The sequence below is a fragment of the Lethenteron reissneri genome, chromosome 55, assembly GCF_015708825.2.
Source record: "Lethenteron reissneri isolate LAM-NWPU_2019-01 chromosome 55, ASM1570882v1, whole genome shotgun sequence".
In the NCBI taxonomy this organism is placed as follows: Eukaryota; Metazoa; Chordata; class Hyperoartia; order Petromyzontiformes; family Petromyzontidae; genus Lethenteron; species Lethenteron reissneri.
The window spans coordinates 5,213,531-5,285,619 of record NC_083833.1 but is presented as its reverse complement, the minus strand read 5'-3'; positions in this window follow the sequence as shown (position 1 = coordinate 5,285,619).

Below are 72,089 nucleotides of genomic sequence, written 5' to 3'. Positions count from 1 at the left end.
AGTGGAAGGGCGAAGGGGAGGGAGTGGAGGGGCGAAGGGGAGGGAGTGGAGGGGCGAAGGGAGGGAGGGGAGGGGCGAAGGGGAGGGAGTGGAGGGGCGAAGGGGAGGGAGTGGAGGGGCGAAGGGGAGGGAGTGGAGGGGCGAAGGGGAGGGAGTGGAGGGGCGAAGGGGAGGGAGTGGAGGGGCGAAGGGGAGGGAGTGGAAGGGCGAAGGGGAGGGAGTGGAGGGGCGAAGGGGAGGGAGTGGAGGGGCGAAGGGAGGGAGTGGAAGGGCGAAGGGAGGGAGTGGAGGGGCGAAGGGAGGGAGTGGAAGGGCGAAGGGGAGGGAGTGGAGGGCGAGAATGAGGGCGAAGGGAGGAGTGGAAGGGCGAAGGGGAGGGAGTGGAGGGGCCGAAGGGAGGGAGTGGAAGGGCGAGGGAGGGAGTGGAGGGGCGAAGGGAGGGAGTGGAAGGGGCGAAGGGAGGGAGTGGAGGGCGAAGGGAGGGAGTGGAGGGGCGAAGGGAGGGAGTGGAGGGGCGAAGGGGAGGGAGTGGAAGGGGCGAAGGGGAGGGAGTGGAGGGGCGAAGGGAGGGAGTGGAGGGGCGAAGGGGAGGGAGTGGAGGGGCGAAGGGAGGGAGTGGAAGGGCGAAGGGGGAGGGGAGTGGAGGGGCGAAGGGGAGGGAGTGGAGGGGCGAAGGGAGGGAGTGGGGGGCGAAGGGGAGGGAGTGGGGGGCAAGGGGAGGGAGTGGAGGGCGAAGGGAGGGAGTGGAGGGGCGAAGGGGAGGGAGTGGAGGGGCGAAGGGGAGGGAGTGGAGGGGCGAAGGGGAGGGAGTGGAGGGGCGAAGGGGAGGGAGTGGAGGGGCGAAGGGGGGGAGTGGAGGGGCGAAGGGAGGGAGTGGGGGGCGAGGGGGCGAAGGGGGAGGGGAGTGGAGGGGCGAAGGGGAGGGGAGTGGAGGGGCGAAGGGGGGGGGGGGGGGGAGAGTGAGGGGCGAAGGGAGGGAGTGGAGGGGCGAAGGGAGGGAGTGGAGGGGCGAGGGGAGGGAGTGGAGGGGCGAAGGGGAGGGAGTGGGAGGGGCGAAGGGGAGGGAGTGGGAGGGGCGAAGGGGAGGGAGTGGAGGGGCGAAGGGAGGGAGTGGAGGGGCGAAGGGGAGGGAGTGGAGGGGGCGAAGGGGAGGGAGTGGAGGGGCGAAGGGGAGGGAGTGGAGGGGCGAAGGGAGGGAGTGGAGGGGCGAAGGGAGGGAGTGGAGGGCGAAGGGAGGGAGTGGAGGGGCGAAGGGGAGGGAGTGGAGGGGCGAAGGGGAGGGAGTGGAGGGGCGAAGGGAGGGAGTGGAGGGGCGAGGGGGAGGGAGTGGAGGGGCGAAGGGGAGGGAGTGGAGGGGCGAAGGGGAGGGAGTGGAGGGGCGAAGGGGGTGGAGGGGCGAAGGGAGTTGGAGGGGCGAAGGGGAGGGAGTAGGAAGGGAGGGAACGGGCAATGGAGAAGGGGTGAGGCTTTCAGCTTCGTATATGGGGTGGTGCCTTACCTGGCTAACAAGCGCCATGACCTCGTCAACTTCGCCTGCGCGCAAGCGAAGATGGCGGTGCTACAGAACGAGAAAAAGATGCTGGAGAGTGACACTGACGGCTGCTCTGTGCTTCCAGTGTGCAGGGGCCTGCTTAAGGCGCGGCTCCGGCTAGAGCACGCGTACCACACACATGTCGGTGATGTGCACGTGTTCTTCGAACGCTGGGGAGCCGGAAAGGCCTTCTGTACCAGCGTGGACGGCACCCTCATGGTGTTCACCTTCTGAAGCGCTCGCTCGTCACCGTGGCGTGCGCGATGACCACCACCACAACCACGTGGCTTTTCTTTTGTATTGTGCGCGGTGCTTTCAGCGCCACAGCGCGTGGATTTGTAACGTTTGTTTTCTTTTGTTTGCTGGTGACTTTGTGTATTTCATATTGAAATCGCCTCCAGTGCTTTTGCTGCTGGCGGCAATAAAAGTTGTTTAAAAGTCAAAAAGTCAGAGAGGAATGGCAGAGGAGGTGCAGGAGGGCGACTGTTCAGTGTACAAGTGGATGGGAGTCAAGCGTCACCTGATTGATTTCACTGCCCTTGGGCTACAACACCTCGATCACGAAGCATGGATCGACGGCTGGTTTGGATAAGTTACTCGAGCAACGATTGCTCGACGTAATAAATGTTCTTGGGTTAGATCGCGAAAGTATGAATGTGTCGAAAGCCCTCCACCACCCGACGCAGCCAATTAGTAAGGGGATTTGACACGTAAACAAAGCGTCAAATCGTTACTGCTCAAATTGTAAATGTTGTGGGTTTACTCTCCAACATACCGGTGGGCTGAAGTTGTACACTATACTATACACTACACTATACACTACACTACACACTACACTATACACTACTATACACTGCACTATACACTACTATACACTGCAATATACACTACACTATACACTACACTATGCACTACACTGTACACTATACACTACACTATTTACTACACTATACACTACACACTACACTACACACTAAACTATACACTCTCACTATGCACTACACTATACACTACACTATACACTACTATACACTGCACTATACACTACACTATACACTACTATACACTACACTATACACTACACTATACACTACACTATACACTACACTACACACTATACCCACCCACCCCTTTCGTGCGCCGTTCCGGCCTTCGTAGGTGCTTTTCGCTAACGCCACTTGCCCCAACAGTCTGTTACAGGCTACACGGGGGGTTATCGTTGTCTTTGTGGGAAGCGGGAGTGCAGTGGTTAGCACTTGTGCTCCGAACCCAGGCGTCCCCAGTTCGATTCCCGCTCACGATCAATCTTCAGTCACGAATATCTGATCCGATCCTGGGCCCTCCCCTAAGTCGACTGAGCCTTAAATGAGTACCTGGTGCGTTGTTTTTAAATCCTTTATATTAAGTTCACTTGCTTGCTTGCTTGCGCGCTTAGGACCGTGCAAATCTTTCGGTCGTTTTTTTACCCACTTCCCGTGATCCAATCGAGCTGACATTTTCCACACAGACTCGTTGTGCGTGACAATTTATTTTCGTGAAATTTTTTTTCCAAAATATTACACTTTTAATAAATTGTATTTAATTACCAATTGCTTAATGGTGGCAGGCAATCATCTGACCCATAGGTGGCAGCCATCTCAAGCCAGAGGACGAGAGGACTCTAGCCGCCACGCATATAAAGGATTTATAGTGAAAAACTTTGTTTTTACGGGTTAATTTTTTTTTTAAATAAACATCGGCACTGTTGAGACAAAGGCGGCTGGGCATGGGTAGTGGTCAACCACCCCCTCGTGTACCGTGCTGGTCTTAATAGTTTCCACTACCACCGGTCGCAGCGGTGGCAGCGGCGGTGATGGTGGCAGATGATGAGATCCCACACAATGCTCCAACAATGTGGATTTATTCCAGCGGAAACAGTGGGCACGTCTTGCGTTATCGCTGCAATTCCGCCGGATTGTTCCAGGAAAGCTTCACCGAGTCTCCAGGCTCTTGTTCGTAGTAGGGAGGCGGCAGTGGTGTTTTTGCCTGCTGCTGTGTGTGTGTGCTTGTAATCGCAAGTGAGTGATTTGCAGCCGATGTTTTGGCACTGAGACGTTTGAATGTGCCTTTTTATTTAGCTGCTAGCCTTTTTGCCCGTCCAAGGACGACGGGTGTATTGCAGTAAGTATGAAACTTGCAAGCGAAAAGCAGACCACGACGTAATATTCATTGCATCAATTCGTGTGTGCAGTTTGTAAGGGCGCGGTGACATATACCTATTTCATTTTAAGGTGGTAATCCCTTGTTCATCATGACGTCCTTTTTACTTTGATGTCTCAACAGCGTTACGGAGACCACGTGACGTGAGGGTTCTGCCTTTGTAGTGAGGGTTGTGAGTTGACGCTGAGGAGGGGGGAGGAGGCGCCTCGCCCCCCCACCCCATGTGGAGTGACGTCACCCGCTAATTATTATTCATGAGGGGGGGGGGGTCCATGTGGAGGATGTCACCTGTTCATGATTATTAATGAGGGGGGCTGTTCGATGTGTAGTGACGTTACCCGCTCATGATTATTAATGAGTGGGGGGGTTCTCCATGCGGAGTGACGTTAGCCGTTCATGATTATTAATGAGGGGGGCTGGTCGATGTAGAGTGACGTTACCCGCTCATGATTATTAATGAGTGGGGGGGTTCTCCATGCGGAGTGACGTTAGCCGTTCATGATTATTAATGAGGGGGGCTGGTCGATGTAGAGTGACGTCACCTGCTCATGATTATTAATGAGTGGGGGGGTTCTCCATGCGGAGTGACGTTAGCCGTTCATGATTATTAATGAGGGGGGCTGGTCGACGTGGTGTGATGTCACGCGCGTTACACACAGACATTGTTTGGGTAAATATGGTAGTCAATAGCAGAAAACTGGGATATCAAGAGGAAACCCGTGGAAGAACAGGGGGCAGAATATACAAACTCTGCACGAGTTGGGAGTCGAACCCATACCACGCGTTACCACTGCGGTCATCCTACCACCCATCTACCCTATGTGCGGAGAGGCACGGGTTGCTGTTCATGTTTTATGATGCTGTGAATTCGGTTTACAGGAACGGGGAACTTTTAATAGAGGGCTTTTGTGCCACTGCTAACTTTGAGCCGACCCTAAGCCACGGTCTAATACATAGTCAATAACATTGAACTGCGGTCCTCATAGCTTCAGTCAATTACGAGTGCGGTATGATGTGGTTCCCAGTGCATGAAACGTTTCTATTTTTAAGTCTGGTTAATGAATCCGTTATTGAATCTTCTACCTTTTTTTACAGTAAGGATTTTTTGCATTCAGTGGGCATTGCTCGCCCGAGCGTGGCTCAGCAACGTGAATACTGGCAAAGGGTACGGCTGAACAAAAGCCGAACAATAAGCAAAGCAAAAGTCGCCGCATTTTTTCCTCTATCTTCTTTTTCAGAAGTGACCTGGCCACAAATGATAACGCAACAACGTTGCGTATTACGTGGAAATGTCTAGCAGTCAAATGCTCGTAGACGCATATTGATTCTAAATGTGGAGGCAAAAAAAACCGGGAGGACCTGGAGAAAAATCCACGCGACCACGGGGAGAACATGCAAACTCAAAATATACATCTTCTTGGTTCTTTCGGTAAAGTCAGTAGAATGAAAATAATAAAATAATGAAAATAAAACATAATAAAATGATTCGAGAATTCGAATGGAAATAATAAAATAATAAAAATAAAACATAATAAAATAATTCTGAGAATGATTTTATTATGTTTTATTTTTATATTTTATTATTTCCATTCTACGTGACTTTACCGAAAGAACCAAGAAGATGAATCCCTGCAGTCACAAAAGCTTTAAATTGAAATTTGAAAATATACAGTCGTCAGGGTCGGGATCGAAGCCACAACCTACCAAGGCAGGTTCTCCCTTAATCAAGAAGTCTTGAGACTCATTAAGTCTTGAGACCTGCCAATGTCCATCACCAGTGGGTGGGGGTTAGGGGGGGGGGGTAGGGGGTAGGGGGGGGGGGGTAGGGGGTGGGGGTAGGGGGTGGGGGTAGGGGTGGGGGGGTAGGGGGTGGGGGATAGGAGGTGGGGGGTGGGGGGGGGGTAGGGGGTGGGGGGGTGGGGTGGGGGTAGGGGGTGGGGGGTAGGGGGTGGGGGGTAGGGGGTGGGTGGTAGGGGGTGGGGGGTAGGGGGGGGGGTGGGGGTAGGGGGTGGGGGGTAGGGGGTGGGGGATAGGGGGTGGGGGTAGGGGGTGGGGGGTAGGGGGTGGGGGGTAGGGGGTGGGGGTAGGGGGTGGGGGGTAGGGGGTGGGTGGTAGGGGGTGGGGGGTAGGGGGTGGGGGGGTAGGGGGGGGGGGTAGGGGGTGGGGGTAGGGGGTGGGGGTAGGGGGGGGGGGTGGGGGGTGGGGTTGGGGGTAGGGGGTGGGGGGTAGGGGGGGGGGATTAGAGGGAGGGGTAGGGGTGGTGGGGTTAGGGTGGTGGGGGGTAGGAGGTGGGGGATAGGGGTGTGGGGGTTGGTAGGGCGGTGGGGGGGTAGAGGGGTCGGGGGGTAGAGGGTGGGGGGTAGGGGGTGTGGGGTTGGGGGTATAGGGCGTCGGGGATAGGGGGTGGTGGTAGGGGGTGGAGGGTGGGGGGTGCGGGGATAGGAGGTGGGGGTAGGGGGTGGGGGTAGTTTGGTGGGGGGTAGTTGTGGGGTGGTAGGGAGTGGGGTGGGTAGGGGTTGAGGTTGGGGGATAGGGGGTGGGGGATAGGAGGTGGTAGGGTAGGGGTGGGGGGTAGTTGGTGGGGGCATTAGAGGGTAGGGCTTAGTGGGTGGGCGGGTTAGGGGGTGGTGTGTAGGGGGGTGGGAGGTTAGGAGGTGGGGGATCGGGGGTGGGGGTAGGGGGTGTGGGGTGTGGGTGGGTGGTAGAGGGTGGAGGGTGGGGGGTGGGGGATAGGAGGTGGGGGGTAGGGGGTGGGGGGTAGTTGGTGGGGGGTTAGGGGGTGGGGTGTAGGGGGTGGGGAAGGCGACGAGATGTTATTTGCCTCGCCCCGTATGCATGAGGTCGTGGGTTCGATCCCGACGCTGACTTCTGTATGTGTGTCGTTTGCATGTTCTCCCAGCCGTCGCTTGGATTTTTCTCCGGGTCCTCCAGTCCCCCCCCCCCCCCCGTACGCATTTTGAATAAAACTTGCGTTTAGAGATGTTTGCCCGACGTGACTTTCCACGTGATAAGCCTCGTCGTTGAGCTATCATTTGGTGGCCAGAAATAGAATTTGCTCAGCAATTGTATTGCTCCGTGTGAATTCAGATTGAGTCGTTTTGCGTGCAGCAATTGCAAATTTGGTCAACGTGGGCCGTGCAACCGGCACACAATGACGATGCACTCTTGCATAGTGACCCCTCGGGACATTTAACATCCCCTGTGAAGCAGACGTCGTTTAGTCTGATTACTTATTAGGCTATTACATGCGCAGTCAACGACAACAACAGCCGCAGACCACTGCAAGACAACACACACCCAGTCCCAAGGAGAACACTCTAAGTCACGTGACTCAGCCGTGGCGAAAATGTATTCCAAAATATGAGAATGGGTTTTCCCCTTTTTTCTGGCAACAAAACAGGTGTGTTAAGATGTTAAAACACCAAACTGAAACCCTTTTACAAGGAATCATGTCTGCATTAACCACAATACTTGTGGTTAGAATGCAAACCAAAAACATCCTCTGATATTGTTTTATATTTTTTATTATTTTATTGTTTCCCTTCTACGTGATGTTACCGAAAGAACCATGAATATGAATCCCTGCAGTCACGAAAGCTTTAAATCAAAATTTATCCTCTGATAGTATATGCATTGTCTTTGAAACTGATTGGTCCACACCAGAGACAGCTTTCTTTCGAGCCGAGTCTCAAAACGGTGACCAGGGGACACGTCTGGTCTAATAGGCGTCCTCTGGTCTAACACGTTGAGTTTTATAAGGGCACCACAGGGTGACCAGCCCCTCCCCACCCAGCCCCACCCCTCCCACCCCCCACCCAGCCCCACCCACCCAGCCCCTCCCCACCCTCCCCACCCAGCCCCTCCCCACCCTCCCCTCTCCACCCAGCACCACCCCTCCCATTTTTGGATTCACGACGAACGGACGGACACAATAATCCCCTGTGGGCTGGTGTAACCAGGAGGTTCCTACCAGTATAAACTGCGTCTATTTCTCGAATTAAAGCTTTCGTGACTGCAGGGATTCATCTTCTTGGTTCTTTCGGTAAAGTGACTTTACCGAAAGAACCAAGAAGATGCGTCTATTTCGTTCACACTCTTAGGTTTTTTCGGTAAAGTCACGTAGGTAAAAAATCTAATTAAAATTAATAAAAGTAAAATAAAAAATCACGACGTTTCGGAGGCAACATAAGCCTCCGTCTTCAGGTGGAACCGTCACAGCACGATTGCTGCATCAAGTAAAGATGATTTTCGTTCACTCCCCCACCTTTTCCCCCACCCTCCGCTATTCTATAACGAGACCGTTTGACTGGTGCACATTTTCTCGGCCACCAAGGCATTCCATCGTGGCCCATTGCCTGCCATATTCAATACATTATTTTTACGTTAAATTACCTTCAATATTTAAGGGGACGGCGAGGGGTGTGTGTGTGTGTGGGGGGGGAAGCCAAAGATCTGCACGTGGCTCTGCAGCCGCAGGTCACCGACCTCGTGCTAAGCCAACTTCGCAGGCCCCCAAGGCCGAAGCAAAATTGAGTCAGGGGCCGAAAATTCCAGGATGTAGACTTACGCGTAAAGAAAGATTACATTGTTATGAACGGATAAAGGGGGTGTTTGCGGGGGTATAGATATTCAGAGCGGGAACCAATATTCGTTCGTAGGAGTCGGGGGGGGGATATTCATTCACGGAGGAACACTTTTAAATCAAGATTGAAAACGTATTTCTTCGCAACTGGCCTTTTGTGTTTATTGTTGTAGTTCTTCCTCCGCACCAGAGGTCGCAACCGGGTACCCGATACCCGTACCCTACCCGATACCCGGTTACCCGTTTACGACCCTGGTGCGGCCGGGTACGGGTACGGGTAGGCCGTGAGTCACTGGTGAGTCACCGTTTGTCACTCATTTCGGGTAGGGTACGGGTAGGGAACGGCTTACCCGTACCCGGCCGGGTACGGGTACCCATTTGCGACCCTGGTGCGGCCGGGTACGGGTAATATAATCAAAACCCGTTTGGGACCTCTGCTCCGCACCTCCGATTAGCGCGGTTGGCTACGTACGGTGCGAAAGAAGCTCAACGCACATGCGCGTGCTCAAGTGGAACGCGAATGTCATCTGACACCGGCGCTAAGGGCGGCTAAATTGTTGCTCCGACGAAGGGGACACATGAAGCAAAGACACCGACTGAGCGGCCGCGTAGCCCACGGTCCGGGTCTCACCGCGGGGTTCCGCGGGTCTAGAGGACGGGCAGCGATTCTCATGTGCACGCGGCTATCATCCTCCAAACGCGTAGCGCTGCCTCGCAGGGATTCTGGAGGTAGAGGAGTGTGAGAGAGAGGCAGGGCAGGAGTGAAGGAGGGGAGGGATGGATTACGGAGGGATGGGGGAGGCAGGGGTGGCAGTGAACGAAGCAGGGATTAATTGGTGGGGGGGGGGGGGGGGGTGACAGGGATGAATGTAGGCAGGGAGGGGGAGAGGCATGGAGGCAGGCAGGGAAGGTCGGGGCGGATATAGTATGTGAATCAAGGAGAGAGAGAGAGAGTTGTAGCAAAGGAAGCAGTGAGAGAGGCAGGGAGGGAGACACGGAAGAGGGTGATCGTGAAGGAAGCAGGGAGCGAGGGAGGGAGATGGGGTAGAGAGTGGTAGTGATGGAGGCAGGGAGCGAGGGAGGGAGATGGGGTAGAGAGTGATAGTGAAGGAGGCAGGGAGGGAGACAGGGAAGAGAATGGTAGTGAAGGAGGCAGGGAGCGAGGGAGGGAGACAGGGAAGAGAATGCTAGTGAAGGAAGCAGGGAGGGAGGGAGGGAGTTGGGGAAGAGAGTGGTAGTGAAGGAAGCAGGGAGGGAGGGAGGGAGTTGGGGAAGAGAGTGGTAGTGAAGGAAGCAGGGAGCGAGGGAGGGAGATGGGGAAGAGAGTGGTAGTGAAGGAAGCAGGGAGCGAGGGAGGGAGATGGGGAAGAGAGTGGTAGTGAAGGAAGCAGGGAGCGAGGGAGGGAGATGGGGAAGAGAGTGAGGGTGAGGGAAGCAGGGAGCGAGGGAGGGAGATGGGGAAGAGAGTGGGGGTGAAGGAGGCAGGGAGCGAGGGAGGGAGATGGGGAAGATAGTGGGGGTGAGGGAGGCAGGGCAGGAGACAGGGCACGCTTTTAGCCGGTCACCGCCATGCGTGGCAGTTAGGGCTGAAATGAGATGATGCTGCTGCTGCTGCATTACGCTAATTGAAGCGGTGCTGAGCACAGAGTTGAGGAAGTGTGCCCAAGCCTTGGACTCATCGAGCCGTGCCGGTAAACACGCCACAGAGGAAACGTCCGCGGGCTGCCTATTGCAATGCACCACTTCGCATAATTGCTTAATTTCCCCCGTAATGTTTTGTGATTTATAAAATAATTGCTTTGTTTAAATGAACACACATACTTTGCATTCCTCGGAGTGATGCTGCAAGATGCCTCCCCCCCTCCCCACCTTGCACCGCCCGGCTGGCTGGCGATAGTCACCCCCACCAGGATTTGTGAGAGGAGAGAAAGAGACGATATAAAACAAATTGAGCTCAAACGTTGCCGGGTGGCACTGAGGTCACAGCCGCTGGAGCTGCCACTACCGATATCCTAGGTTCGAATCTTGGTTTTTAATCGCCCGTGAATAATAGACCGGTTACCAACGACTGCACACACAAACACACACAATAAAAAAACATTATATTAAAATGAGTTATTAGCTTAATTTGGCTCGACTCCAGATATGAGAATGTAAACATTTTTATTTGACAGCCCTGCGATGAACATAGCTCAGTGTGGAAAAGTGCTGCCTCGCCGTGTTGATAAGTGGTCGCTTGAAGCAACCTCAGCAGTATCTTCTTGGTTCTTTCGGTAAAGTCACGTAGAAGGGAAGTAATAAAATAATAAAAATAAAACATAATAAAATTTCGATTTAAAGCTTTCGTGACTGCAGGGATTCATCTTCTTGGTTCTTTCGGTAAAGTCACGTAGAAGGGAAGTAATAAAATAATAAAAATAAAACATAATAAAATTTCGATTTAAAGCTTTCGTGACTGCAGGGATTCATCTTCTTGGTTCTTTCGGTAAAGTCACGTAGAAGGGAAGTAATAAAATAATAAAAATAAAACATAATAAAATTTCGATTTAAAGCTTTCGTGACTGCAGGGATTCATCTTCTTGGTTCTTTCGGTAAAGTCACGTAGAAGGGAAGTAATAAAATAATAAAAATAAAACATAATAAAATTTCGATTTAAAGCTTTCGTGACTGCAGGGATTCATCTTCTTGGTTCTTTCGGTAAAGTCACGTAGAAGGGAAGTAATAAAATAATAAAAATAAAACATGATAAAATAATTATCACGACGTTGCGGCCACACCTGAGGACGGCTGCTTGCGTTGTGGCCGAAACGTCGTGAGAATTATTTTATTATGTTTTATTTGTATTATTTTATTACTTCCCTTCTACGTGACTTTACCGAAAGAACCAAGAAGATGAATCCCTGCAGTCACGAAAGCTTTAAATCGAAATTTAACCTCAGCAGTAGTTCTGCAATATCTGCCTCTGCGGGACATTTTAGAACCGTTGGGGCAATTCACTGCTTTTAAAGAGTTGCGAATGCACCCGATGGCACAACTGGACTAAGATTGTGGCAAAGGTAAGAAAGGGAATAGAACTTAACGAACATTCTTGGGGGTTTACATTTAAAGGAAGCCACTGTTTCTTTTTTAGTGGGGAGCAGTAGTGTAGTGGTGAGCGCGCTGCGCTACGAACCCCGACAACCCAAGTTTGATTCCCACTTACAGTCAACACTAGTGACGATTATATAATTATCAGAACCGGTCCTTGGCCTCCTCTAGGTCGACTCAGCCCCAAATGAGTAACTGGTGCGGTGTGTAAACATCGCCACTGGGGAGACAAAGGCGGCCGGGCATGGTGCTGGCCACCCACCCCCTCGTGTGCCCTGCCGTTCTTCAAAGGCGCTCGCTAACTCTACTTGACTCAAAAAGCCTGTGAAGGCTAACCGGTGGATTTGCATTATTGTTGCTGTGTGTCTGCGGATGGTTTTTAACAAGTGGGCAAGTCTGTTAGTCTTGGGACGTGGCCTATCCCGATGCTCAGATGAAACATCATAAAGGGAAGCCATATCACGTGACATATTCATCGTTGAACAGAAATATATATGGATGAATAAAATAAGTAAATTAATACAATAGGAAATGAATGTGCATACACCCTCTTTAGAATATTCCTCGCAGACCTCGAGGAAGAACATTTCTTGGGTTTGCGAGCCAGGAACATGTAATTAAATATTGAAAAGATGTAAATTCTGGCTTTATTAAAATTCTGTCATTCGTATTTGGGAATTCGGCATGGGATAGGTAGGAGCTGAGTATTCTACTCGCACGGTGTGCTCAGCTCATCAGCTGACACGGAGGGGGCTCTGTGGATCCCTGGACACCAAGGATGCATACTCTTGGTTCTTTCGGTAAAGTCACGTAGGTAAAAAAAATAATAGATAAAAAAGATGAAAATAAATCAAATTAAATCACGACGTTTCGATTGCAACATCAAGCAATCATCACCAAGGATGCACTTCCAAAAACATATTTATCTCGCACGACGAGGAGTTGATCACATGGCTTCATGCATTCGTCTCAGTGTTGGTGAAGTGGGCCAGAGGATGGCTTTCGGGAGTAGCCGCGCGGTTGGTTATTTATTTGCTCCAAGCATGCTCAATGTACCAATGGATGAAGGCCTTTCTCTTCATGGTATTTAGTTTTACCATACTTCTCCATGCAGGGTCATTGCAGGCTGGAAAAAGTGATGCAAGAGGACAGGAATGGTTCTGACATCACTGATGTTAGCTGTGGTTGAGGAATCGAACTCGGGTGGTCAGGTTCATAGTGCAGCACGCTAACCGTTGCACCACTTCTCCAGCCCGAATTGACAGTTGTGTACCATGTGGTCAATGGTTTTGAAATATGTACTCCGCACATCCGATTAGCACGGTTGGCTACGTACCGTGCGAAAGAAGTTCAACATACCATTGGAACCTCATTTGCCAGTAAAAAACATGATAATTGTTCTTTTTTACCCTTCTATCTGGCAACAAAACTGACACCTTTTTTTACAAGGAGTCATGTTTGCATAGACCACAATACCTGCAGTCATAATGCAAACAAAACACATAACTCTGATAATGTATGCCTTTTGGCGTAATCTGGTCCAACCCATGTGAGACTAGGCTCTAATGAAAGCTGTCTCGGGTGTGGACCAATCAACTTCAAGGACAGTGCATACATTATCAGAGTTATGTTTTTTGTTTGCATTATGACTGCAGGTATTGTGGTCTATGCAAACATGACTCCTTGTAAAAAAGGTGTCAGTTTTGTTGCCAGATAGAAGGGTAAAAAACCAATTATCAAGTTCAACATACATACAGATATATACCCGCATAGAGGTTCATAGACTTAACATCGAGATGCATACTCTTAGATGGAGAGCCGTGACTCAAATAGTCGCTTCTCTCATCCGGTGGGGAATTTCTCAACTGTGTTCATATACTCTTTGGTTTTTTCCGGTAAAGTCACGTAGGTAAAAAATAAAATAAATGAAAATAACTAAATTAAATCACCACCTGAAGAAGGACGCTTGTGTTGCGCCCGAAACGTCGTGATTTAATTTAGTTGTTTTCATTTATTTTATTTTTTACCTACGTGACTTTACCGAAAAAAACCCGAAAAAACCGAAGAGTATGAGTATTTGCAGTCACGAATGCTTCAAATCTAGTGTTTATGTATCCGTGTCGAGGTGGGCGAGTGAGCCAGTGGCCGGCTTCAGGAGTTACCTGGTGAATATTGGAAATATATTTCCAGCGTATGTTTGTATGCATGTATGTAGAACTTCTTTCGTACCGTACGTAGCCAACCATGCCCATATGAGGTGCGGGCAAAGGACAACAAACCAAACACACGCGAAAAAAACTGTTCTCAAAAAATGAGTTTTTTTCAATCGTGAAAAAATGCGTTTCCCATGTGGATGTCACAATGCGGTTTGAGGCTGGTGAGCGCAGTTCCACTGTGGGCTGTTGGTGATGTCATATCGGTGGTGGAGACAGCTGCATTTTCCGTGCAATGTTGTGATGCAGTTCAATGGAGAGCCGTTGTTGTTGGAGGTACATTCAATGGATAGATCCTTTTGTAATGTCTCTGGGTTCAGAGCCATTTGGTGCTCCCTTTGGATAATATTATTGATCGGGCCGAAGCGATGGGTAATGACATATAATTGAAATAATTACGTAATTAAAATAATGATTCTCATCCTTTTGTGTCAATTCAGCTGTTGAAAGAAGAATGTATCCCTCGCAACTGCGTTTGTTTGTTGGGGTTGTTTGACCATACTTCACCACGCTGGTCAGTGTGGGTTGGCGAACGGTGGGTGCCGAACACGGCTGATGCTCGCAATGGCGAGGAATTGAGAACTGATCTCCAGGGAATTGTGGCGTGGTTCAGAAGTGCCCCATCCGCCGTGCCACTGCTCTGGCCAATATAATTTGTCATGCTTTGCCCGCACGTGTGTTTTTAATGGAAATGAATCTGTAACTTAAAATCGACGACAGCCTGGGGTCGGGTAAACCCACGGCTCTGGAGGCCGCAGTGCGGCTCTTTAAGGACCCACCCGTTCTCGTGTTCACCACCACAGTGCATTCGCCACTCTTGGAATTAATGTTTTTTGTTCACCGAATTCGAAAAAAAAATGTATCTGCTCGTCATTTTGGGCGATGCGAATAATGTCATCGCCAGTTGCCTCGTGTCGATTTTTAACATCGCGATAATTGAGAGTACTCTTTGGTTTTTTCGGTAAAGTCACGTAGGTAAAACAATCAATAAAATAAAATAAATGAAAATAACTAAATTAAATCACGACGTTTCGGAGGCAACACAAGCTTCCTTCATCAGGTGTGAAAAAAAACCAATGTCTCATCACAAATAACTCTCGCTACAATTATTTTGCTGTGCCTTTTTTTTACACCTGATGAAGGAAGCTTGTATTGCCTCCGAAACGTCGTGATTTAATTAAGTTGTTTTCATTTATTTTATTTCATTGATTGTTTTTCCTACGCGACTTTACCGAAACAACCAAAGAGTACGAATCCTTGCAGTCACGAAAGCGTCAAATCTAGAAATAACTGAGCGTATTTGCCTTCGCCCAAAAAAATCACTCGGTATGCGCCTCTGATCTCGCTCGGCAGGGCTGACACCGGCCGCTGTTGGGGCTACGTCGTGGGTAGCAGTGCGCAGTGCAGCAGTGCTGTTCATTCCTCCTCAATATCACCCCTCCCCCCTTCAGAATTCGATTGGACAACACGGCCGCACTCGCGCGTGTACTCGCGTCGAACAATTAACGTTAATCAAGTGGCTGTGGCCGTAGTCGCTACTTTACCTCTTTAATTGCTCCCGCGCGCGCGCTGTGACGCGCCGGTGTGGGTAGGATGGAGGAGGTGGGAGGAGGGAGGTGGGGAGGAGGGAGGTGGGGAGGGAGGAGGTGGGGAGGGAGGAGGTGGGGAGGGAGGAGGTGGGGAGGGAGGAGGTGGGGAGGGGGCCTCGTTACGGAGGAAATGAAAAGGCCCCAGAAAATTAGATCGCGTACCGTGCGTAAGCGTCGCTCGGGCTTTCACGTGAAGCCCGCGTTTAACTGCCAATAAACGTCGCGATACGCAAAGGCTGCGTTTTCACGTCTAGCAGCTTTGTGATCGCAAGCAGGCTGCGGTATTTTTTTAAACGTATTTAAAGAGTCGTATTCGCGATATTTTAAATGAGATTCAAAAAAAAAATCCACGGTTTAATTTTGCGCTGCGTTGCGCGCGTTCGAGCGAGCGAGTGGGAGGAGCTTCTCACGCGCTAAGCGCTTGATTTATCTCTCGGTATTTTCCAGAATAGAGTATGCATCTCCGTGTTGAGTCTAAATGAACTTCCACCTGAGTTAATGTGTCAAACCATAGACCGCACGGTACGTCACCACTGCCCGTTCAGGGTGGAGCCCTAGTACAGCGGTGAGCGTGCTGCACTATGAACTCCCGACGTGCCGAGTTCGATTCCAGACCACGGCTCGCAGCAGTGGCGAGTGATGTGAGAAGCATTGCTGCCCTCCCCTATCGCTTCACCAACTTGCACTGGTGAAGTTATGGTAAAAAAAAATTACTGAAATTCCATGGGGAAGGCCTTCATACACTAATTGGTTGGGAATGGCTGGAGTAAATAAAAAAAATATAAACGTTACCCACGTCCGATTAGTACGGGTTGGCTACATACGGTGTGAAAGAGGTTCAATGTACATGCATAGATACAAGACTCAATCAATGAGCAGGAAACCGGTCCGGTTGGGTTGGCCACCGTTTTTCAATTCTTTGAGTCGGCGGTCTAAGGCGACCAAAACGGTCGCGCGTGCAGTTTCGTTTGAGCTGGTGGTCTGCGCAAGGCTGATAGATGTTGATGTATCGTCAATAGACGACTCACGTGGCGATCCCGATTGAAATATATCGATGACGAATAAAAAAATAATTGGTTGCGAAAAGCTGCCCACGTTTTAAACATACCGAGGGCTTTTTTTTGTTGGTTTATTTGTACAAAGCAAGGCGCATCGTATGCCCGTGTTATTAAACCTCGAGGCATGAAGTCGTGTCTAGCATCATGGGACAATCCTTTGCCAGTACCAAAATACGACCATATGTTTTTCCCCTTTTTTCTGGCAACAAAACAGGTGCTAAGATGTTCAAACACCAAACTGAAACCTTTTTACAATGAATCATGTGTGCATTAACCACAACGCTTGTGGTCAGAATGCAAACAAAAAACACACTCTAGTGTCTAGCATATGGCTCGTTCATCTGCCCGGCTAGGATGCGTTAAAGGCGGCAGCCCCGTCAGCCCCTACTACTACCCCCAACCCACCGCTACCCCGCGAGCTTTGTGTCATAAACAAATCTCGCGGGCGCGTGGCCTTGCCGCCGTTGTAACGGATTAACCTGGACACGAGCACCCTGAGACGAACGAACGCCGTGGTGCCGGCGGATTTTGGTAGAGGCCGAGGCAGGCGACCAGGGGACAGAAAGACGAGGAGGAGTGACGGAACACAGCACGTGGTGGTAACGACACATGTACGAGCAGCAGCAACAACAACAACAACACAAACACGCGCAGTCGTTTGCGCCATTTATGCACGAAAATATAATACCGCTCTCAGCATTTTTTGTTTTTAAATTTGCGTGCAATTGTGAACAATTTGGCGTGTCAGACATCAGCACGTCTAATCGGCCGTGATCATTGGGTTCACTGCAGCTCAGAGGGTCGGTCCCCACAAGGCGTGTGGGTTGATGCACCGCGTGTGCGCCTCGGCTTTTGAAGGCCCGAAGACCAGAGTCTCGGTGATTTCGCACGACAATGAGTTCATCGTGAAGGCAGTTCCATATCCTGACAGCAGAGTGAAGGAGGACGCGTCTGTCCAGAGAGCATGTTCTGGCAATTGGGGAGGTGGCAAGGGCTTGATGAATTGAATTGTGGTCCCCTTGTCGTATTTGGTCACCATCGAAATTAATTTGAACGACTGACAGCAAGTTGTGATTAGCCCGTTTGGCTATGTACGGAGTGAACGAAATTCTACATACGTAGAGTTGAAAACGTCATCGCATGTTTGTATGTTGAACTTATTCAAAATACATACGAATTGAAATGCCAAAAAAGCAGTTCTTAATAAATAAGTTTCATTTTTAGACCTAAAACTTTTGTGACTTCAAGAATTCACATTCTTGGTTCTTTCGGTAAAGTCACGTAGGTAGAAAACAAAAAATAAAAAATGAAAGCAAAAAACACACGACGTTTCGATCGCAACACAAGCAGTCTTCATCAGGTGGAGAGAAAAGTGGGGGCAAGCCTCCAAATGTAGCCGCTTATAAGGGCTCCAGAGTGAGTGGACGGCGGAAAGGGCTGCGCAAGAGACAGGGGGAGAGGGAGGGGGTGGGGCACAGATAGGGGGGAGGGGTAGAGATGGGAGAAGGGGGGAATTGCACCTCGGAACATATTTAAAAGTGCGTCGCTCCAGTGTCTTACTAATATCGGAAGGAAGAGCGCTCCAGACGGGCGCAGAAGCGCATCTGAAAGCGCGCGATGCGGTGATCTTCTTTGTTGGGATGGCTTCCCTAAAGCCGCTGCGAGGATGATCGAATTAGCAAAACAACATCCCAATGCAGGACCCATCCTGAAAGAGAAAGATGAGACTCAGTGTGTCTTTCCTGGGTAAATATTTGGCATTGTTATTGATGCGACGTAAATTAAGAGATAATAATTAATGATAATTATACCCTCTTGGTTTTTTCGGTAAAGTCACGTAGAAGGGAAATAAAAAAATAATAAAAATAAAACATAATAAAATAATAAAAATAAAACATAATAAAATAATTCTCACGACGTTTCGACTGCTTGCGTTGTGGCCGAAATGTCGTGAGAATTATTTTATTATGTTTTATTTTTATTATTTTATTATTTCCCTTCCACGTGACTTTACCGAAAAAACCAAGAAGATGAATCCCTGCAGTCACGAAAGCTTTAAATCGAAAGATAATAATACTGTAACAGCACTTTGCCAGTCCACTCCTGGATGAAGGCCTCCCCACGCAGTGTCGGTAATGGGGGTTGTTTGACCATACTTCACCACGCTGGTCAATGGGTTGGTGAAAGGGTTATGTACACATGACTCCTTGTAAAAAATGTGTCAGTTTTGTTGCCAGGTAGAAGGGTACAAAAACAATTATTATATTTTTTGCTGGCAAATGAGGTTCCAATGGTGTAAATGCCTACCCCGAGCTCTCATACTCTGATGGTGCATTGTCTTTGAGTTGTGCGCCTTTTGTGCGTCATCTGGTCCAACCCATGCGAGGCTAGGCTTTAAGGAAAGCTGTCTCGGGTGTGGACCAATCAACTTCAAGGACAGTGCACATTATCAGGGTTATGTTTTTTGTTTGCATTATGACTGCAGGTATTGTGGTCTATGTAAACATGACTCCTTGTAAAAAAGGTGTCAGTTTTGTTGCCAGATAGAAGGGTAAAAAAACAATTATTATGGGTTCACTGAGGTTAGCTATATTTGTAGAAATTTTACTTTCCGGGTTCGTAGCACACTGCACCGCAGCTCGCCGCTGACAATATGGCAAGTCAGTACATTGCAAAAAATATTCAACAACAAAAAAATATATATGAAACTAATTGTAAAGTATCTGCCATTGAGTTAATGGAAGTGTGATGGACGCATGCACACTGACACGCGTAAAGAGTGCCACTTATTTCGTAGTTGACCCAAAAACGATAACGGATATGCGATGTCTTCGCCTCGTTATAATTATATTTAGCCAAGCACTCGTAATGGCAAACTCTTGTTTTGAATAACCAAAGATGAAATAATCTGTAATTGATGACAATTTCGACGGGCAGGCTGTAATTAAATTAAAATTAAAAATGTTTGTACTTAAAAGTGATTTTTTTTAAATCCTTTATATTAAGTTCACTTGCTTGCTTGCACGCTTATGACCGTGCAAATCTTTCGGTCGTTTTTTAACCCACTTCCCGTGATCCAATCGAGCTGACATTTTGCACACAGACTCGTTGTGCGTGACAATTTATTTTCGTCAAAATTTTTATCCAAAATTTTCCACTTTTTAGGAACAAAAAATTTCATATTTAATTTAAAATACCAATGTGATCAAAATGAAACTCTTACTCAAGAAAAACAGAAATGAATAATAAAATAGAACCGATGCCACGCATATAAAGGATTTATAGTGAAAAACTTTGTTTTACGGGTTAATTTTTTTTTAGACAAAGGCAGCGAGATGACTTCCAGAGATGATTCCATCGACGACCGATGTTGCTGGAGTTGCATCGGCGTCTGTACGCGCATCCCACAATCACGATTGCCCTGCCAGCTGGCTTGGGGGGGGGGGGGCAGAGCAATTGCGAGTTTAAATTCTGGGTAAGGGTTCACTTCGCAAATCATCTCTCTGCGGGGAGAGGGAGGAAGGGGGTGATAAAATGAATACCACTTTGTGGTAGAGTCAGTGACTTCAATTTCGGCTGGAAGTGTCCGGGAATTATGTTCCGGAGTTATTATTTTGGCACGCCACATCCGTCTGGCCTCATTTTGTCACAAGGTGGTGTGTGTAGTTGTGCACTACCCTATAAAGTAAATCGGTATATATGGAGACGATTATATCAGATTTTTAGGATTACTATGGAATAGGCGTAGCTTATTTTATCTCCTCGTGGTTTCTTGCCATCGATGAATCCTTACTCCAAAGCCAGCCTTGCAGCGTTCCCGTAAATGATCCTTATGGCAGTATCCCGGGGTACCAAACAATACAAACTGTCCGAGACAATTAAATATTTTATTTCTGGGACACTATTTATCCCCAGGGATGTTACTTCACTCCGCGACTGGGGTACCAATCAATCCGAAATCGGTCGAAACGCAGCGAGGACGCTTCCGCTGAAACCCTGAACGCTCGTAAGCATCGTAGTGGTGCATCGTGTACAGCTCGTCGAGATGAGTCGATTGCCGCATCGCCGACCATCAACAGACTAAAATTGACTGTTTAACACGTGTAGGCTTTCGCGACCAATATTATTCATAATCAACGTTTTTGGGTTTAGATCACGTCATTTATAAATGTGTCGTAACCCTCCACCACCCGACACGGCCAATCAGCAAAAAAGTGTTACGTTGACAAAAGACAATTAGTTCACTGCTTTAGCCCACCGGTGTGTTGAAGCGTGAAACCACAACAATTACTGATTGGCCGTGTCGGGTGGTGGAGGGTTACGACACATTTATAAATAACGCGATCTAAACCCAAAAACGTTGATTATGAATAAAATTGACTGCATCACGGACATGATGCGAGAGCCGGGGTTCTATGGTACACCGGGGTACCGTCATGTGGTCCAAGTGTCGAGTGACAAATTGAGCTCTGCCCCGGTGGTTGGGTGGCATTGCCCGGGACGATCGTTATCCTCAGTGCGGTATGGCCGCGTGCGCTGACAGCCGCACGCACGCACGCACGCACGCGCGTACGGCAGCACACGCGCACGTACCCACGCCACACACACGTACACACGCACGTACCCACGCCACACGCACACACGTACACACGCACGTACACACGCACGCGCGCACGTACGGCAGCACGCACACACACACGTCGCACGCACATACACGTACCCACGCCACGCGCACGCACGGACACACGCACGGACACACGCACGGACACACGCACGGACACACGCACGGACACACGCACGGACACACGCACGGACACACGCACGGACACACGCACACGTGTGCGCGCACACACACGTGTGCGCGCGTACGCACAGCGCGCGACTCGCATGTGAAGCGGGTGCTAATTTGCATACAAATTGGGGCGGACCGGTCTCGCGACAAGAAAGTGCCGGGCACAGCCGCGCGGCTCCCCGAGGACTCGAGCCGCGTCGAGGAGGTGCCGTGTGAGGAGCACGAGAGGTCATGGGGGTGGTGGTGGTGGCGGTGGTGGCGACGGTTGTGGTGGGGAAGGGGTAGGTTGGTGGGGTGGGTGGGTTGGTGGGTTGGTGGGGTGGGGTGGGTGGGTTGGTGGGGTGGGTTGGTGGGTTGGTGGAGTGGGGTGGGTGGGTTGGTGGGGTGGGGTGGGTTGGTGTGGTGGGTGGGTTGGTGGGGTGGGGTGGTGGGTTGGTGGAGTGGGGTGGGTGGGTAGGTGTGGTGGGGAAGGGGTAGGTGGGTGGGGTGGGTGGGTGGGTGGGGGAAGAAAGCAGCAGATCTTAAATCAGCGACGGAGCGTGGCCGCGACGACACGGGCCGTACATCGCGTTGTTTACTCCGCCGCTCGCACGGAGCAGCAGAGAGACATTAGCCGCATTCCCAAAAGCCGTGAGGTTTGGATGGACGGGGCGTTGGGTTGTGTGGGGTGGGGTGGGGAGGTTCGCTCGACCGAGTCTCTTTTTTAATCCTTTATATTAAGTTCGCTTGCTTGCGTGCTTGCTTGCTTACGACCGTGCAAATCTTTCGGTCGTTTTTTTAACCAACTTCCCGTGATCCAATCGAGCTGACATTTTGCACACAGCCTCGTTGTGCGAGACAATTAATGTTCGTGAAAATTTTTTCCACAATTTTACACTGTTTAGGGAAAACAAATTAAATATTTAATTACCAATTGCTTACTAGTGGCAGACAATCATCTGACCCATAGGTGGCAGCCATCTCAAGCCAGAGGACGAGAGGACTCTAGCCGCCACGCATATAAAGGATTTAGAGTGAAAAACTTTGTTTTTACGGGTTATACTTATTATTTCACTGTCCCATCACCGCCCCCTCCACCACCACCACACCGCCAGTCCCAGCAGCGCACGCCGCAGACTGCCCTCTCTCTAACGAGCGTTGGCTTGCCGAGACGTGGGTCCTGATTTAGGGTCTGCGGCCTTCAGAGCTGGGGGCTATTGGCCGAGACGCCTTCCCAGGGGCCACGCGTCTGGTATACAGCCTCCCTCAATCCCCCCCCCCCCTCCTCCTCCACCACCACCATCATCTTCGTCTCCCCTCCCAGTCTCCTCCCGCTTGATCTCCTATATCTCTTCAGCATCCCCCCTTCCTCCCTCCCTACTCGTCATCTTCCTCCCACTCTCCGCGCGCACGTCTCTCTCTCTCTCACTCCTCTCTCTCTCTCTCTCTCCCATTCTGGATCACAGTCGCACGCATTGACATTCAAAGAGCAAAGCACTTCTGTGGAGAGAGAGAGAGAGGCGGAAAAAGGCACGACCCTCCACATGCTCAACGAGGCCGCTCCGTGCCCGAACAGTTGTACGATGCAGAAGAGACTTTCACCCGCGTCGTCACTCGGCAGATTACGCTCACGCTAAGGAGTGAATATGCCGGCCTTCAAGGAGCAGTGGGCGATGGAGGAGGCCGTGTGCTCGGTGGCAGATGACGGGGAGCTCTGCATGCTGATATGAGTTACCCGTCGGAGGCCGTCGGACTGCGAGAAGGGCTGCGTGCAGAACGAGAGAGAGCGAGAGAGAGTGAGCGAGTGAGTGAGCGAGAAGGAAGTGGGGGTTTACATAAAGCAAAGTAAAAAAAAAAATTACGAAATGATGAACGAAGCAAAGTGCCGACTACACCGAGCATCTTCTTGTTTCAACTGATCGTAAAAAAAAGGAGTGAATATCTCTCGATGCTTTCTCCATCGCGCACACACGCGCGCAGACATTGACCCCCCCCCCCCCGCGCGAGACCTCGTGCACTGCGGGTGAACGCTCGCCGGTTAAAGCGAGCGCCTTGAAGCTGGCGGAGTTGCCGACGGGGCGCCGTGGTGTGGCCAGACCTCCGTGGCCAACTGCTGCTTTTTAAATCATTTATATTAAGTTCGCTTGCTTGCTTGCTTAGGACCGTGCAAATCTTTCAGTCGATTTTTTAACCCACTTCCCGTGATCCAATCGAGCTGACATTTTGCACACAGACTCGTTGTGCGTGACAATTAATTTTCGTGACAAAAATTTTGGAAAATTTTACACTTTTTAGGGAATTTTTTTAAAATATGTAATTACCAATTGCTTAATGGTGGCAGACAATCGTCTGACCCATAGGTGGCAGCCATCTCAAGCCACGCATATAAAGGATTTATAGTGAAAAACTTTGTTTTTACGGGTTAATTTTTAAATCCTTTATATTAAGTTCGCTTGCTTGCTTGCTTAGGACCGTGCAAATCTTTCGGTCGTTTTTTAACCCACTTCCCGTGATCCAATAGAGCTGACATTTTGCACACAGACTCGTTGTGCGCGACAATTAATGTTCGTGAAATTTTTTCCCCAAAATTTTACACTTGTTAGGACAAAAATATTACATTTAATTAGCAATTGCTTAATGGTGCAATGCAATCATCTGACCCATAGGTGACAGCCATCTCAAGCCAGAGGACGAGAGGACTCTAGCCGCCACGCATATAAAGGATTTATACTGAAAAACTTTGTTTTTACGGGTTAATTTTTTTGTTCATCCAGTGCCGCTGTTTCTCACTTGACGGGGCACGGGAACTCGCTCAACCTCGCGGACGTGTCGGGCAAAGCTTCGGTGTCACGTGGCTCCTGATGCCGTATAGCCCATGGCCAGCCATCGAGCGCGGTCTGTTTTGAAATTCAGCGTGCGAACCACAGCCGTGCCACCGCATCACTCACAGCACATAACAGCAGCAGCCGCCAATCACCACGTAAGTGTCGATGGCGTCACCGCAGTGCTTGTGCCAGGCTAGGTGCACCTCGAGGCCACGTTGAGTGTGGAAAGCTGGCTGACAGGAGGTCACGGGATTAAGATCCAGGCGCCGCGCGTTTGCTGACTGAGATGACTGACGAGTTCCATCACCTGTGCTCCCAAACAGATCAGATCCACACAACGATAACCAACGTGACTTTACCGAAAGAACCAAAGAGTATGGATTCCTGCAGTCACGAAAGCTTCAAATCAAGATTATTTTTAATTTTCTTGTCGAAAGCGCTGAACGCGGCCGTGGTCGCTGCGCTGCGCCACCCAATGGTCTCCGTGGAGAGCGAGAGTTTCATCCCCGGCCACGGCTAACGCGGGTGGGGGGGACTGGTTCGTGTCTCAGCGCGCGTCCTCGCCGGTAGCGCCCGAGGTTGGACGCAGGCTCGTTCCGTCGGCGTTTTTTTTTTGCGTTTTGAAACGTGGGCGATAGGACGAGACAAAGACGCCGGCCTCAATAGGTGCTCGCTAACAGCCTCATTGGCACAGTATGGAGGATATTCGCGTGGGCGCGTCTGTGCATACAATTGTGTGTGGGGGGGGGGGGGGGTCGGGGGGGGCAGTCGGTAGCGCAACTGCGACCAGAGTTCGATTCACACCCACGGCCAACACCAGTGACGATTATCTGAACCGGCCCCGGTTGCCTCCTCTAGGTCGACTCAGCCTCAAATGAGTTCCCGGTGCGGTGTGTAAACATCGGCACTGGGGAGACAAAGGCGGCCACCCCATCCCCCTCGTGTGCCGTGCCGGCCTTCGTGTAGGTGCTCGCTGACAGCACTTGCCCCAACAGTGTGTTGGGGCTATACGGGGTGAATCTTTGTCTTTGTGCATAAAATCGCCTCTGGCAATTCCAGTGGGGTGGACGGCTCGCGCGAGGTTTCATTCAGTTCACCCTTCGATGCCGCGACCTGAAAAGTGGGGAGTGAGCGCACATACATTACTAGGCGGCGGCGACGCGGCACGCTTCAGACAGGTCAGGGATGGCTGCAGATACAAAGTACACGCGCGCGCGCGCGCGCACACACACAAAGATCCCCCGTATAGCCTTAACAGATTGTAGGGGCAATTGCTGTTAGCGAGCACCTATGAAGGCCAAAACGGTACACGAGGGGGTGGGTGGCCAGCACCACGCCCGACCGCCTTTGTCTCACCATTGGAACCTCCTTTGCCAGTAGAAAAATATGATAATTGGTTTTTTACCCTTTTATCTGGCAATAAAACTGAAACCTTTTTTTACAAGGAAGTCGTGTTTGCATTGACCACAATACCTGCGGTCGGAATGCAAACAAAAAACACAACTCTGATAATGTATGCACTGTCCTTGAAATTGATTGGTCCACATCCGGGGCAGCTTTTCTTAGAGCCTAGTCTCACATGGTGTTGGACCAGATGACGCCAAAAGGCGCAGCGGCGATGTTTACACACTGCACCGGGAACTCATTTGAGGCTGAGCCGACCTAGGGGAGGCCCAGGACCGGTTCAGATAATCGTCACTGGTGTTGGCCGTGAGAGCGTAATCGAACCCGGGTCGCCTGGTTCGTAGCGCAGCGCGCTAACCGCTACACTACCGCTCCCCCCCCCCACACACACGTACACCCGCACCCACACACACACACGCGTATGTGTGTGTGTGTGTACATACAGCGGCGCACGTGATATGTATGAAGAACGCGTTTGCTAATGCATGTCATTATTTACAGAGCTCGAACAAAAAATATTGCGTCGTGGCAAAATTAAAGAACCTCACTGCAATCCACACAAAAATGCCAACACGTTCCGTGTCAATAACACCGTGTGTGTGTGTGGCCTTATAAGGAAAACAATATATAATAGGCGACGTTTCGGGCAATAGCCCTTCTTCATAGCACATGTGTTGAGTTGTTTCTTGTTGTTAATTATGCTTTGTGAACCACCTGCCAAAGGAACAGCAGCAGCATCGACAGATGTATATATATATATGTATTTTAACTGCAATTGTGTGATGACTTCCACCAGGGAGTGGTGGCACAGTGGTGAGCACACTGCATCATTAATCCACTGTCATGATTTCGATATCTGAACTGTAATGGTGACACTCCCCACCCACTATCCAACCAGCCTGTTATTGCTGTCATTTTATATCTTTTAAATTTCGATTTAAAGCTTTCGTTACTGCAGGGATTCATATTCTTGGATCTTTCAGTAAAGTCATGTAGAAGGGAAATAATAAAATAATATAAATAAAACATAATACAATTCTCACGACGTTTCCACCACGTTTCGGCCACAACACAAGGACGGCTGCTTGTGTTGTGGCCAAAACATCCTGATAATTGTATTACGTTTTATTTTTATTTTCTTGAATATATTTTTTTGCAATGAGCGTGTCCTATTGTGGGGAGATATGGCGCATTGAGCTATTAATCCTGGTGAGGCCTTCACGTAACAACTTATTGACAACAGGCCTTGAAATGTTATCAAAATTGTGAATGTCATTTTTAGAATCTCAACAGTCATCAAATCGCCTCTAATTACGTCAAACGACGATAAAAAAATATATAATTTCATCCGCGAGTTTCCTGGCTGGCGACTGGCTGGGCTCCGTGCCACCCCAACAATCGCTCTATTGTTCGTGGCTGCGGGCAACGTTGCCACGAAAGCTAGCAGGGTAGCTGGCTAAAAGATGTTTTCCGTGTAACAAATAAATAAAGAAGAAGATGAAGAGGTTCGGAAGACGTTTCGTAAATAGCAACACCGAAGCGGCGATGGGATTAGCGAATACATCAGAATCATCAATATTTATTTCTTCTGGAAAAATCCGATGAGCTATGAAGCTCTTTTTCACAGATGTCCAGTATGGGGCGGGCCAGCAAGTTACAGCAGCAATCAATAAAATAAACTATCGGAGTGCAAAGTATAGGAAAGGTAAGCACGTCACGAAAAACACATTCCTGCGGAGGGAGCTGGTAGGAACGTTGGGTTGCTCGGTCAATGGCCAGGGTCAACGGCGGCGTGGTGTATTCCACAAATATGCCCGACTGTGAGGGCGGGCACAAGCCGGCGTGAGTAGGTTAAACGTTGAGTTTTATAAGGGCACCACGGGGTGACCAGCCCCACCTCTTCCACCCCCCACCCAGCCCCTCCCTCCCCACCCAGCCCCTCCCTGCACGACGGATGGACACAATAATCCCCTGTGGGCTGGTGTAACCAGGAGGTTCCTACAAGTATAACCAAATAAATGCAAGTAAATGAAATATATTAATACAAATTACAAAAGTATATCCATTCCTGCACATTTTTTTTTTTACAGGAGACTGACCACGTCCCATTTAGATTGGCTCTAACTTTGAAACGTGTGCTCCTGTGAATGCAATTCTTTCGCCAGAAAAGTAAATGCTTCAAATCCTAGAAAATATAATCAACCAAAAACCTCGCCAACACATATTATCTTGGCATCTTATTAGTACGTAACAAAAACGGATTACTTCTACTGCTCCAAGTACAGAAGGAATGCGAGAATAGAGCACGGGAATGGCATTCGTTTCTTATTTTCCATTACAGAGCAAAACGGCTTTTCGACTCGTTAATCATAAAAAACAACAACGACAATCGTAATAACTGCGGCGAATCCCATGCGAAGCGCGTGCATAGAACAACTTTCTAATTTGCATCGGTCAAGCGATGCCTCGTATCATCCAAAGAAGCGAGCTTTCTCGTTGCCTGTGACGCAAGTCATTTCCCTACGTTAATGATTCTTACTCGCGCCATGCAATTTCCAATTTCGGGCGCCCCCGTTTGGGAGATTCCCAGCCGCGTGTGATGGATCGGGGCGGAGAGGGCCTTTGCTCGCCGATGTTGTGATGTCTCTCGCGGAGCCCAGCTGGCATGATTGTTTTTAGATTTGAAGCTTTCGTGACTGCAAGGATTCATACTCTCAGGTTTTTTCGGTAAAGTCACGTGGGTAAAAAAAATAAATAATAAAAGTAAAGTCACGTAGAATGGAAATAATAAAGTAATATATTATTATAATATTTTATTATGTTTTTATTTTTTATTTTAAAATTTCCATTCTACGTGACTTTACCGAAAGAACCAAGAAGATGAATCCCTGCAGTCACGAAAGCTTTAAATCGAAATTTAATAAAAGTAAAAATAGAAATAAAAGAATAAATCACGACGTTTCGGAGGCAACACAAGTCTCCGTCATCAGGTGGGACCGTCACAGCTAGATGTACTGTATCAAGTGATGCAAAAATTCCAAGATAAGCCCCTTCTCCCCTCCTCCCCAACTTGTATTTAAGAACGTGTATCTTGGAATTTTTGCCTCACTTGATACAGCAAATCTCGCTCTGATGGTCCCACCTGATGACGGAGACTTGTGTTGCCTCCGAAACGTCGTGATTTATTATTTTATTTCTATTATTACTTTCATTAATTTTTATTTTATTTTTTACCAACGTGACTTTACCGAAAAAAACTAAGAGTATGATTGTTTTTTTTGTTCATCATGAAGGTTTTTTTTTTCCGACCCAAAGGTCGTTTCTCCGAAGACGTTCTGTGCGTTTTCCGAATCGATTCTCGCGCCTCGGTGGCGGTGGTGGCGGTGGTGGTGGTGGTGGTGGCGGCGGCGGCGCCAATAAATCCACCGTTTTAAATCACGGGGCTATCCCATCTTGATAGGTAACGTAAATTATGGATTCAGAGCGAAAGATTTGAACCACAATATTCGCGCTCCCCGCTTTTAATGGGCTGCAGTGTTCTCGAAAGAAAAATATCAGAACATTTAAACTTTTTTTTATTCACGGCGAGTGGTTTGTGATTGATCGCGTGGTTGCCTTTGTCGTAGTTCATCTTCTTGGTTTTTTCGGTAAAGTCACGTAGAAGGGAAGTAATAAAATAATAAAAATAAAACATAATACAATAATTCTCACGACGTTTCGGCTACAACGCAAGCAGCCGTCTTCAGGTGAAGAATGAGACACTGCCAAGCTAGGAGCTTATATATAAGCTGAGTTGGAGGTGGAAGAAGAGCGCCTTAACAAAAGAATGTGCATATCAAGAGGAATTTAGCATATTCATGGGAAATGCGTAGGAGGTGGGCGGGGGGGTTTCAAAGTCATATTATGCCCATGCATTATGCAGGATCAGCAGCACCAAAGGGAGGGGGCAGGGGTAGCATTAACAAAGAAAGGGAATGTTAATAGTATGTAGAAGCAATGAATCATGTGAATGCAGTCACGAAAGCTTTAAATCGAAATTTGTCGTAGTTGTTAAAACTACGATTCGGATGTCTATGGTGGAGATGGAGCGATGAGGGGTCGGCTCACGTGCTGGAGCGAGACGAATCATGGCAGCACAGGATCGCGAGGGAGGCTTTCATCCAGCAGTGGATATGCCATGAATGCTGATTATGATGCTGTGCTTTACTTGGCCCTTTCCCCCCCCCCCCTCTCCAACCATTATATAAACGGAGTGGTAGCTCTTGCAATCTCTCATTTACTTGATACAGCTGTCGTGGCTGTGATGGTTCCACCTGAAGACGGAAGCTTGTGTTGCCTCCGAAACGTCGTGATTTTTATTTTATTTTACTTTTATTAATTTTAATGTTTTACCTACGTGACTTTACCGAAAAAACCTAAGAATATGAATAAGATTATGATGCTGTTTATTATTGCTGTTACTCCACTTGTAAAGTCTGCCTGAGTCTCAAGCCCCTGTTTCAGGAGGGCCCTGCCACAGTCTCGCCACTGCGGGCACAACCGTGACGAGATGTCAACTCCCTCGCCTGATGTGCAGGGAGTCGTGAGTTTCAATTCCGACCCTGACGCCTGCTGCATATTTGGAGTTTGCATATTCTCACCGTTGTCCTGTGGATTTTCTCGGGGTCCTTCGGTTTCCCCCCCCCCCCCCCCCCCCCCCACATTTACAAACATGTCTTTAGGGTACTTGACTGCCATTAACCAGGACGGCCTGTCGGATTTCGAAACCTTGGAACCTCTTGCAACGAGTGGCGGTCGCGCTTTCCGCTGGGCCACGTCGCCGCTTTGCCGACGACTCGGTGTCAGCATAGGCCTCCTCCGTGGGGGGCTGCTTCTGCTTGACCCGTCGTGAGCGATGCGACGGCTGATGGACGAGACCGGTTGACGGCAACAACGACGCTGCTGTGTGTGTGTGTGTGCGGGGAGCGGTGGTGTAGCGGTTAGCGTGCTGCGCTATGAACCTGGCGAACCCCGGTTCGATTCCCGCTCACGGCCAACACCAGTGACGATTATCTGAACCGGTCCTGGGCCTCCCCAAGGTCGACTCAGCCTCAAATGAGTACCTGGTGTGATGTGTAAACATCGCCGCTAGCGAGACAAAGGCGGCCGGGCGTGGTGCTGGCCACCCACCCCCCTCGTGTGCCGTGCCGGCCTTTGTAGGTGCTCGCTAACAGCACTTGCCCCTACAGCCTGTCAAGGCTATATGGGGGATCTTTGATCTTTGTGGTTGACCGCGACCACGTTCCAGCTACAGCCCCTACGGGGGAAGCGACGTACAAACTTGCGGCCATGGCACCGACTGGGTTCCAAAAAAAAAAGCACCCCATCGTTTTGTAATGTGATGAGCGCTGTCCGTGTATATCCATTAAGCCGTCGCGCGCCTCGAACCCCCCCAACCCCCCCACCCCGCTCCCCGCCGTCAAAGCCCGCGCCTCCGATTAGCGCTTATGGCCACGTACGGCGCGAAAGAAGTTCGACGCCACGTCCGCGAAAGGCGTCAGCAACTCCACGTGGTGCCAGCGTGCACCCACTGCACTTAGCCGGGCGCGCGCGCGTAGAGCGGTGACGCGCGTGCGTGCGCGTGCGTGCGCGTGCGTGGAATGTGTGAGTTTGGATCCCAGCTAAGTGTTGGATTGAAATTGCCGAGTTGCGCAGGCGGGATTAGTGAGCGGATCGCCTCGCTCCGTGTTTGCGTTACGGAATAATCCGGCGGACGAGAATGCCGTCGTCTGCGTCTGTGTGTTTATGGGCTCATTAAACGTGAATCTCGCCACCCGTTAATAAGCAATGCAACATTAAAATAACATATACACGTCTCCTCGCAGAAGCAATTCGTGTCGGCTTCCTGCTTTATAGGGAGAATCTAAAGCACATATACATATAAACACAATGCCTATTAAATAAAAGAGACATTTAACTACTGGCTTACTTCAACTGCAATCCTTGCTGTGAGAGGAAAACAACATCTGCTCCTTGCAAAGGGTAAAATGAAATCCAGTTGCGGAGAAGGCGGTCTGCAGTTATAGCAAAACATTTCCAAGGAATGTCGGTAATTGTTTTTTAAATCCTTTATATTAAGTTCGCTTGCTTGCTTGCATGCTTGCGTGCTTGCTTGCTTGCTTGCGTGCTTGCTTGCTTGCTTACGACCGTGCAAACCTTTCGGTCGTTTTTTAACCCACTTCCCGTGATCCAATCGAGCTGACATTTTGCACACAGACTCGTTGTGCGAGACAATTAATGTTCGTGAAATTTTTTTCCAAAATTTTACACTGTTTAGGGAAAACAAATTAAATATTTAATTACCAATTGTTTAATACTGCAGACAATCATCTGACCCATAGGCCGCAGCCATCTCAAGCCAGAGGACGAGAGGACTCTAGCCGCCACGCATATAAATGATTTAGAGTGAAAAACTTTGTTTTTACGGGTTTACTTGTCTTTACGTTAATTCTTTAAGATTGTTTCCCTCCAGATTCATTGGAATGTTGCTTTGGATGTCACGTGACGGGGAATGCGTTCGGAAACTTGGTCAGAGACTATGCATCGCCATGCCTGAGATAATGACCCGCTGAAGGAGGTATCACAGACCTACTTCTGAGATTACTGCCAGTGACCTCCTCTGTGCACACACACCTTCTGATGCACCCCGGTGACTGGTACATATTTTAAAACGGTCTGCATCAGCAACAGGCCATGCTTTCCCACCTGATGACGGACGATTGTGTTGCGCCCGAAACGTCGTGATTTTACGTAGTCGTTTTCATTTATTTTATTTTATTTTTTACCTACGTGACTTTACCGAAAAAAAATTAACCCGTAAAAACAAAGTTTTTCACTATAAATCATTTATATGCGTGGCGGCTAGAGTCCTCTCGTCCTCTGGCTTGAGATGGCTTCCACCTATGGGTCAGATGATTGTCTGCCAGCATTAAGCAATTGGTAATTAAATATTTGTTTTCCCTAAACAGTGTAAAATTTTGGAACATTTTTTTTCACAAAAATTAATTGTCACGCACAAGGAGTCTGTGTGAAAAAAGTCAGCTCGATTGGATCACGGGAAGTGGGTTAAAAAACGACCGAAAAATGTGCACGGTCGTAAGCAAGCAAGCAAGCACGCAAGCACGCAAGCAAGCAAGCAAGCGAACTTAATATAAACAATTAAAAAAAAAACAAAGAGTATGAATCCTTGCAGTCACGAAAGCTTCAAATCTAGAATACATGTTTTGGTTCACATCAATCAAACGGCTGAAATTGAACCAAATTAAGTGGGACCTCATGTCTGATGTCGATAGCTTTTTCCTGTAATAATTGGTGACAGGGCTGAATCCTTCCATACCTGAAACGTAAACTGCATTATTTGACATCCCCTGTCACTTCTCCTGTCCATGATTTCCGTGCGTCTATGACGACGACGATGATGACGACAACAATCAAAGCGATTCCGAATTGACACTGGCCAAGATTTGAATTTCACCAAATGATCTCATCATCATCATCATCAGCAGCAGCAGCAGCGACAGCATCATAACTATCTATAGATTTGTCTGCTGCTGTTTGAAATTCCGTTTGTCGTCACCATCTCTCACGGGCATGGGGATGACACAATCCATCTCGCTACTGCGCCCGTGGGCTGATCTCATCACTCCGGATCTACCGGTGGTAGTCCTCCTGGGTGGGTGTTTCTCTCTTTCCCCCCCCTCCCCCCTCTGTTTGGCTATCGTTCCATCACCAGTCGCATCCGTCACGTGTCGTCCCCCTTCCAGCCACGTGGTCTTGCTCAAAACCCCGCGCGCTTATCTTTGACGGTCAATACGATATCTCAATCTCTGCATTTGTTATTTGAGCCGCGTCTCCCCCCTTGCTGTCTCTCATTGTAATTCTCATCAAGCACCTCGCCGTGTTTCTTTTGCACAATGACGCCCGCGCACGCGAGTGTAACAACGCGGACTTCCAGAATTATTCGAGACCCAAACAACCTCCTGGCTTTGGCGTTCCTTCTCGAAGACACTGAGGGTGGAACCACCAACCGCATGAGGACATCGATAGCAGGCCGCTGCACACATCTCCTTCACGAATGGCAAATTGAAAGACACGAGCCACAGCGGTGCGATCGTAGCCATGCAACACAAACTATGGACCGCATTCACAAACCACTGTTGCCTGGGATGCTTCAACACGGGAGGAGGAGGAGTAATAGCAAAGCGAGGTTTGGTTGATTATATTCTCTAGGATTTGAAGCATATACTTTTCTGGTGAAGGAATTGCATTCGCAGGAGCACACGTTTTCAAGTTAGAGCCATTCTAAATGGACCGTGGTCAGTCTTCTGTAAAAAAAAAACTCTCTTTCTCTGCCGAAGCCTTCTCGTCGTAGCCAACAGCAGATCTCGACACTGGCGTTCAGCTCCTGAGCGTGTTGAGCAATAATATAACGCACAACATGGGACCTTTCTTGTCAGTATCAAAATATAACAACAGTTTTGACCCTTTCTGGCATTAAAACAGTTGTGTTAAGACGTTCAAATACCAGCTGCTCATCCTGAGCTGTTCGCCTTTGGGCGTTCTCCCTTCTAGCGCCGTTTGAGACTAGGCTCAAAAGAAAGCTGTCTCTGGTGTGAACCAATCAGTTTAAAAAAAAACAATGCATCATCATATATTATCAGAGCATGTTTTTTTTTTGCATGTTCACCACAAGTACGTGTGGTCAATGCAGACAGGATTCCTTGCAAAAGGTTTCTATTTGGTGTTCGAACATCTGAACGCAACTGTTTTATTGGCAGAAAGGGTAAAACCTATTGTAACAATGTGACGCGCACTTTTCATATTTTGTTCCCATCATCTCAATTTGACCGATGAAAGCCCCACACAACGCCCTCACTAAAGCTGGAGACTTATTTTTCAGGAGGAAGGGGGGGGGGGTCACGCATTTCAATCCTGGGCAATCCCATTGTGCGCGACGGTCTGACATTTCGTCCCTCAGTTTAATGCAGAGTAGGCCTTTCTCGAACAACATGATTCACAATGGGAGTTCTTCATTGGCTTTGATCGCGTAAATATGAACGAGTCGTCAAAACCCGCCACCACCCGACACAGCCTATTAGTAAGGGTTGTCACGTGAACAAAACGTGCCAATTCGTGACTAGTTCAGCACTCCGGTGACTTGGAGAATCAACCCACAGCATTTGCAACTCGAGTACGACCAGACCAGGGGGGGGGGCATTTATGTATACACGAAAACCTTGGATTGCGAGTAACTTGGTCTGAGACGAGCAATTTTTTAAAATAAATATGAATTTGATAAACGAGCGAGGTCTTGCAATACGAGTAGTACGTGTATACGCTTTGTCTGCCGAGCGTCACGTGATCACAACTGATACACGAGTGCTTTGATATACGAGTGCTTTGGATTACAAGCACGTTTCCGTAACGAATTATGCTCGCATTCCAAGCTTTTACTGGACATACATTGTAATTTATATGCATAAATTAACCCCCCTCCCCTCCGGCCTTCGCACCTGATTGGATCACGAGTGATGACATCACATCTCCACATCTCTAGCTGTCGCCTGATGATGCCGGTTGTCGTAATTACCGGCGAAACGTCACGGCTTTCGAATTTTTGAAATGTTTTGGGTTTAATCTCCACAAACACCAGTGTGCTGAACTAGTAAGGAATCGGCACGTTTTTGTTTTACGTTACAAACCTTACTAATTGGTTGTGTGGTCGGGTAGTTGTGGGTTTTCATATTTTTACGCGATCTAACCCAACTAACAAGTATAACCCGTAAAAACAAAGTTTTTCACTATAAATCTTTTATATGCGTGGCGGCTAGAGTCCTCTCGTCCTCTGGCTTGAGATGGCTGCCACCTATGGGTCAGATGATTGTCTGCCAGTATTAAGCAATTGGTAATTAAATATTTAATTTGTTTTCCCTAAACAGTGTAAAATTTAGGAAAAAACATTTTCACGAACATTAATTGTCTCGCACAACGACTCTGTGTGCAAAATGTCAGCTCGATTGGATCACGGGAAGTGGGTTAAAAAACGACCGAAAGATTTGCACGGTCGTAAGCAAGCAAGCAAGCACGCAAGCACGCAAGCAAGCAAGCAAGCGAACTTAATATAAAGGATTTAAAAAAAAACCTCTGTTACGCATTCCGTCTCTCTCGCACGTATTCGCCGTAGAACAACTACGGCATCCGCGATCGGTTAGAACGAACAAAAAAACTCTTTCACGTGGCTGTTCAGCAGCTCGCTGTTGAACGAGCAGAGTGGCTCTTGACGGCTAACCCCGCCGCTTTACAAGCCCCGGCGTGAGTTTTTTTCCCGGCTGTAATTGCAATGTGGGACCCCGACGCCGCGGTAATGGCCACAGTCACTGAAGCCGGTAGGTTGCGCGAATGAGCTGTTGAATTTACAACCTCTGTCAGCCGGGCCCTCTTCTGCCACCCTAACTGAAAACAACATCAATAATTGTGTGACTCTGAGAGGTGGGGGGGGGGGTGGTGGTGGTTAGGGGCCCTTGCCAGGAATACTGAGCCAGCAATTCTGATAAATTCTAAAGGTTTTATCTTTTTTATGGGATTTTTTTGTTCTTCTTGCTGTTGTTATTGTGTGTGCCAAGCTCTTGGGGGTGGGTGGTCGAGGGGAGAGGATAAATGCATGCAGAGTCGTAGGGATTGCTAATGGGCTAGGGGAGGTTAGGTTCGCTCTTTTTGATCTTCCCCTTATCCGACACCCACCCCGAGATTTCTCGTCCGCCGTGGCTCCCCCTTGATTCGTAATTCGTTTATTTTTTTTGTTGTTGGGCGAGATCGAGCGGGTGAAAAACACGGGCAAAATTGGCGTTGTGCACGGCATGCTACAGCCCAAAAGAAACTAATTTACCATGACGATATTTGGCCGTGAGAGCCTAAATATCAAATCACCCTTTCTCTTTTTTTCATTTCTCTGTTTCTCTCTGTCCATTCTCTCCTATTTATCTCCACTTTTCTCTCCCTCTGTCCAGTCTCTCCCCACCACCCTTTCCGCAGCCCTCCTGCCGGGCTCTCTTCATCACAATTGTTTAAGTTTATTTCATTTTGTTGCAGAGATGATTCGGTGTAGCCAGTTTCCCCCCAACCCCCCCCCCCCCCTGGCGAATTTGCTGCTGCGTGAGCACAGCAGCAGCAGCAGCAAAAAGGCAAAGTTGCTCGCCATAAATAAATGCATCACAATCACCTCGCTGATTTCGTCAAGGAGCATAAACCATCATCACGCGAACTCGGGTCCCCCTCGCAGTGGCGGCTTTTGGCTGGACGTCGAACAAAGACACCGGTCACCGCATCACGGGGCACTTCTTTCAGATGCGCTTCTGCGGCCGTCTGGAACGCTCTGCCTTCCGATATTGGGAATCCACTGGAGCTATGCACTTTTACATCTGCAATGAAAACTAATTTCATCAAAACTGCTTTTTGTTTTTGGTTAGTTGTCCTTACTCTGCACTTCCGATTAGCACGGTTTGCTACGTACGGTGCGAAAGAAGTTCAACATGCGTACATTCAACATACAAACATGGAAGTGGTTTTATTTGCGGTATTGTGTCGTCCGATTGTACTGCGGTGCCGTCGAATTTTGGTGTTATGTTTTGGTACCCATTATGCCATGATGCTGCAGTGTCTTGTTGCCATGGTTATCGTGTCATGTTGCCATGGTATCATCTATTTAATCTTGTGTTGGCATGGACACATCTCGTGTTGCCATGGTATCAACCGAACCACTCTATATTGCCATGGTATCAACCATGTTACTTTATGTTGCTAAGGTATCATCTCATGTTGCCATGGTATCAGCCATTTCATCTTGTGTTGGCATGGACACATCTCGTGTTGCCATGGTATCAACCGAACCATTCTATATTGCCATGGTATCAACCATGTTACTTTATGTTGCTAAGGTATCGTCTCATGTTGCCATGGTATCAGCCATAGTATTTCGTGCTGCCTAAGTGTTGTCATGGTGTCAGCCGTGTGTAGAGTCGCCATGGTTACCGCGTTAGCAAAATCAGCGGTTTGCAAGATACGTTAAATTAGCTTAATTTAGATAGGAAATGTCACTTACGTACACATGACCAATTTCTGGCGCGTTTCGTAATTTAGATTCCCAATTACAAGTCCCAAACGTAGTGAATTGACAACGCAACGTCGCTTATGCTCTCCATCTCTGGACCATGTCCAGCGGTTGCCGTGGCGTTGCGTTGCCATGGCGTTGCGTTGCCGTGGCGTTGCCATGGCGTCGCGTTGCCATGGCGTCGCGTTGCCGATGCCACGCGGTTACCTCTGCACCATTCTCGCCGGCTGCCACTGCGTTATCCGCTCCCTCCCTAACAATTAACGCCGTTGCCGTTAATTGCGTATCTGTGACAAGCACTGGGAATGCTCGCTGCTGTTAACGCTTTGCCGCTGGGAGGGGGGTGGCTGGTCTCGCAGTAGCTCATGAACATCGCGGCTTTACGCATTCAATATAGTTAAGCCGCTCGATGCGGCGTTCATTAACGAGCGCCCACACGTATACACGGGGGCCCACTCAATATGAGAACTGGCAGCAGCGGCGGTGGTGGTGGTGGTGGGGAGATCTTGACATTAAACAAGGCCCACGACCGCCGCGCCACGCATCACCCTAACTCATTCCCCGTAAGCTGCGTGGAGGAGGAGAGGAGGAAGAAGAGGAGGAGGAAGAGGAGGAGGAGGTTTCTTTTTTTCACCGTTAGGTCTGCAAGAACGAAAAAAAAATTACCTTACGTGACTTTACCGACAAAACCTAAGAATTTGAATCCTCACAAAGTTTCGGCCACAACGCCAGCAGCCGTCCTCAGCTGATTGTGTTGTGGCCGAAACGTCGTGAGAATTGTATTTTATTATGTTTTATTTTAATTATTTTATTATTTCCCTTCTACGTGACTCTACCGAAAGAACCAAGAAGATTAATTCTATATTTATTTAAAGTTGAGCATTTTTACGTGACGTCACATTTCTCAAACCCACCGCCATCGTTACACATCGTCACAAATGTCTTAACCCCATCCCCCTAGGTGCGTGACGTCATTTATGGACGACCCCACAGGCTGTGGCGTGGATACCGTGCGGGAGAAATTTTGAATGCACGCAGGTGACGCCAGCGCCACAAAGCAGTCACGTGCAGCATATAAACGAATGCCTGAACTGGCCCCGTGCTGACGAGATATATGGGTGTTGTGGCCTCACTCACCTCGGTTGAGCTTTTGGAGGTCCAACATCCCAGCGAGGACCCCCATTGCCGTTAGCTGCCCTTGTCTCTGAGGGTGACTGCCCATTTAAGGCTTTCGTGACTGCAGGGATTCATATTCTTGGTTCTTTCGGTAAAGTCGGCTGCTTGCGTTGTGGCCGAAACGTCGCGAGAATTTTATTATGTTTTATGTTTGTTATTTTATTATTTCCCTTCTACGCGACTTCACCGAAAGAACCAAGAATATGTGACTGCCCAGTACGTGACAATGTGGACCGATAGGAGGACAGGAGAAAGTGGTTGATTTGATGCATAGAACACGTGGCCTAACCAAGAGTGTGTATTCATGTATGTTGGGTACAGCCAGCGGTATTAACGGGTACACCAAGATGGGTCAGCACGTCGTATGTATGTTCAAACTGATGAAACTTTGTTTTTACGGGTTATTTTTTTTTTACCCTTCTATCTGGCAACAAAACTAACACCTTTTTACAAGGAGTCATGTTTGCATATACCGCAATACCTGCAGTCATAATACAAACAAAAAACATAACTCTGATAATGTGCACTGTCCTTGAAGTTGATTGGTCCAAACCCGAGACAGCTTTCCTTAGAGCCTAGTCTCACATGGGTTGGACCAGATGACGCCAAAAGGCACACAACTCAAAGACAATGCACCATCGGAGTATGAGAGCTCGGGGCAAGCATCTACACTATGGGAACCTCATCTGCCAGTAAAAATATGATGATTGGTTTTTTACCCTTCTATCTGGCAACAAAACTGACACCTTTTTACAAGGATCATCATATTTTTACTGGCAAATGAGGTTCCCATAGTATGTTCAAACTCTTGAGTGCCATATGTAGCCTACCGTATACATCGGACGTGTGCTTGTTAGAGCTTGTTGCTTATACTCATTGGTTTTTTTCGGTAAAGTCACGTAGGTAAATTTTTGTCATTAATTAAATGTAATCACGACGTTTCGGGCGCAACACAAGCAAACGTCATCAGGTGTTGACTGCTCCAGCAAAATTTCTGAGGTCAGTCGTGATTGAATTTATTTTGAATTTTTACCTACGTGACTTTACCGAAAAAAAACAAAGAGTATGAATCCTTGCAGTCACGAAAACTTCAAATCTAGCTTGTTGTTGATCTATTTTAAAAGGGATGTATTTCGTTATAAAGCTTTCGTGACTGCAGGGATTCATCTTCTTGGTTCTTTCGGTAAAGTCACGTAGAAGGGAAGTAATACAATAATAATAATAATAAAACATTAAAAAAAAATTCGATTTAAAGCTTTCGTGACTGCAGGGATTCATCTTCTTGGTTCTTTCTGTAAAGTCACGTAGAAGGGAAGTAATAAAATAATTAAAAATAAAACATAATAAAATAATTCTCGCTGTCTCCCCGACAGACCTGGTCTTCATCTGAGGACGGCTGCTTGCGTTGTGGCCGAAACGTCGTGAGGATTATTTTATCATGTTTTATTTTTATTATTTTATTACTTAAACTATCAATGTGAAGATACAGACTCCCCACAAACGGCAGTGACACGTATTATAATAAACCATCGTGGACGTCTTTAACATACACACTCCGCCCTGCAGTTATCTAAAATCGGTTCACCACGTTTGTCAATAGATGGTCACGATGTCTGCTCAGGATAATCCGCACCTGTCAAAAGTTCTACTTTTGTTTCATCGTTGCACTATCCACGAGACAAAGAATCCATTCGGCGTCTCTTGCAGAGCAGCGCAGCCCTCTGCGTTAGAGAACGGCCTGCTGAAGCGGGTATCGCAGAGCCACATTCTGCAATTCTTACATGTGACCTCAATTTCAGTCAGTTGGCGGAGAGAGAGAGGGGGATGGAGACGCAGCGCTTTCCTGCTCGCTCTACCACCGAGACGAATATTTGTCGCATGACAGTCAAACAGAAGAAACAAAAAAACATTCTCAAAGGAGAACCAAAATGTCATGCGGCGGTTGTTTTTGCAGTCTTCAGTGACTGGGCCGGGCCAATCAACTCACTGTGATTGAGAACACAGTTTAACCACAACTCAAGTCTATTGCTGAGCCTGAGGGGTCTCTCGCGACGTGCATCTATGGGTCCCTGTGTCACAATTATGAGTCTCATCGTAAGCCCCCGGACTCCCTAAGTCAGCGGATATTTGTTGACCGAGCGAACGTCATCTTCCCACTGCGATCGACAGCAACGATTTGTCCACGGGCTGCTTGTCACCGGTGCTTGAACCCAGGTATCCCAGCGGCGGCTCAGCGTTGCGATCTTTTACGGGCAAAGGTTTGTCCACTGTTGCGGACAGACCACGGAGACTATTGGACGCGAAGAAAACTCTGTGCTCCCCACACACAAAGACAAAGGTCCCCCGTGTAGCCTTAACAGACTGGAGGGGCGAGTGCTGTTAGCGAGCACCTATGAAGGCCGCAACGGCGCACGAGGGGGTGGGGTGGCCAGCACCACGCCCGGCCGCTTTTGTCTCCCCAGTGGCGATGTTTACACACCGCACCAGTTATTCATTTTGAGGCTGAGTCGACCTAGAGGAGGCCCAGGACGGGTTCAGATAATCGTCACCGGGCGTTGGCCGTGAGCGGGAATCGAACCCGTGTCGCCAGGTTCGTAGCGCAGCGTAGCGCTAACCGCTGCACCACCGCTCCCCGTACACACCACACGCGCGCTCTGTGAGTGCCTCGTTCAGGACATTAATCATCATTAAGGGAATAAGCCCCCAATGCCCTGGGGAGCATCATCTGCTTGTGCGGACAATTTCGGGAGAGAAAAATATGTACTCGTGCCGCGTAGCGACTTCATTTACTCCAGCGGGGGTGACCGGGGGGAGGGGGTCGATGGGGGGGCAGGGGGGGGGCGGGGGGAGGGGGTCGAGGGGGGGGGGCCGGGAGGGGGGAACCTTTCGAGGTCGCCTGCCGAACGAGCGCTCAACCGGCCAGTTTTTTTTGTTTCCCATCTTCTTTTGCTTTCTTTAAGCAGCGTCCAATTGTTGTTGTTGTTGTTGGTTATTTAAAATCATCATCAGCATCATCATGTCAGCTCGCGGCGTCGCCGGGAACGTCCTTCGGCAAGTGCGTGGCGAGCGCCGCGTTGATCTCCCCGCGCCCGCTGGATGTGCGGCTCCGTGCCGCTCCGAGGAGCCGATTGTCCGAGGAGCGGACATCCAAAAGCGGCTGACGCTGCGCGAGCGACTCCGAGCGCGTTTGACATTGAGGGCACTTCCGCTAATATGACTCTGAAATTCACGAGAGAAAAAAAAAACTCCATTACAACAATTGTTAGAGCCTGCGTCGCGTGTGGTTTTTTTTTGTCGTTGCTGCTGTTGCGAAATTTTTGCGTAGTCTTTGCTCTTTTTCCTACGTGACATCGATAATTTTTATTTTATCTACTTCTACAAATTTTGTTGCCGCGATGGCACGCCGTGATTCAAGCTGACGCTGTCCCGATCACGCTTACCGCGGCTGAAATGTAAATGCCGCTCTGCCGGAAAGCCGTTACGGTTGGGATCGCCTCTCAAATTAGCAAATCTCGCAGTGCCCATCCCTTCTCCCAGTGTGTGGTAGGGCACCCGCATACAACAGCCTAGTCGTGCGAGCCATCTTAATTGGGCTCTTATGGAGCGACCCATGCGCTGGTTTCCACGACGTTCTGACCAAGCCGTGGCCAAAGCGGAGAGAAGTTTCGGGCGAATGTAAAACCCGAGCAGGGCTTTTGTTCCATTATTTCTCAGAGGCTCGGAGTGCCGCAAGCGAGATCTCGTGCACGTGGCAGCTTCGTGGCAAATTGGCGGCGGGGACCGATGGTCCGTGCGGGTCCATGCTTCGTGACCCTTTCCCCTGTGCTCTGATGCTGAAGATTTCATCTCTCTTTAAAAAAAAACAAAGGGGGGGGGTGGCGGAGTGGGGACGGACGGACGCGTGAGGCTTCCCTCTCATCTCTCTACACTCCACAGTGCAATGGCAATATCCACAAGGTGGCTGGGCCCAACTCGCTGGGTAAGGAACCCTTCCCAGCCAACGGTTTCTGAATCGGAGAGAGGTCACTCACCACAGCCGCCGCCAGATCCAGACCAGCAGCCCAAGGGGTTGGGTCGGTGCCACCCAGGGAGGCAGATGCTCTCAGGGTCCACCGTGGGTAGAAAGTTTGGGGTAAATGCCGTCTGCTTAATATGCACGCTTTTTGTTTTTTTGGTATTATTCTACGGACGTTTCATATTGCGCGATGCATTTAGTTTCGCTTGTTTTCAAGAACAGAAGCCTTTGTTTAACGACATCTTCCTCACGAAATATACATATCCTACGACGAAGACCCTTACTCGCCATCCTCTCCAAATTTGTCATCTAGAAAATTAAAAGAAAAACATTTCCGTCGAAAATCCTCGTTAGCAATTGCCACGCGGCGCAGTACCGACGCGCAGATTTTATTTTTCTGGGGGTGCCCAGCGTCTTGGTTGAACCGCGGGCCTCGTCGGAGAACGAGCGCGGCCGCGCTTGCGAAATCCGGGATTTATATGACTCGCTGCCGGGGAAGAGAGAGGAAGGGGGAGGGGGTGGGGGTGGGGTGGGGGTGGCGGGGTTGGGGGGAGGGGGATCTCGGCAGTCCGTTCGCCCCCACGCGCTCGCCGCAATTATTCAACGTCAATTAGCGGCGCGCGCGCCCGAAGAGTTGTGGTCACGGCCGCATCCACCCCCCCCCCGGCTCGCTTGACGACGGCCGCTGGGTGAAAGCCGAGGGGCGACCGTGTGCTCGTCGGGAACGAAGGGGGGGGGGCGGTGAGCGCTTGGGGCCGAACGAGCAGACGTCGCGAAAATTATTTCTGGTAGCTCCTGCAATCTCTCATTTACTTGGTACAGCTGTCGTGGCTGTGGCGGTTCCACCTGAAGACGGAAGCTTGTGTTGCCTCCGAAACGTCGTGATTTTTACTTTTTAATTTTATTTTACTTTTATTCATTTTAATGTTTTACCTACGTGACTTTACCAAAACAACCTAAGAGTACGTAGTAGAAGCCAACCCCGTGAGCGTCGAAATGAATGGAAGACACATTGCCCCATACTCTTTTTGGTCATTTCGGTAATGTCACGTAGGTATAATATAAATAAAAACATATTGTTCATTTTCGAAATGTTGCCTGTTTTGGGGGATTATTTGTACAATTATTTTTTCACCGGACAATTATTACCTAAACCACGGACAAAACAACTTCAGATTGTAGCAGTCAAGTTGACAACAGTTTGTATTCCACTCAGTGTTGATTAAGGGTGCGTCAGTTATATTGCATGATCATGCAGAATGTCTGTTAGCTTTTATTTTAATCATGCTTCGATATCATTTCCATGTTGCTTGACTCGTTTACATAGTGTTAAGCAGCAATGCACATTGGAAAAATACTTTAGTAATGTTTTTTTTAGCAAAGGGACGGTGCTCATGACTTTGGAAGCCGGAGGATTAATCATCTCTATTATTTGGGTCATATAGGTTTACATTTTTATAGTTGTAGCAGTTGGCGTATGAAAAATAAATGCTTTGACTAGGATCAATGGTCGAATTCACCTTCTTTTGATGAGCAACTAGGGGAATGGAAATGAGAATTTCTTTATGAGAGTTTCTTCATGAACATCACCACATTTACATCTGGTAATTGCAACGGTCTTCTGCAGCCAGTACCGTACGTAATTCTAGATTTGAAGCTTTCGTGACTGCAAGGATTCATATTCTTGGGTTTTTTCGGTAAAGTCACGTAGGTGAAAAATTCAAATTAATAAAAGTAAAATAAAATAAAATAAAAATCACGTTTCGGAGGCAACACAAGCTTCCGTCTTCAGGTGGAACCGTCACAGCACGCTTGCTGTATCAAGTAAATGAGAAATTTCAAGAGACCCGACCCCGTATATATACTGCTTGAGTACGTAATAGCCAGCCCGTGATAATCGGAGGAACGGACAGCAGTGGGAAGCTAAGAGGGCGCCACGGTGGCTAGGAGATGTTAACGCCCTCGCCTGGTATGCAGGAGGTCGTGGGTTCCGATCCCGACCCTGTATATTTGGAGTTTGCGTGTTGTCTCTCTCTCTCTCTCTGCCCGTGGTCACGTGGATTTTTTTCCGGGTCCTCCGGTTTTTCCCTCCACATTTAGAATCAACGTTTTAATTTCCATCCTGTCTGCCTCGAAAGGCTTTCTCTAGGCACTCGTATTCTGAAGTGTTTTTTCCTATAATGTATATATCATTTATATATATATTTAGCTCCAACAGATATATTCAATTCCTTCGCGAATATTGGCAAGACTTTTCTTTTGCCCATATTAATATTGTGCCCAGCTTTGCAGCATTTCTGTTTTTAGTTTTCTTAACTCGGTCAATAAATTCCTGCAATTAATTTACATCAGTTGCTATAATGACTCATCACCAAACCAGGGGTAGCGTAATTGTTTGTCCATTCATGGTTGAATGCCTTATTTTTATCCAATCCAATCTTCGGAAACGCATCAAGGCCGAGAACCAAAAAACAACATTCGAAAATGATTAAAGTGTTACACGATTTACATTCGAAGGTTGTTAGAACACAAATTGACTTCGATAATCTCCTCCGGAGTTACCACCCCTTGCCCTACAAACTCCCCGTGCGCACCCAGCGTAGCGGTGTCACAGTGACTGCTTGCCGCGTGCTACGAACCCGCCGAGCGATTTCACAACCGGTTCCGTGCGCTGTCTTCAGCAGCCCGCAATGACCAGCGTGGTGAAGTATGGTCAAACAATCTCCCTTACCGACACAGCGCGGGGTGGGGGACGGGACAAGCTTCATGCAACAGTGGATTGGACAAAGGGCTGTACGTTGTTACATTACGAAGAGTGCGTCGTATCCATCGTTCAGCGTCACGCACTCACCTGCGTGGCGAGGTATGGTCAATACAACTCCCCGCACGACGTGGTGCGGCCCATCATCCAGCAGTGGATTTATCAAGGGCTGTACATTATTATATTCCCAGTCATGTAATAATGACACACTGCATTTGCGGAAGGGTGTCTTTTCGGCAATTATTTTGTAATGTACGTTAGCACGGAGGCTTTCGCGACCAATATTATGATTCAAAATATTATTTATTTTCTCGTCGGATCACGTGAGTAAAATGTCGCGTCGTGTACCCTCCTCCACCCGACACTATTATTATTTCTATTATTTTTACTTTTATTATTTATTTTTACCTACGTGACTTTCCCGAAAAAACCTAAGAGTATGAATCCTTGCAGTCACGAAAGCTTCAAATCTAGAATTCCTCGGTATGTACTCAGCTAAGCGAGTGTATTTGTTTTCTCTGCATCGTGACGTTTGTTTACTCGGGAAAACCTCACTGTGTCTTAAGGCTCATTTTCACGAGGGTCCTGATGAGTTTTTGTTGTTGGAGTTGTTGCTGCTGCTGGAGGGGTTACAGCAGGTGGTGCATCTACCGGTCATCTCAGTCAGCCAACCCATGGCACCTGCTGTGTCTGTCCTGAGACCTCCTCCTGTCAGCAGCGAGCCTTCGACACTTCACGTGGCTGCCTCAAAGTGCACCTAGCCTGGCACAGGCGTCGTGGTGACGTCACCGTCACTTAGTGGCGAATGGCGGGTGTTGGTATTGATGTAATCCAGAGCTCGATTCCTGCTCACGGCCAACACCAGTGACGATTATCTGAACGGGTCCGGGGCCTCCTCTAGGTCGACTCAGCCTCAAATGAGTACCTGGTGCGATGTGTAAACATCGCAACTGGGGAGAGAAAGTCGGCCGGGCGTGGTGCTGGCCACCCACCCCCTCGTGTGCCGTGTCGGCCTTCATAGGTGCTCGCTAACAGCACTTTCCCCTACAGTCTGTTAAGGCTATACGGGGGATCTTTTTTGTGCTCTGTTAAATAAATGTATTTATTTCCGGCCTGCACTAAATGTTTCTGTTTGGGATTTATATTTTCGTCATTTAAAGATTCATGCATTAAATCGCAAAGGCACGGGAATGAAATAATAAATGTTTTTCTTTTTTCGAAATATTGCTACGAAGTGATTAAATGATGCTATCGCCACAGCGCTGTGTCTTAATTGCTCAACCCCGGGGCATTATTAAGCCTTCACGACCGTCCCTGGTAATTAAATACTGAAAACAATAACACTTTAATTTTACCAAGGAAGGCCCACTGAGCGATATATATATATATCTTTTGTCAGAAGTTACCTGGCGACAAACAATCAATAGCTCAACGAAGTGGACAGTTTTAGCAGCCAGACACTCGAAACGCGTGGTGATGTTGATTCTCAATGTGGATGGGAAAAAATTAACCCGTAAAAACAAAGTTTTTCACTCTAAATCCTTCATATGCGTGGCGGCTAGAGTCCTCTCGTCCTCTGGCTTGAGATGGCTGCCACCTATGGGTCAGATGATTGTCTGCCACCATTAAGCAATTGGTAATTAAATATTTAATTTGTTTTCCCTAAACAGTGTAAAATTTTGGAATTTTTTTTTTCACGAACATTAATTTTCTCGCACAACGAGTCTGTGTGCAAAATGTCAGCTCGATTGGATCACGGGAAGTGGGTTAAAAAACGACCGAAAGATTTGCACGGTCGTAAGCAAGCAAGCACGCAAGCACGCAAGCCAGCAAGCGAACTTAATATAAAGGATTTTAAAAAAAGTGGAGGATCCGGAGAAAAAAAATCCACGCGACCGCGGGGAGAGAACGAGAGAGAGAGACACACGCAAACTGCATATATACTGGGATCGAACCCACGAACTTTTTGCTTACCGAGATAGTTAACGACTCCAAATCCCTCCGCAGCACTTGAGAGTAGCGTGTTGTGCCGAAACGCTCACCCCCTCCGCCCCCAAATCTGCGCGGTGAGTGACCGCCGCTAGCACCACGCGTGACGATGGTAGCGAGGCAGGCCGCGCGGCTCTGCGGTCTGCCGTGTACCTTCCTGAACCCGCGTGTGGGAAGGATGCGGCGATGTGGGACCGCCCAAAACAAAAACAAAAAAAACCACACTCGCCGTTCAAATCCAGCCGGTTTCCTATCATCTAGATTTGAAGCTTTCGTGACTGCAAGGATTCATATTCTTAGGTTTTTTCGGTAAAGTCACGTAGGAAAAACATCAAAATTAATAAAAATAAAATAAAGATCACGACGTTTCGGAGGCAACACAAATCTCCGTCATCAGGTGGGACCGTCACAGCCAGATTAGCTGCACCCTTTTGGCCCCGCCCCCCTCCCTCCCGATACGTTCCATTCATTGGCTACCACATTCTGATGAGCTCCCCCCCCCACCTCTCCTCCCCCCCTCAACTCGCTTTTAAGGGATTACATCTTGAATCATTGCCTCCCTTGATGCAGCTAATCTGGCTGTGACGGTCCCACCTGATGACGGAGCACTTGTATTGCCTCCGAAACGTCGTGATCTTTATTTTATTTTATTTTTATTAATTTTGATGTTTTACCTACGTGACTTTACCGAAAAAACCTAAGAATATGATTCCTATCATCTCTCAAAAAAACCCACATCCGCGCAGAGGCGGTGTTCAATAGCGAGGCTGAGCCCGTGTGATTCCCCCCCCCCCCCCCCGACTGACTTGTATCTTCCGCCAGTAACCTCCCACCATCAAGTTCAAGTTCATTTATCAGGTATAGCCCTGTGAGCCATTCGGCTCTTGAATCGGGTGCAACCGCAACAAACTAAAACATGAACAAAAAACATCTTAAAGTTAATATGTGACTGAGTGCAGACAGAAAATCAAAGAAAAGACAGTAAAATATTGCAGAAAAAGCACCGTACACAATAATGTGCAAAAATCCCAGTGGGATGCAAGTCAAACAACAACAACCACAAGACAACTTCTACTAGCCCGGTGGTCAGTCCGAGGGTGGGGCGAGAGATCCTGCAAGTCCGCCACTTCATTGATTCTTGAGCAGAGAAAATACACGGGACGCCTCCTTACCATTGCATCGCCCTTGCCTCTCTACTGTTTGATTATTTGGTTCTTTCGGTTAAGTCACGTCTAAAGATAAAATAATAAATTAAATTAAATAATAGCATACGTTTCGATTGCAACACAAGCAATCATCATCAGGTATAATGAAATAGCGACATAAAATCTAACCAGAAAACTATAGACAGACATATTAGCAGACAGATATCACCAAGATACATAGAGGGAGCAACACTGGAACCAGAGAGGGGGGATCATCTCTGTGGGGTGGCCTTAAATAGACAGAGGGGGGAGGAGGTTTGTTTCCTAGATCATAACCCAGAGCTTCTGTTTTTTTTTTCTACGCCCCCGAAAGAGTCGATCGTTTGGACGTCGTTGCGACAACAGTTCTCTGCTCATGTCTACCCATTGTTGTTGTTGTTGTTTACAACATATATCAAACGATAAACAAGGATGGGCCCTGTGCGTTCAGCGATGGCATGACGGCGACCCGGTGACGAGTTGTTAACTACCTCGCCTGGTATGCAGGAAGTGGTGGGTTCGATCCCAACCATGACGCCTGCTGCTGTATATTTGGAGTTTGCGTGTCTCTCTTTCCCCGTGGTCGCATGGATTTTTTCTCCGGGTCCTCCGTGTTTTTCCCTCCACATTTAGAATCAACATCAGGCGTTTAGAGTATTTGGCTGCTATAAATGGCCACGTTTTGATAAGGCACTTCGTTGAGCTATCATTTGTGGCCAGGTCGCTTCTGAAAAAGAGTAAAGCTTAGTGGACCTTACCTGATAACTTAAACATTAGTTTAGTTTATAGTTTATTTCATATCGGTCAAATCTCATACGTTGATAATGTCAGCCATGTCCAGGTATCGAACTTAGGTTGCCTGGCTCATATACAGTTAATCAAAATTTTGACTCTCCGTAAAACATTTTAAGTGGAAAAAAATGTCGATGATTTAGAATGTCGGCATAACTGAGCTTTTCAAAAATGTAATTCGTGTAATACTGTTCGGCAAGAGTAATAATATAATTTATCCATGACAGCCTTGCTGGATCTTTGTCCTCTTTTATTTCCGAAAAACAAAAACTTTGCTCGGAATGTTTCACCAATTCCCTTCGGAATGTTCGTGCTTTTACCCATTCGGCCTGGCTGCATGCGATGCAAAAGGCGTCGACATTGATGGAGAGAGAGAGAGAGAGAGGAATGGTATCTTCTCTCCAATGTCCTCTTTGACCCTTGAACGGACCACACTTCCTTCACCAGAACCTCCGCAATTCGAAGAGCCGTGGAAATAACACTCGAGCGGGATAGGGAAGGGTCGAGAGAGACCGAGGGTGAGGTGCAGAACCGGCCCTAGACCTTTGGGGGCCCTAAGCAAAATTTGGTTGAAGGCCCCTTTGATGTATGATTTTTTTAAATCCTTTATATTAAGTTCACTTGCTTGCTTGCTTGCGTGCTTGCTTGCTTGCGTGCTTGCTTACGACCGTGCAAATCTTTCGGTCGTTTTTTAACCCACTTCCCGTGATCCAATCGAGCTGACATTTTCCACACAGACTCGTTGTGCCAGACAATTAATTTCCATGAAAAAGAAATTTCCAAAATTTTACATTGTTTAGGGAAAACTAATTAAATATTTAATTACCAATTGCTTAATACTGGCAGACAATCATCTGACCCGTAGGTGGCAGCCATCTCAAACCAGAGGACGAGAGGACTCTAGCCGCCACGCATATAAAGGATTTAGAGTGAAAAACTTAGTTTTTACGGGTTTACTTGTTTCACCCACTCGCTAGCAGTGACTCTAGGGGGCCCTCTGCTGGCCACGGGGCCCTTTGCAATTGCAAGGGTCGCTTAGTGGCTGGGCCGGCTCTGGTGAGGTGGGAGGGTGCGGCGAAACGAGATACGGGGACGAGGGGGCATGTGGCACATTTTCATTCGCTCTCGCGGACAGAGAAAATCCGAGCAGCCAACGCCGTTCAATGTGTGTACGTACTGACGTTTAGCTTCTTTCGCAACGTACATAGCCAACCTTGCTAATCTGAGGTGCGGGGGAAGGACAACAAACAGAACACAAAAAGCGATTCTAAAGAAATGCCTTTTCGATCTCGATTTAAAAGGTGTCTTCCTCGTGTCGGAAGGAAGAGCGTTCCAGACGGTCTCAGACGTGCATCTGAAACCGCGCTCGATGGTCAGCCAAAAGCCGTCAGTGGTGCGTGATGCGTCCCGCGTGTCTACGGGTCGCAATGTAAGTGCCGTGGATGTGACGAGAGAAGAGGCACAGAACAGAAATACACGGAGAGAAAGAGAGAATTGAATTGCAAAACGGCTTACAAAAATGAATCTAAGGCAAAGTTGTCCTACGTATTGTTTCTTCAGTCACAAAGTCGTAGCGTCCGCCTTTGAATGGGGCCGTCCATAAATGACGTCACGCGATTTTGGACGATTTTTGACCCCTCGTCACACGGCGTCACAAGTGATAGCTGTATCAAGTGCTGTATCAAGTGATACAGCTATCGTGCTGTGACGGTTCCATCTGAAGACGGAAGCTTGTGTTGCCTCCGAAACGTCGTGATTTTTTTTTACTTTTATTAATTTTAATTTTTTTACCTACGTGACTTTACCGAAAAAACCTAAGAATATGAATCCTTGCAGTCACGAAAGCTTCAAATCTAGAATTATGAATATATATTCTGTTTCTGATCATCCACGCGCCTGTCTGCTGGTCTTGATTGCGTGCCATGGTTAGCCTGGACTCATTAGCCAACGTGTATGAATGTGGGGAGCGGCGGTGTAGTGGTTAACCCGAACCGAGATCGATTCCCGCTCACGGCCAACCACAGCGACGATTATCTGAACCGGCCCTGAGCCTCCCCTCGGTCGACTCAGCCTCAAATGAGTGCCTGGTGCGGTGTGTAAACATCGCCACTGGGGAGACAAAGGCGGCCGGGCGTGGTGCTGGCCACTCAGCCCCTCGTGTGCCGTGCCGGCCTTCATAGGTGCTCGCTAACACACTTGCCCCAACCGTTTGTTAAGGCTATACGGGGGAGGGGGGGATCTTTGTCTTTGTTCGTGGACTTAGGACCGGTTCAACGGGAATCGAGCTCAGTGCGCTAACCACTGCACCACCGCTCCAACCACATGCGTATTCAGAATCGTACTAGCTGACGACCCTTCAATAAAAGCGAGACAATTTTAGTTGAGCGTTGTTCAACGGGCACGGCTTTAGAGAAGCATAAAAAACACGTCTAATTTAACGAAGTACATTTGGTATTAAGGCTATCACGTACGACAATGACGTGGGCAGACGCAGCGTGGCATCATCCCCCGTGCCTCCGATGAGCACGGTTGGCCACGAACGGTGCGAAAGAAGTTCAACATACGCGCTAAACATACAAGGGTTTGCTGAAAGCCGATCCTGAGTTCCGCCAGTTATACACGAGGTCGTGAGTTCGATCCTGACCCTGACGCCTGCTGTATATTTGGAGTTTGCGTGTCTCTCACTATCATCATCATCATTATCACGGTGGCTAGGAAATGTTAACTACCTCGCCTGGTATACAAGAGGTCGTGAGTTCGATCCCGACCCTGACGCCTGCTGTATATTTGGAGTTTTCGTGTCTCTCACTGTCATCATCACCACGGTGGCTAGGAGATGTTAACTACCTCGCCTGGCATGCAGGAGGTTCGTGGGTTCAATCCCGACCCTGACACCTGCTGTATATTTGGAGTTTGCGTGTCTCTCACAATCATCATCATCACGGTGGCATGGAGATGTTAACTACCTCGCCAGTTATACAGCAGGTCGTGGGTTCGATCCCGACCCTGACGCCTGCTCTATATTTGTAGTTTGCGTTTTCTCTCTCTCCCCGTGGTCGCGTGGATTTTCCTCCCCACAGTTAGAATCAACACGCGTGTATTCACGCGACAAGCCACTTTGTTGCGTTATCATTTGCGATAGCCTTCTGAAAAAGAGCTGTGTAGCTCAGTTCGGCGTTACCTAGCGACATAAAAAAAGTGTAAATGTACGTCGAACTTCTTTCGCACCCTACGTAGAGTCAACCGTGCTATACTGGAGATGTGACGGGGGTGTAGGGACGACATCTCTCCCTCGCTCACGCACTCCGACATCCCCCCCTTGTGGAGCGAACGAGAACGCCGCCTCCTTAACCGAACACGTGGAGGTGGAGGAGGAGATAGTCGATAAGTACATTAATTTTGTTTAAAGGTGCAAGCGCGATTTTCATTTTCATTCGTTCATGCTCGGTCGGCAGCCCTCCCGGCCACGTTATCTGCACGGCGGTGTGGTTTCTCTCCCTCCCCACGAAGGCTTGCTTGCGCCGTGAAACTGCCATCGCTTTGATAATTGTTTCTTTACCCTTCTATCTGGCAACAAAACTGACACCTTTTTTACAAGGAGTCATGTTTGCATAGACCACAATACCTGCAGTCATAATGCAAACAAAAAACAGAACTTTGCATGCACTGTCCTTGAAGTTGATTGGTCCACACCCGAGACAGCTTTCCTTAGAGCCTAGTCTCACATGGGTTGGACCAGATGTTGCCAGATAGAAGGGTAAAAAAACAATTATCATATTTTTTTACTGGCAAATGAGGTTCCAATGGTGCCATCACTTTGTTCACGCAACGGAAATGAAACGTTGAGGAAATGGCCAAAACAAAAACAACAGCAGAGGAGGGTAGTCAGTAGCGTCGTGGCCACATTTTCAGCTCAAGGGGTGTGGTGATCGGTGCTGTGTGTCACCAATATTTGATTTGTCTCGCACGGTCGCACCCAGGATATTCCACATCGCGGTCTCTTCATGCCTTAATAACATCACTACATAAGGGCCGTTGTTCTTCTACACCCGGGTAGACAACACATCTAACGGTGGTTCTCAAGGCGGCCTTAACTCGTAGCTTTGGCCAACACGAGAGCGGGGGGTGAGGGCTGACAATGACCCCCACGCTCGTTACGCTACTCGCGGTGGATGATATCTGCCGCCCTCAACTAAACTTAGACGTTAAATCTTGACTTAAAGCTTTCGTGACTGCAGGCATTCATATTCTTGGGTCTTTGGGTAATGTCACGTAGATAGGTTCAAAGAAAATAACAAAAAAATCACGAAAAATTGCGACGTTTCGATCGCAACACAAGCGGTCGTCTTCAGGATGACGAACGCGTGTGTTGCGATCGAAACGTCGTAGTTTTTTGTTGTTTTTTGTAATAAAAAAAAAACACATTTTTACCTATCTACGTGACTTTACCGAAAAACCCAAGACAATAAACTAAGACGTGTGTATAGCACGCGGGTGGGCCCTGTCCACCACTCCCGCCTCGTCTCCCCACCCCATTCCCTCGCTGTCTGCTGCTCCCACTGTCTAGAATTTCACTCCTTACCCCCCCCCCCCCCACCACGAGCTGCCTGTGCTGTTGACTCCCTTACAATTGTTCTTTGCGTATGACTGACTTTCTCTGACTTTTCTCTTCTCTTGCAATTTATACATCAAACCGTCTTTTTTCCCCGGCGTATTCATTTAAATGTACCATTTTAAATTGCAAACCATGTCGGAACCTTACCAAAGGCATGTTAACTTTAATGAGCGTTTGAAACCTTAACGTCACAACTTTGTCGCCTTGCGTAGTGAATACATGTCGTGGGTGCAAGTAACTTCTTACTCTGCACGCGAAAAAAACCTTCGCTTTCACATCTCTGTGATGAGCATGTCCTGTTTTTTTTAAGAAGATGCGGTTCCATTTCGAAGCGATGCAAATTGTATTGTTTGGGCCTCTATGTGAGCCATTGGGTCTCTATGTGAATCCATGCATATCCCTTTCTGCACAGTATCTTGAGGTGCTGTTACAATCTGACGCTCCGCAAAAACAAATTGTGTTGCACGGGTCTCTTTGCGAGCCATTGGGGTTTCCATGTGAATCTATGGTTCTCCGTGGGAATCTATGCATCTCCATTTCCGTACAGCATCTTGAGATGCTGTCACAATTAACGCTGCGTAAATACCAATTGTGTTGCACGGCTTTCCGTGTGAGCCATTGGGGTTTCCATGTGAATCTATTGGTCTCTGTGGGAATCTATGCATCTCCATTTCCGTACAGCATCTTGAGATGATGTCACAATTAAACGCGGCGTAAATACCAATTGTGTTGCACGGCTTTCCGTGTGAGCCATTGGGGTTTCCATGTGAATCTATGGTTCTGCGTGGAAATCTATGCATCTCCATTTCCGTACAGCATCTTGAGATGATGTCACAATTAAACGCGGCGTAAATACCAATTGTGTTGCACGGCTCTCCGTGTGAGCCATTGGGGTCCCCACGTGAGCCGTCGGCTCTCCGTGTGAACCTTTGGCTCCTTGAGTGTTTTTCTCTCCAGCGTCTTGAGATCATGCGGGTGGCGTGTACACGTGCGGTATAAATCCGAGTTCTATTCGCTTTCCACGGCCAAAACCTGAACGTCCAACAACAAAACGGCGGTGCCTGCAGGGGAGCTTAGTGGAGGCTCTGACAGCCCCGTGTTTTTCGAAGAAGCCTGCACAGTTTTTTTGGGGTTTTTTTTGGCCAGAGGGCACCACGGCGCAGGAGTGTAACGTGGGCGCCAGACAAACGTTTAATCGCCCCTCTAATTCACGGCTCCAAACGGCTGTCAACGGAGCTGAGCCAACGCCGACTTAACGCGGTTCCTCGGCCACCGTGTTCTCTTGTGGCGACGAGGATCGGATTACCTTGTTGTTATTTTTTAGCTCGTATTTTTTCAGAAGTTTAAGGACACATTTGTGATCTTTAATTGGATTTTTTGGAGGGGGAGGGGATCGTTAAGTTGCGTTCGGATGTAAAGTGTCTTCCTGCTCAGGAAGGTGATCACACCCCGATGCCACCTTTGGTTCAAACCGAATCAACCATCCTGAGAAATGTCACCAATATACTGGACATCTGTGAAAAATAATTTCGTCGCTCATTGGATTCCTCCTCCCAGTCTAAACGGAGGTTCTTATTCTGACATTTTCGCTTGATTTTCGGATATTCTGATTGATATGAAAATCGAGAACTCGTTCCCCTTCTCGAGTTTCAGGACGCAGATTGAAATCCTGGAGGCTTTTCATGGGGAAACTATTCATGCTTGCGGACACACATTGCGAATGTGTGTCTAAGTGTCTAAGAACAGCCGTCGGGAACCTATGGCTCGCGAGCCATATATGGCTCTTCCAGTGACGGCATATGGCTCCCAGAGAATTTTGAGTTGAAAAAATAATTTAAAAAAAATCCGTTTGGAACTGATTTTAAAATACTTGTGATATTACTTAATAATACTGTGTCATTTTAAAGTAAACAGAAATTAGTTTTGAAGATACATTTCACGGGTCACGCCTGCATGAAGCTCAACCTCACCACGTATGAACCAGACTACTACAAGGCCATCAGCAAAACCACGCAGCACCAGAAGTCGCATTAAAAGTAAGACATATTTAATTTATTATACGTTAAAAATACTATATGGCTCTCAATGAAATATATTTAGAAATATTATGCTTTTATGGCTCTCCCAGTCAAAAAGGTTCCCGACCCCTGGTCTAAGAAGCTTATGTGAAGGGGGGTGGTGTGGTGGTTGACGCACTGCGCTATGAACTCGGTGACCCGAGTTCGATTCTGGCTCACGACTAATAACAGCGGCGAATATGCGAACCAGTCCTGGACCTCCCTTAGGTCTACTCTACCTAGAGGGGTGTTTCAACATCAGCAATGGGGAGACAAAGGCCGCCGGGCGTGGTATTGGCCACCGACCCATCCTCATTAATGTGCTGGCCTTCACAGGTGCCCGTTAACAGCACTTGCCCCCAAAATTCCGCTGAAGGCTATACGGGGGACCTTTGACTTTGCCCTGGATCTTAAGCGCCGCTTCACCACTCTAGCCTGGCTTCAGCCAGTGCCGGATAATCCTCGTAGCACAAGTAGCTACACGTGTAGTAGCTACATATGTAGTAGCTACTACATGTGTAGCTACTACACATGTAGTAGCTACTAGATATGTAGCTACTACACATGTAGTAGCTACGGGCCCCGCACTTTCAAGGGCCCCGCGCTAAATGCTTTCAAGCTATCAATTCCGGTTCAGTGATTCTGCACTTGCTCTATTACTATAGTACTATACCGCCTTCAAGCTTTTATGAACGACCGGGTGTTTAAGGTTAGCGATTGGTCGTGTCGCTTGGCTGTGTAGCAAATGAAGAAATACAATTACTTAACTATGCAAGTAAATTTTTTTTTTTTAATCATTATTTATGGCCCCTTTATAACATACGCTACAGTCCCCGCACTAGCTCCATCCATGCGAGCCTAGATGCGACCATCGCGCTACGGAGCCGGTCACCTGAGTTTGACTCCTCGCAACGGTCAACATCGGTGGCAAACGGCGTCAGGACTCGTCCCGAGGCCTCCCACCCAGGTCTACGGAGCCGTAAATTAGAACTTTGGTGCGGTGTTTAAACGGCCGTGCGGGGCGGATAAGTAAGCGACCACGCACGAAAGGCCAGGCCACAGCACCGCGTTCACGTGTCCTGTCTTCCTTAATAGCTGTTCACTACTGCCCTTTGCCCCCAGCAGTCTGCATGGCTACACAGGGGTATTTGTCTGTGTGCGTGCGTGCGTGCGTGCCACTGATACGCAGCCACATGATTGGAAATGCTACGAGGGTTCGTGTTGTTGGTTTTAAAGGCTCTACTATCATATCAGGCGTATTTCACCCTCACTCGCAATTTTTACGCTCTATTATATTTCGTCACTCAGGCCAACCCCTCCGTAAATACAAGAACAAACACTTTAAATCTCGATTGGTTCTCATCGGGTTTAAAAACAAGAAGTATAACTGTTCAACGCGCAGGCTTTCGCGACCAATATTGTTCATAATACACGTTTTTGGGTTAGATCGCGTAAGTATCAATGTGTCGTAACCCTCCACCACCCGACACAGCCCCGTAAGCTTTGTCACATAGAGAGAGGGCGGAGCAGAGGGGTGAGATGCAAGCAGGAGAGGAGATCCGACGGGTGGAGACGTGAGGACAACGGCTGTGACTGAAGCAGATGCCCGCTGTTGCCACCAAGCTCAGTGGTTTTGTCGCCCGAGTTTGCGGCTCTTTTGGATTCCCTATCGGCGGAGTTGGACACAAAGCCGCAAGGGACGCATGGAGCAGAGCAACGTTCACTGCAGACAAAGTTGGGCGGTTTCGATTTAAAGCTTTTGGTGACTGCGGGGATTCATCTTCTTGGTTATTTCGGTCAAGTCACGTAGAAGGGAAATAAAAATAAAATAAAATAATAAAACATAATAAAATAATTCTCACGACGTTTCGGCCACAACGCAAGCAGGTGAAGAACAGGTCTGTCGGGAAGACAGCGTCTGAATGAGACTCTGTCTTCCCGACAGACCTGTTCTTCACCTGAGGACGGCTGCTTGCGTTGTGGCTGAAACGTCGTGAGAATTATTTTATTATGTTTTTTTTTCCCTTCTACGTGACTTTACCGAAAGAACCAAGAATATGTAAGTTGGGCGGGTTTAGGAGCAGATCCACGTGCGCGCTGAGGATCCCACATCAGTTTACCGTTTGCTGTTTTGTAAATTTGGCGAGCGAGAGTTTCTTGTTGACAAGCCTTAAACACTGCTACCCTAGCAGTTTATTTTTCGCGGATCGTTTGCCGACTTTCGAAGTTGTTGCCAACGCCGGCTATCGTTCCAGCGTGGCGTAGTAAAGTCAAATAGCCCCCACCCCACCACCAGTTGTACCTAATGATGAGGCCCTCATCCAGCAGTGGCTCGATTCGGGGAATGTGCAAGGACACAGGGGGAAAAACATCTAATGAGCTGACTCCATGAAGTATAAAGAACATGGAGAGTTGCAAAATTCAGTTTGGAAGCGATTGCCTTCCTATTAGCTGAATGGCATACAAACCCTTAACTTATGAGACAATCATATAATCAATAATTCAGCGATTACAAATCTTTTTATTAAGGTTGAAGCGGTTTCATTTCTTCATCTTCACACAGTTGGGTTTCGGGCTGAGAGCGAGGGTACCTCATTCATATGAGAATCCGCGCCTTAGCGTTAATAATCAATGGGAGTGATTACTTATTGAGGACAATATCGTAGGAGATCCGGCTTAAGTGGGCACTCCGTGGCAGCTGCCTTGTGACGCTGAGACGTTTTTAAACATTGAGGTTGTCCCGGTGGAAATCTTCGTGCCAGGGTCAATGAGCCCAGGGGCCCCCGTGTGAGGCTTGGGTTTTGAGTCTCAGATTCTCGCCCAAAGTAAAAACAAACGGACGTCATCTCAGCACCGCCACTTACATGAGGTTACATTTTTCAAGAAAAACATTTCTGATTATTATTCATGATATATATTTTTTTCTTTTCTGGGGGGAGTCGAAAACTGAGTAACTCGTGTCGTTTACCCTCCTCCACCCGACAATACTAAATCGGCACGTTTGTTCACGTGAATATTTTATTTATTTAATTGGTCATGTCAGGTGGAGGAGGATGCACAGCACACATTGGCATTGCCCTCACGTGACCTGACCCCAAGAACAATCGTTATGAATCATATGTGGTTCATTCAAGATTCACCCGAACTTATAGGTTCGGATTAGCGGCATAAATATGCTAAATGCCTCTTGATATGCATATTCTTTTGTCAAGGCGCCCTTTTCCCCCCTTCCAACCCAGCTTATATATATGCTCCAAGCACGTGTGCTGTTTCATTCAGACGCTGTCGCCTCGACAGACCTTGTTTTCACCTAAGGACGGCTGCTTGCGTTGTGGCCGAAACGTCGTGAGAATTGTTTTATTATGTTTGATTTTTATTATTTTATTACTTCCCTTCTACGTGACTTTACCGAAAGAACCAAGAAGATTACACCTGTTGTTCGTGAAACCGCTGGGCCCATGGGAAGCGCTCCGTGGAACTGTAGGAGTTGTTCAACAGTTGTGTAACCACGAGTGACCATACATTATGGAGCCACTGGATATTCAGGACACCTGTAACATCCATAATTGACACATTTAAAGAATACAAATCGTGTGACAAATTTGGCAGGAGTTTGTAATTGTGTTCGTTTGAATGTTTCAGAAATAAACTGAAAATATCTCCCAATTTTGTTTAGAATCCTTGGCTTCAAATTATCTCTAGGTTTGAAGTTTTCGTGACTGCAAGGGTCCATACTCTTTGTGGTTTTTTTTTGTAAAGTCACGTAGGTAAAAAAAGAGAAACTAAATTAAATCACGACTGACCTCAGTAATTTTGCTGGAGCAGTCAACACCTGATGACGTTTGCTTGTGTTGCTTCCGAAACGTCATGCTTTAATTCATTTTCTCTTTTTTTACCTACGTGACTTTACCGAAAAAACACAAAGAGTTCAGATTATCTGTTATCTTTTATTTGTACCACGTGGTGGTCTGCTAAGCGTTTTCAAAACTGACAGCGAGTGGAACCGCAGTTCAGACAAGGTTGGCCATATACGTGGTCTAGGTAATTGCGACAGAATGACAGATTGCCACTGACAGTTTATGGAGTGGCGATTCGTGGCAGCATCTGGCAACGTCTGCGTGAGCTGACGTCACGGTCGATTTCTCATTCGTTCCAAGAGGCTCGTGTTTTGGCCACCGTAGCAGTAACGGCATTTTACGACGTTCAACGCTGCATTTTTAATTCGTTTCACAAGAATCGCTCGTGTCGTTACGCCGTATTTATTTGTCCCGGGATATCCGATGGAAAATAGACTTCTGTAATCGGCGTGCTCTTGCCTGGCGAATCAATACATCATGAATTGAATTGGAGGAGGGTTCAATAAAAATGAAATTCAATTTGCATCAACTCTGGTTTTATTGCCTTCAAATGCGACCGGTGCATCTTAAGATGATGCACAGATGGGGGTTGGGGGGGGAGGTGGGGGGGGGGGGAGGTGGGGGGGGGGAGGGGAGAATGCACCTGAGGAAGATGTGAAAGAGGAAAGTGCGGGATCGTTCTTTATATGCTAACTACCTCGCCTGGTGTACAGAAGGTTCATGAGTTCGATCCCTGACCCTGTATTCGTCCGCTCTTGAAGAGACAGAGACAGAGAGAGAGAGGACGACTCACAGGGGCGACGAGGAACCACAGACGAGTGAGAAATGCAGCAGCGAGGCGTTGAGCCGGCGCCAACAATTGCCCAAGTTCTGCGGTCCTATATATATATGAAAAGTGCAATCGGTCAATTGATGAGTGTTTGCACGTGGGAAGAAACCGGAGCAAACGGAGAAAAAACCCCACGCATGTGAGGGGACGACGCTCTATCCCCGACTGATGGAATAGGTTACGGGCACCTCGTCAGCGCCCGCGGGAATGGACTTTCGCAACATCTTCGTGCGATCAACTAACCCACGCTGCCTCCACAATGCTGGATTCGAGGCGGCCACGTGCATAGCGGCCACCACCACCTTGGCTGAATCTTGCATGCCTCTGCATGTGAGTCGTCTGGCTCCAGCATTCTGGATGTATTCGAGCGAAGTCGGTGATGCGAAATACACTCACACAAAGTTTTACGTGCCGAGGATTGATTTGCAAAGCTGCCGCGCTCAGTGTGCGGTCAAGAACGTAGCCTCCGTTCGAGCACGCGCCGAGGCTTGATGAACACGACGTCGTACGCTCCATTCGTCCGTGTCGTGCGATAGTAACTCATCGGGTGATACATTACGTAATTACTCGCGGTTACAAAACACTCGCTCGCTGCCCAGATTTAGAAAAAGAAGAAGAAGAGAAATTATGAAGCATCAATTTTCTCATTTCTACCCCCGCCACCCACCCAGCACCACCCCTGCAGTCTGTCTCGTGGTCGTGTGTTTACACAGTTTAGCTCCAATAAGCCACGCGCAGATGGCTTGGGCGGGAGCGTCCAACTAACAAGTATAACCCGTAAAAACAAAGTTTTTCACTATAAATCCTTTATATGCGTGGCGGCTAGAGTCCTCTCGTCCTCTGGCTTGAGATGGCTGCCACCTATGGGTCAGATGATTGTCTGCCAGTATTAAGCAATTGGTAATTAAATATTAAATTTGTTTTCCCTAAACAGTGTAAAATTTTTGGAAAAAAATTTCACGAACATTAATTGTCTCGCACAACGAGTCTGTGTACAAAATGTCAGCTCGATTGGATCACGGGAAGTGGGTTAAAAAACGACCGAAAGATTTGCACGGTCGTAAGCAAGCAAGCAAGCACGCAAGCACGCAAGCAAGCAAGCAAGCAAGCGAACTTAATATAAAGGATTTTAAAAAAAATGACGTGAGAGAGCGCGTGGGGCGTCGGTTCATCTCGCGCGCCGAGAGGGAACGCTCGCAGTTGCATCGCGAGACGGAGAGGGCGTCACGCGCTTGGAATTAGCGACGTGCAACGGGTTAATGAACACATTGTCCTGCGGAGGGAGCTGGTAGGAACGTTGGGTTGCTTGGTCAATGGCCAGGGTCAACGGCGGCGTGGTGTATTACGCAAATATGCCCGACTGTGAGGGCGGGCACAAGCCGGCATGAGTAGGTTAAACGTTGCATTTTTTAGGGCACCACAGGGTGACCAGCCCCTCCCCACCCAGCCCGACCCCTTCCACCCAGCCCCACCCAGCCCCACCCTCCCCACCCAGCACCTCCCCACCCTCCCCACCGAGTCCCTCCCCACCCAGCCCCACCCTCCCCACCCAGCCCCTCCCCACCCTCCCCACCCAGCCTCTCCCCACCCACCCCATCCAGTCCCTCCACCACCCTCCCCTCCCCACCCAGCCCCTACCCACCCTGCCCACCCAGCCCCTCCCCACCCTCCCCTACCCACCCAGCCCCACCCTCCCCACCGAACCAGTGGGTTCCTACCAGTAAAATTGTTCAAAGTCTCGCGGCAAGCACACGTAGAGCCCGGGTAGGGCATGTCGTGGCTCGAGTGGACGACGGCTCACGGACGAGCATGAAGATGGAGCTGCCGCCGAGGCGGGCGCCACGGTGGCGAGGTGTTAACTACCTCGCCTGGTTTGCAGGGGGTTGTGGGTTCGATCCCGACCCTGACGCCTATTGTATATTTGGAGTTTGCACGTTCTGCCCGTGGTCGTGTGGATATTTCGCTGGGTCGTTTGGTTCGAAAACATATGGCTAATCTAAATTGTCTTATGGTTGTTGTTGTTGTTGGCTTGCACCACTTTTGTTATTTTTGCACACAGCGTTTTAATACTTTTTTATATTTGCTGGTTTATTCCAGGATGTTTCTGTTGCGCGTCGTCGCTTTGGGATGTTCTGTGTTCATATTTTGTTTGTTGGGGTTGCACCCGACTTCAGAGCCGCATGGCTCACAGGGCTATACCTATTAAATGAAACTTTAAACTTCCCCTCCACATTTAGGCACATGCGTTGAGAGTGTTTTAGTTGAGAAACATTTCCACGTGATCGGCCACTTCGTTTGGCTATCATTTGTGGCCAGGTCGCTTCTTAAAAAGAGCTACATAATTGAGTGGTTCCTTACCTGGTAAAAAAAAAACTAAGTACGTTTTTATTTTTCGATTTAAAGCTTTCGTGACTGCAGGGATTCATCTTCTGAGGACGCTGCTTGCGTTGTAGCCGAAACGTTGTGAGAATTATTTTATAATGTTTAATTTTTCTTATTTTATTATTTTCCGTCTACGTGACTTTACCGAAAGAACCAAGAAGATAAGTATGTTTTTGTTAGTTATCCTGCCGAAGAGATAGAGCCGTGAGATCGGGTCGTGCCCAGGTGCCCCAGTTGGATAATTATCACGCTGCAGGATCGTGCGTGGTGGCGGTGGCTTGCGAAGAGGCCTTTCATCCAGCAGTTGATCGACCACGGCCGATGATCATGACCACGATGACGACGATGATCAAAAACCCAATGCAAACCCCGGGCCCTGTCGTGTTCGCTGGTCGCCAGGCATCGTGCACACCACCGGTCCGATCGCTCCGTTCTTCAGTGCCGCGTGTCTTGGCTGCAGCCGCACGCTTCACGAACGCGTGGCTCGCGTTGTCATCTTGTTCCGCGGACCGTCGTGTGTCGGAGGCTCGTTCCACCGGGTGTCGGTGAACTGCCTGCTTACAAAGGGTAGTGTTTGTTTTATTGATTTTTTTGTAACATACATTTTTTATTTTTTTGAAAACTGCGTATATCAATTAAGATGTATACCTTTAAAAAACACATTTGTATCGATTCGCTCGGCACAGTGGCTTCATTGACATGCGCTCGGCTTGTTCACACGACGGCCCCGCCGCGGAATGTATGATGCAGGCGGGAGACGCGCGCGTGTATGACACGCACGGGAAAGTGTGTGTGTGTGACTGAAGACAGGTTAGGCTTATGCACGCACGTGGACAGAGCAACTTTTGTCTGCTCCCCTCCCTCCCCCATGTCTGAGCTGGTCGTGGGAGTTGTTTGGGCTGGTCAATTAAGATAAGGAGCGTGAACGTGAACGCGTGGAAGTGCAATTTGAAAGGGAGTCCACGTGAGTCGTCCTGCTCAGGGAACCCTTCTTGTTGTCTTCTTGGTTCTTTCAGTAAAGTCACGTAGAAGGGAGATAATAAAATAATAATAAAATAAAACATAACAAAAATGTATTTTATTGTGTTTTAGTTGTATATTTATCATTTTATTATTTCCCTTCTACGTGACTTTACCGAAAGAACCAAGAAGATGAATCCCTGCAGTCACGAAAGCTTTAAATCGAAATCTTCTTGTTGTGTTGGCGTCGTCACGAGCACTCGCAGGGCAGGGGACACAGCAGGAGTCACAATCAGAGTCGTTATTTATACCGGAGGAAACCGATGAGCTACAATTACATTTTTTTACATGTTAAAACAGAATAGGGTTTACCCTCGTCTGGTAATAAAACAGGTGTTAAGATTTTGATTTAAAGCTTTCGTGGCTGCAGGGATTTATATTCTTGGTTCTTTCGGTAAAGTCACGTAGAAGGGAAATAATACATTAATAAAAATATAAAACAATAAAAATTATCACGACGTTTCGACTGCAACACAAGCAATCATCATCAGGTGTGAAATCCACAGCGAGAAAATTTTATTTTTTTATTGTCTTATATTTATATTATTTTATTATTTCCCTTTTACGTGACTTCACCAAAAGCACCAAGAATATAGGTGTTAAGATGTTCAAACACCAAATAGAAACCTTTTGCAAGGAATCATGTCTGCATTAACCACACGTACTTGTGGTGAACATTCAAACAAACATGCTCTGATAAATAATATACGCGTTGTCTTCCAAGCTGATTGGCCTACAGCAGAGACAGCCTTCTTGAGGGCCTAGTTTCACCAGTGTCAGACCAGAGAACGCCAAGAGGCGAACAGCACGAATGCAATTCCACTAGCAAGGCATTCATAGCTCTGAGTGAGCAGCTACAACATGGGACCGTTTTGCCAGTGTCAAAGTATGAAAACACAAGAATAGATGTTACCTCTTCTGGCAATAAAACAGGCTGTGTTAAGACGTTCAAACACCAACTAACGATCCGGTGATGTTCTTTGGAACGAGTAGCCCACTGCGTCCGGCGTCACGGCCCAAAGTTGCCAACAAAGTTGAACAATTTAACCGCACGATGACTCGATTGGGAACGCTCATCGCCGCTACGTTCCCAAACGCAAAACCTTGTCGAGGAGACGCCGTGGAATTAGTCTCGAGGCTCAGCGAGGCCTCTCCTGGGCAAACAAATATTCACGACAAAATGCCAAAACAAGGAGACAATGTCCGACGCCGCATTGTGCGCGGCTTTTGAATCCCACCACCAGCACCACCAGCACCACCAGCACCACCAGCACCACCAGCACCACCAGCACCACCAGCACCACCAGCACCACCAGCACCACCAGCACCACCAGCACCACCAGCACCACCAGCACCACCAGCACCACCAGCACCACCAGCACCACCAGCACCACCAGCACCACCAGCACCACCAGCACCACCAGCACCACCAGCACCACCAGCACCACCAGCACCACCAGCACCACCAGCACCACCAGCACCACCAGCACCACCAGCACCACCAGCACCACCAGCACCACCAGCACCCCCACCCGGCGGCCCTTTGTGGTTCTCGTGTTCGCAGATTGCCCGCCTGCTCCCGCCGTCCCCGTGCCAACGTTGTAATTCGCGCGTGGCTCGAGAGGCTCTCTGCCAGCTTTAATTGATTCATTTATTTTCAATTCGCGTGTTTGCTTTGTGGTGGTGGTTTTTTTTTTGGCGGGGGGGGGGGAGCGATTGCTTGGCACAGGGCTTCCTCCGTGCTGCGTGCAATGAATCGGGACGCGGGGTTTTTGTCGGCGCGTTTTGGCTTCCGAGATCCCCTTCTCGCCGTCACGTGGACTCGGAGAGAAACGCATCTCGACGCGGAATAAAAGGTGGGAAATGAAGCGAGGGTGATCGGTGGTCCCGCACTCGCTTATCCAATGCAGTCGCGAGCTTTGCCGCCGGTCAGTCCCCCCGTCCTTGTCACTCTCGTATCGCTGCTGCTGTTGTGGTCGCTGTTACCGTGAACTTCACTCGTGAATTCCTCCACCATCCACGTTGACCACTCTACCAGGCACTGCGTGTTCTCTCCGTTACATACGTATACATTTATACATACCGTGTTCAAATACCACTGTGCAAGTGACAATGCACTAGCCCGCCCGTTCACTCGGCCACCCACCCACCCACTCAATTACTCACCCACCCACTCATTCACTCACCCAAGCACTCAATTACTCAGCCACCCACCCACTCAACAAACACACCGTGGGTCACAACACTCCTTTCTATCGACTTCTTGCCCTCGCACCGCTCCACTTTGGAACTCCCTTCCCTCCCCGTCGTCTCTTTTTACCCACAACAACCCTCGCTCCTCTTCTTGATTCTTTCGGTAAAGTCACGTAGAAGGGAAATAATAAAATAATAAAAATATAATAAAATTTTTCTCACGACGTTTCGGCCACAACGCAAGCAGCCGTCCTTAGACGAAGAATGTGTCTTCACCTGAGGACGGCTGCTTGCGTCGTGAGAATTATTTTATTATGACTTATTTTTACTAGTTTATTATTTCTCTTCTACGTGACTTTACCGAAAGAACCAAGAAGATGAATCCCTGCAGTCACGAAAGCTTTGAATCGAAATTTAACCCTCGCTCCGTTATCCGGTGCGACGCCGACGGCGCCGTTTGTTGCTGCCCCCTCGACGTTTTGCGGGCCTGCGTTCAGCAACGTGTGAGTTCGTTACGAACAAACACACAGAGAGAGAGAGATCGTGCCGCCCGTGGAAATTTTTCATCGCAGGTGGGTTGACCTCCTCCTGACCCCCCCCCCCCCCCCCTAGTCAACGTTTTCCAAACAGTTGCGGAAATTTCGCTAAGTTCGTTTAAAATATCACGGTGGGGTGGACAATAGTGGTCGCGACAGGCCGACTACGTGTTAAACTGTGAACAAGTGTTGACCTTCTGATAGCAAAGGCGGGACAAACTCACCACCCCCCACCACCCTCACCCCCATGCGATTTGGTTAATTTGTATTCAGGATTATATTACCAGTTGTAACAAGCGAACGGATTGGATAAACTGTTCTTGTGTTCTACGTACATCACAACCTGCATGTTTCTTTTTTGAGGAGCATATTTTCCGGTACGGTTGGTTCAGGGACCATGAGAAACATTTCCGTACGCAAGCTCGCCCTCAATAAAGCCCTAATGGACAATGTTCAATTGGACATTTGCCCAAGTGTGTGCGCGTGCGTGCGTTAGTGTCGTGTAGCGGTTAGCAAACTGCAATATGAACCCGGCGATTCGAGTCTCAACGTCGGTGCCATCTATCTGAACCCGTCCTGGGCCTCCCTTAGGTCGACTCAGCCTCAAACGAGTTCCCAGGGAAGTGGTGTTTGCCACCCACCCCCAAGTGTGCCGTGCCGGCCTTCATAGGCGTTGCTCGCAAACAGCACTTGGCTCAACAGTCTGTTCAGGCTATACGGGGGATATTTGTCTTTGTATGTGTGCTTGCAGCTCTGTGAGTGTATTGAGTGTGTGTTTACGTGCATGAGCATTGATACGCGTGTAACCTCGTGTGTGTACGATGGAGATTACACCATTAGCAATGTTGGCGAGCGTGGCTGCGCTGTGCCCGTGTGTTTATGTAAGTATGTTTGTGCGTGCATATTACTGGTAGGAACCTTCTGGTTACACCAGCCCACAGGGGGTTATTGTGTCCGTCGTGCAGGGAGGGGCTGGGTGGGGAGGGAGGGGCTGGGTGGGGAGGGGAGGGGCTGGGTGGGGAGGGTGGGGAGGGGCTGGGTGGGGAGGGTGGGGCTGGGTGGGGAGGGTGGGGAGGGTGGGGAGGGGCTGGGTGGGGAGCATGGGGCTGGGTGGGGGGTGGGAGGTGTGGGGCTGGGTGGGGAGGGGAGGGGTGGTCACCCCGTGGTGCCCTTATAAAACTCAACGTTTAACCTACTCACGCCGGCTTGTGCCCGCCCTCACAATCGGGCATATTTGCGGAATACACCACGCCGCCGATGACCCTGGCCATTGACGGAGCAACCCAACGTTCCTACCAGCTCCCTCCGCAGGAATGTGTTTGTGTACGCGAATGCATGTGTATGTCTATGTAAATGTGTGTGTGTGGGGGGGGGTGTTGCAGTGGTTAGCGCACAGCGCTACGAACCCGGCGACCCGAGTTCGATTCCCACTCACGGCTAACACCAGTGACGATTATCTGAACCGGTCCTGGGTCTCCCTTAGGTGGACTCAGCCTCAAAATAGTACCTGGTGCAATGTGAAAACATTGCTACTAGGGAGACAAAGGCGGCCGGGTGTGATGCTGCCAACCCACCCCCTCGTGTGCCATTCCGGCCTTCATAAATTCTCGCTAAGAGCACTTTCCCCAACAGTTTGTTGAGGCTTTACGGGGGATCTTTGTCTTTGTTTATTTCCTATGTGGGAGGGAGATTATGCCATTAGCATGTTGCCTAGTGTGATTGTGATGGGTACGTGTCTGTAAATGTCTATGTGGACGCGTGATTAGGAGCAGTGTAGCAGGTAGCGAGCTTCACTACAAACCCGGCGACCCGAGTTCGATTCCCGCTCACGGCCAACACCGGTGACGATTATCTGAACCGGTCCTGGGCCTCCCTTAGGTCTACTCAGCCTTAAGCTGAGTACCTGGCACGGTATTCAATCATCGCCACTGATGAGACAAAGGCGGCCCAGGCGTGGTGCTGGCCACCCACCCCCTCGTGTGCCTTTCATAGATGCTGCTGACTAACACCACTTGCCCCAACAGTCTGTCAAGGCTACAGGGGGGATCTTTGTCTATGTAAGTGTGTGTTCGCGAGCGCGGCTGTGCTGTGGGTGCGTGGCTTTGGCCAAGTTCCCATTGGCACAGCGCCCCCAATTTTCCAAAGTGAGCAGGCGGGTGGGCGGATGTACGAGCTATTCAATGCTGCGTCAGCGACCTTCTGACCTTCGTACCCCCTTCCCCCTCCTTCCAATCCACCACCCCCTCACTACCCCCCTAGCCCCCTACAGATGTGCAACAGATGACGGGCAGCGACCATATGCCTGCAGCGTGCGCGTTGTCTCGTTTCAATATTTTTGCTGTCGCGTTGTATCACCATCGTCATCAGACATGATCAATTCGAGTTGTTCTCATCTCTCACCGTCCTGGGATATAAGGATGCACCTGGCTCCCGCACGCGAGCTGACTCCGCCGTGGCAGAATGTCAACTACCTCGCCTAGCATGCAGGAGGTCATAGATTCGATCCCGACCCTGACACATTTTGTATATTTGGAGTTTGCATTTATCTCGTTCTCTCTCTCTCCCCCCTCGTGATCGCGTGGATTTTTCTCCAGGTCCTCTGGTCTTCCCCTCCACTTTTAGAATCAACATCACGCGTTTAGAGTAATTGGCTGCTATCAATGTCCACGTGACAAGCCGCTTCGTCGAGCTCTCGTTGGTGGCCAGGTCGCTGTTTTTAATCCGTGCGTGGTGGACGTCATCCCCTCGCGCGTTCCTTTACCTGGCCACCGTTCGATTTCACCTGACCATAACGGGGGTTCTTTTGGGGTTAGATCGCGTAAATGGAAATGTGTCGTTAAACTCGCCACCACCCAACACAGCCAATTCGTAAGGTTTGTCACGTAAACAAAACGTGGCAATTAGTTACTAGTTCAGCGTACACCGGTGTGTTGCAGAGTAAACCCACAATTATGGGAACCTCATTTGCCAGTAAAAATATGATAATTGGTTTTTTACCCTTCTATCTGGCAACAAAACTGACACCTTTTTACAAGGAGTCATGTTTGCATAGACCGCAATACCTGCAGTCATAATACAAACAAAAGACATAACTCTGATAATGTGCACTGTCCTTGAAGAGTTATGTCTTTTGTTTGTATTATGACTGCAGGTATTGCGGTCTATGCAAACATGACTCCTTGTGAAAAGGTGTCAGTTTTGTTGCCAGATAGAAGGGTAAAAAAACAATTATCATAAACCCACAACGTTTACAATTCGAGTGCTGTGAAGTTTCGCCGGTAATTACGAGCGTTGACCAGTGGCTGTCACCCCTTTCGGGTGACATATCCCGCCCAAGGTCCTGCTAAACATCTCTTGGTGGTCAACGTTACGTTTCAAAACCCGCGTATCTTCCCACAATCCGCGTATCTCTCGACCCAATCCTAACGTCTCTCCGCGCATCTCTCCACGCTGCGTCGCTGCTCGCATTTTGAGTCGTTCTATTTCTTTTCGATTTAAAGCTTTCGTGACTGCAGGGATTCATCTTCTTGGTTCTTTCGGTAAAGTCACGTAGAAGGGAAATAATAAAAGAATAAAAATAAAACACAATAAAATAATTCTCACGACGTTTCGGCCACAAAGCAAGCAGCCATCTTCAGGTGGAGAACAGGTCTGTCGAGAAGGCATGTCTGCCTTCTCGACAGACCTGTTCTCCACCTGAAGACGGCTGCTTGCGTTGTGAGAATTATTTTATTATGTTTTATTTTTATTATTTTATTATTTTCCTTCTACGTGACTTTACCGAAAGAACCAAGAAGATCGTTCTATTTCCCCTGCTAATGTCCACGTTTCTGGGCCCCGCGAGCCGTGGGAGAGAGCACCCGGAACGTAGACAACGTATACACGTGAAATATTTTTCTGAAGATGCGGTTGGAATGCCCGATGAGCTCGCACGGACACCAACAGGCTCATTTTTAACGAGAGAGTGCAAATTTCCCCATCCCGTTCGGTTCGCTAACCAGCAAAATTACAGAATTGGGTCAGGCATTGGGGTGTAAAGTAACGTGATATGATCCTTTAATGCATTTTATTCCTTTATTCATTGCAATATTACGAAATATCTCTCTTTCCCAGCCATCCCACCCGTCCACCCATCCATGTACCCCACACGCTGGCCTAACCACGGCACGTTCCCTTCTCGTCGTGGAAGGTCGCGGTTCGATCACAGTGGGCCGACCCGATTAATGCCGTGGTGGGTGTATCAACCGTGAGGATGAGTGCCATCTGCTTCGCTCACCGTGGACGTTTTAAAGGTCTCCCTCCGACCCCCGATGCCGTGAGTCCGCGCTCCGTGCACAGGCCCTGACGGGGGAGACACGAGCGAGATTTTGTTCTACCGGCGGAGTTTCGTGGTGGGGCGTTAAGGGTTTTGGGCGCTCGCTTGTTTTCGTTGGAGCCGATTCTTCTCTCGGACGCACCCTTAATGGGTTTGGATGTCTCGACAGCTGCCTGGGGACGCTGGGGCCGTGGGTGAGGATCTGAGATTCGGCGGTAGCGGCGAGGGAGAGCGAAGCGGAACTCTGCTTTCAAAGTTCCGAAGGTGCGAGATTTTTTAAAATATATATAAAAAACGTGTCTCCCCACCCCCCCAACGCCCCGCAAAGACTGCCACCCTCTCCGCCCGCGTGATCTGTTATTTGAGAGGTTTGCGCCGGTTGATGGAGCGAGATGGAATTGAGTGCGATGAAATGCACAGATAAATGCAGCGTGGATTCACACAGCGGAGTCTAAAGGCGAGCCCAACAGTGGGCGCATTTATATAATCGAGAGTGAGAGAGACACACAGTCAGTCATGGGCCTCCGTGTGAGTCAATGGGTCTATGCGACTCCTCTATGGATCTCTGATTGAATATCCCTGTGAATAAATAGAATATTTACACGGTCACATTTTGACTTAAAACTTTGGTGACTGCAGGAATTATTTTATTGGTTCTTTCGGTTAAGTCACGTAGATAAAAAAATAAAATTAAATTAAAAAAAAAATTTAGCAGTTGTATTTTGAGGCTTGCTCCCTCTTTTCTCTCCGCCTGATGAAGACCGCTTGTGTTGCGATCGAAACGTCGTGGGTTTTTAGATTTTATTTTTATTTAATTTTTAATTAAATTTTCATTTTTTGTTCTATCTACGTGACTTTACCGAAAGAACCAAGAAAATGTACGCAGTTTGTTTTTCGAGCGCCTAAATACGACTGCGTGTCTCAAGACAACAATGGTAGCAGTGGGCGTGTTTGCTTCATCGAG